Source organism: Arachis hypogaea, chromosome 3 (assembly GCF_003086295.3).
Source record: "Arachis hypogaea cultivar Tifrunner chromosome 3, arahy.Tifrunner.gnm2.J5K5, whole genome shotgun sequence".
In the NCBI taxonomy this organism is placed as follows: Eukaryota; Viridiplantae; Streptophyta; class Magnoliopsida; order Fabales; family Fabaceae; genus Arachis; species Arachis hypogaea.
In genome coordinates this window covers 30,322,282-30,394,370 of record NC_092038.1, presented here as the reverse complement: position 1 = coordinate 30,394,370, position 72,089 = coordinate 30,322,282, and the positions used below count along the sequence as shown (strand labels likewise).

At 35.3% G+C, this 72,089-nt stretch overlaps 1 protein-coding gene and 2 pseudogenes across 1 annotated transcript; 2 read left to right on the top strand and 1 right to left on the bottom strand.

Moving 5' to 3' along the window:
- LOC112775739 (uncharacterized) overlaps nt 1-2,276 on the top strand; it is an 11,665-nt pseudogene extending 9,389 nt beyond the window's left edge.
- Nucleotides 2,277-24,386: 22,110 nt separating this feature from the next.
- LOC112790107 (uncharacterized) lies at nt 24,387-38,821 on the top strand. The gene is made up of 2 exons (XM_025832340.3): nt 24,387-24,888; nt 38,016-38,821. The coding sequence occupies exons 1-2, from the start codon at nt 24,666-24,668 to the stop codon at nt 38,327-38,329; spliced, it is 537 nt and encodes a 178-aa protein (XP_025688125.1). The 5' UTR covers nt 24,387-24,665; the 3' UTR covers nt 38,330-38,821.
- A 32,345-nt stretch (nt 38,822-71,166) lies between these two features.
- LOC112792819 (5S ribosomal RNA) lies at nt 71,167-71,285 on the bottom strand (annotated as a pseudogene).
- Between the last annotated feature and the right edge of the window lie 804 nt (nt 71,286-72,089).

Sequence of the window (72,089 nt, the reverse complement as noted above, 5' to 3'; positions counted from 1 at the left end):
CTCTCAAGGCCTCAACACCTCCAAGAACAGATTTTTCACCACCAAACCTTTTCCAAGCTTTTCAAAATCACCAATCAAGCTCCAATATCCACACACACACAACCTAAGCCACAACCATCATACCCATACACAACATCTCAAAACCCAAACATCATAAAACAACAAAATTACACTAGGGTTAAGAACCTTACCACACCCAAGGTCCAAGGAGACAAGATTAACCTTCTCCTTCAAGAGAGTTGGGTCCTATAACATCAAAGAACCCAAAATCTCAACATTTCACCCATGAAACTCGAAAATAAGGGTTGGAATTTCGAACAGCAACTTGTGGCTTACCTCAAGATTGATTGTATGGGTTTTGTAGAGCTCTTCGCGGTGAACGCGTGGCCACAAACGGAGTGGCAATCGGAGCTCTAGATCAAAAGTTATGGTGGTTTGAAGATCAAGTGAGAGATAGAGGTTTGAGAGAGTATTCTTCCCCCATTTACTCTCTTTTCAGCGTGTTTGGTGTTGTGTGAGGAGAGAGAGTGCTGAAAACTAGGGTTTTGGTTAAGTTATGTTGGGCCAAGGGCCCACTTTAGGTCCAATTGGCCCGGTTTGGCCCGTTCGGTCCAATCTTGGTCCGAATTCTATAAAATTGGTACCGAAATTCTCGTCTCAGTCTCCTCTATCACATTTAGCCATAAAAATCACATTTTAGGCTTTCCAGAAGAAATTCTCATTTATGGGTTAATTAGCCGTTAATTAACCGGGTTTTACATAGCATGTATGAAATTTTGAAGGTACAATTTGTTTATTTTATAAAGGATATTGCTTCGAGACTTAAAGCTACTATCAAGAATGCAAAGACTTTGGTTGACCTGTATTACTCAATAAGAAGTTTGGTCCTTATAAAGGTAACTATCTGGACTCAACCTAACTATGCTTGGTGAGTTATGTTACCTGTGTTTCTATTACATTTCTCTTGGGATAATGGTGTATTGCTGGAAATTTTTTCTTCTCTGTACTTGTGAATTATGGCTTTATTTCTTCTTGACCTTCAAATGTTATCCAAATATGCCAAAGTTTCTTCTGTTATTTCTAAATATTGGATGCATGTCTCATTGGCAATGTGATATTGGTTTCCTTATGTTCTCTCCTGCCTTTAGTCACCCCTTTTGCATACAGGACCAGGCTTCTGATGTTGGTGTGCTTCTTGCCGATGCTGATGGGATCTTTCACTCAATCAAGGTCTGTTTTTAGTAACCATTGGTAGAATATGTTTATAGCAAGATTTTGCATCATTATGGTGGTTGATCTAAGAATTAATATATTTGTTTTACCATGAGTTACATCAATTGTTGTTGCTGCAATGTCACATGTATAGTTCAGTTGAATAAAGTGTTGTGCATGCTCTGTTCTGTTGTAAATTAAATAGGAAGAAGAATAACTTAATATTATTGATATTGTTATGTTTATAATTCTAGAGGTTATATGTCTCTAGGAACAGATGACCTTAAATTTATCAACTGTCAATCATGTGCATTATTATTATGAAAATATTGTGCTGATTTCGATTATCTTTAAATGGGAACAACTACAATTGAGCTAAGCCCAATTCTATCTAATTTGATTTTGAACTTTTCATGAGACATAGTGGACACTATTTTCGAATGCTTATCAATTTATTTTTCCCTTGATGGGTCAATTACCCTCCTCTTCCAAAAATATAGCTTTGCCATTTCTTTTAGATTAGTACATTACCCCCTTTCCTATTTTCAATGGGTCAGAATGATAAACAAATAAATAACAAAATAAAAAGTGTTATATATCTTCCCTCCTTGCTACTTTGCTAGTAATTATACACCAATCAGAATTTTTGTAGTGAACAATAGTCATACTAAAACAATAACTTCCTAAAAGTTTATGGTATGAATGGGTTATGAATTTCATTCCCCAATGCTGTTTTCTTTGATGGTAGTTGTAGTAGTAGTAGTAGCAACTAGCAAGAGTAGGGTTAGCTTAGGTTGGTGTCATTCTGTTTAGGTTCCCATCGTGGCTCAATAATTTAGAGGAGGCGAGTTTCTTGTGCTTGTTTATATAAAATAGAAAGTAGACTACCAAGACAATAATCTCTTATGAACAATTAATTTATATTTTATATTTGAATTTTTGTCTTGTTAAATAATTATTTTGATTTTTTATTTTTATAATTGCGAATATCATTATAAATATTTTTTTAATTATTTTTCTATATAATTATGCAGTATAATATTGAGGATGATAATGAAGATTAAACTATTTATGATTGTGGTTTATTGGCTAAGATGGAGTAGTATTGGGAATGGATACATGTATGGTTGACTAATAAATTTTATTAGAAGATATTTATGTAGGATATAATAATTTAGTTTAGTTTTTCGTAGAGTATTAGTAGTAAATTCTAAGTGGTTTCATGCTTATTTTGATATGGTTATGTTTAATTTAGTGTAAGATGTATGAATATTCAAAATTAACTTCATTCCAGTAATTTTGGATCATTATAAATATATATTGTTTGTAGATAATTTTTGTTATTTAAAAAAATTATTTAGTATAATTATGTATTTTTTTTATTTTATAATATTTAACTCATTTAATTATAAATACAAAATTATTATACATGTAATCATATTATTAACTATTATGTTGTATTAATAATTATTAGAAAATTATATGTATGTATGTGTGTGTGTATATATATATATGTGTGTGTGTGTGTGTGTGTGTATACAAAAAAAATGAGACCTAAGGCTATACTTATATACAGTAGCTATAGTATAAAAAAAACAAGAGATCTAAGGCTACACTTATAAAAAATAGTCATGGTATACAATGTGGCTATGCTTTACAGGTGATGCAGTAGCGTTGAAAAGCGTAGCCTATTCTGGTAAAAATGGAAGTTGAAAAGCGTAGCCTTTGGTCTTGGACTGCATCACTTGAAAAGCGAGCCATATTCCCAAACGCCAAAAGTGTAGCCCTTAGTGCAGAAAAGCGTAGCCTTTGAGAATAGGCAACGGCCGAATAGGAATCACCCAAAAAAGCGTAGCCGTAGCCTAAGGCATCATTTTTTTTTCAATTTTGGCTACACTTTTCAAGTGTACCTGAATGGGTATTTTTCTTGTAGTATAGGATTAATTACGATTTTGGTCCCTAACGTACGGGCTGAAAATTTATTTCGTCCCCAGTCTTTTTTTGCTATAAAATGATCCCAAAGGTTTAACTTAATTTTAAAATTGTCCTTCACACTAAAATACCCTTCTTCTTCCTCTTCCCCTTCCTCTTCTTCCCCAAAATCAACCAGAATTCCCTTCCCCTTCCCATTCTTCCTCAAATTCAACCAGAAACAAAGAGGAAGTAGCAACAACAATGAAGCAACAACAACCAAAAGCAGAAGAACAACAACAACGCCAACAGTAACAATAATAAAATCATAAGCAAAATCAATATAATCAGAAGCGTAAACAGAATCAGAATCAGAGTGAAACAGAAGCATAAACAGAAGTAAAAACACAAAGAAAGGCCCAATGTAAATCAGAAGCAAAATCAATGTAATTAGAAGCATAAACAAAATCAAAATCGGATGACTATCTGGTGGTATATGGCAGCAAGAGCAGCTCTAATGAAAGGCCCAACCCAAAAAATCCATTACAATGAAGAAAAGAAGATATGAAATTCAGAAAGAAATGAGTGAGAAAAAAAAGGCCAAAAATGAAGAAGACATGCTTGATCATTCCATGCATGGTCTCTGTTGAAGATGATGGTAGCACCAAGACTCCTAGCTGGGTTAATCCTAGTTCCAGTGATAGGAATGGTTGCCAAGAGGACCAAGAAGACAGCAAACCCGATCGGAAGCAGCGGCGATCGGCGAGGAGTAGGGACGACCAACGACCGAGCGAGGAGGAAAAGTAGAAACGGCGAGCAGCGAGCAGCGCATGACATCCAACCTCCCGGATCTGCTGGTGTCGACGTTGAGGAGCAGCGGCGAAATCCAGTGACCAAACAATGAAGAGCAGCAGTGGCGGCGAGAAGCAGCTACGGCGGTTCCCTTCTTCTTCCCTTCCCCCTCTTCTTCCATCAAAAACCCACCTCCCCCAGTGTGATTTACCCTTCCCCTGTTCCCAGCATTTAACCCGTTTTTCTTTTTTTATATATTTTTTTAATTAGGAGTAATTTGGTAATAAAAATTAAATTTTTCGTAAAAATGACGATTTTAAAATTAAGTTAAACATTTAGGACCATTTTATAGCAAAAGAAAGGCACAGGATGAAATAAATTTTCAGCTTTTACCTTAGAAACCAAAATCGTACTTATTCCTTACAAATATATACGAGTACACCTAACAATTTCTAAAGGTGAAAAACAAGAGTTTGGTTGTTGAAATAGTCCATGGAAATATTAAGCTCTGTTTGGTAAGTATTTTAAGGGGAAAAAAATTGAAAACTGTTGAAGTTGAAATAAAAAAAAATTGTGAAAGTACAGGAGAATAACATTTTTTTTAACAAAGTAAATAATAGATTAAAAAAATTAATTTTAATTTTTAAAAATTAAATTTTGAATTAATTAGATATAATCTTTGTTTTAAATTTGACTTTTAACAACTACAAATTCTTTTTCCCACACCGGCACCACGCCTCATCCCTGCTCCCCACAATCCCTTGCCGTTTCTTGCAAATCACTGCACGCGTTCTGGTTTTCTTGTGTGTTCGCAACCGCCACACGCATCTGTGCTTCGTGACACCTCCTCAACCGCTGCATGTACCCAGCCTCGTCGCACCTCCATCCGCCATCACGCCTCCATCTTGGTTAATTTTGTGCGTCCTTCCTTACTTATCTCTCTTTAAAAACATAACCCTTATCAGAGATAGTAAAAAGGATAGTGAAAATAATTGTGTTGTTTAAACAAACGACTTTTTCAATTAAACCGTACATCGATCCATTCCATGTATGCAAGTCACAAGAGCCTTTTTTTAGTAAATTACTAATTACATATTTAATAAAGAGTAATGCTAGGTAACTAAAACATTATAGATAATAAATAAAAATATATGATCAATAACATTTGTACTGATCCTAATTTAATTAATCGACATAATTAGTTTTTTTTTACAACTATCTTTTCTCATTTAATTACATCAAAAGTCAATTCCAAATTTAATGTGAACTAAATCTCAACAAATTCTCTTTATTATTATTACATTTATAGTTCTATCATTTTTTTCCAAATAAAAAATTTAAATGGTGATATTTTTAATCCTAAAAAAATCTCAAATTGCCTTAATACATTTTATAAAAAATAAAAACATCTTAAATTTGATTTAGTCTCTATTTATTGAAAATAAAAAACATTCAAAATGATTAGTTTTTTACCTGTAAAATAAAATAATAATTAATAAATTAGCACCAATTCATTGATTATAGATATTATGTGTTTAAAATTATAGATGTTTTATATATAAAATTATGAATGTTAAATTAAAAAATTTTAACAACTTCTATTATACAACTCATATTTTACATATAGACTTTTAAAAAATAAATTTTTAAAAATAATTATTAATTCATCATATTAAAATCAATAAATAAACATACATATGAATATTAAATAAAAATATTAAAATAATTAAAATCATGATCCATTAGTACACATATGAGATAATTTAAAAAATACAATAAAACACATAATTTGAAATTTAGTAATACTAATTATAAAAATTTATTAATTATAGATATCATATGTATGAAATTATGAATAATGTTATGAGTACGAAATTATAGATGTTATTAATATAAACTTATGAATGTTATAAGTAAATTTATCAATTGAATAAATTAATTTAAGTATTTGGTATTTTTTTTCAAATTCAATTATGGTAAAATTTAAAAATATATGTGTTAACTTGATAGTTACTTATGCAATAACTAAAAAATAATATGTATATGAATATAATAACTAATAAATATTAATTTAATTTTTAGACGTTAGTTGCATATAATTATGGATATTATGTGTATGAATCTATGAATATCATAATCACTACGAACTTACAAATGATATCTCATACCTCTAGAATGATTTTTCATATTTTAAAAAATTATTTAATTGTAAACAACCTCATGAAGTGAGTCTATTTGTTATTCTACTTCTTCACCTTTCCATATAAGCACTGTGTTAAAATCAAATTCAAATACCATACTACTAAAAAAGAGAATTATACTTGGTTGTGAATTATTTGGCCTGATCCACCCGAAATAAGGCTAAAAATTTTTTTAAAGAATAGTATGTACATATTGGTTCAATTTATAAAACACCTCAATTGCAAATTCTATTTCTCTGCCGGCTAATTGATGCATCAAGCTTCCAATTGCTTCATCCTTGCCTTGTTATGCCACCGCCCACCAGTGACAAAAACTCAATTATGTTGTAAAATAAATAACTAATGAAGATATAATAAATATAAAGTAAATAAGTATAAATAAAATACTCTAATTTTGATATTTACCAATATAATTATCTTAATATAATAATAGAAGAAACTTATATATATTTACTACTAATTTACTATTATATATTAGTAGTGTATGAAAGAGGAAGGAGAAAAATTTAATATAAAGAGAGAGAATTACTCTTTTATTTTGTATTGTTGTATGTTATACGTAAAGGCTATGAAGCCTTATTTATAGTTGTACAAAATCAACCTTCATTAAAGGTTGGTCTTCAAATTTCTTCCTTGAAAACTTTAGCTGCCATATCATTAATGGGCATCCATCTCACTTATCACAACACTCCTCCTTGGATGACCATTTAGGATTATGCCTCGTTTAAACCTTACTAAGGAAAATTCAATGGGAAAAAAATCTTAGTGAAGGAAAAAGAGTACAAAATCCTTTAGTGATGAGGACTGCCTCATTAAAAACTTTGTCAAGAAATACCAATGAGAAAAAACCTGACCAAGGAAAAAAGAGTACCGTCTCCCCCTCTTGTCGACATCATTTAATATCTCGAAATTGGCGCATCCCAATCTCACGCACCAATCTTTCAAAGGAAGATTTTGGGAGTGACTTTGTGAATAAATCTGCCAGATTGTCACTTGAGCGGATCTGTTGGACATCAATTGTCCCTTGATTTTGAAGAACATGAGTAAAGAAGAATTTGGGAGAAATATACTTTGTTCTATCACCTTTGATGTATCCATCTTTAAGTTGAGCAATGCATGCTGTATTATCTTCAAACAGGACAGTTGGAGCTATCTTATGATCAATCAGTCCACATGATGACAAAATATATTGGATCAAACTCCTCAGCCAAAAACACTCTCTACTAGCTTCATGTATTGCTAGTATTTCGGCATGATTAGAGTATGTTGCAGAAATTGTTTGTTTCGTGGACCTCCATGATATAGCTGTTCCACCATATGTAAACAGATATCCTGTTTGAGATCTCCCTTTATGTGGATCAGACAAGTAGCCAGCATCTGCATAACCAACTAGTTGTCACTTGGATCCATAGGGATAAAACAATCCCATATCAACCGTTCCATGAAGATACCAAAAGATTTGCTTGATTCCGCTCCAATGCCTTCTGGTTGGAGAGGAACTATACCTTGCTAGTAAGTTCACAGCAAATGATATATTGGGTTGTGTATTATTAGCAAGATACATTAGCGCTCCAATGGCACTAAGATATGGTACTTCTAGACCAAGGATATCTTCATTTTCTTCTTTAGGACGGAATTGATCCTTCTCCACATCCAAAGATCTTACGATCATTGGGGTATTCAACGGATGTGACTTATCCATATAAAATCTTTTCAAGATCTTTTCTGTGTATGCTGTTTGATGAATAAAGATCCCATTTTTTGTATGCTCGATCTGCAGGCCGAAACAAAATTTAGTCTTTCCAAGATCTTTCATCTCAAACTCTTCTTTTAGAGTTTTTATAATTGTTGGAATCTCTTCAAGAGTCCCAATGATATTTAAATCATCAACGTACACAGCAATTATAATGAACCCAGATGCAGATTTCTTTATGAAGACACGTAGACAGATATCATCATTCTTGAATCCATTTTTGGCCAAATACTCAGTAAGGTGATTATACCACATTCGTCCAGATTGCTTTAGACCGTATAAAGATCTTTGAAATTTAACTGAGTATAACTCTTGCGAATATTCATTGGATGGTTTAGATATCTTTAGTCCTTCAAAAACTTTTATATAGATATCCCGATCTAATGAGCCGTATAAATAGGCTGTTACCACATCCATTAAATGCATATGCAGTTTATGATATGCAGATAAACTGACCAAATAATGCAATGTTATCGCATCCACTACAGGGGAATACGTTTCTTTATAATCTATACCGGGCCTTTGTGAAAATCCTTGTGCCACAAGTCGGGCTTTGTAGCGCACAACTTCATTTTTCTCATTTCGTTTTCTCATAAATACCCACTTATATCCAACAGGTTTTACATCTTCTGGTGTACGGGCTACAGGTCCAAAGACTTCACATTTTGCAAGTGAGTCTAACTCATCCTTCATGGCTTCTTTCCATTTTGGCCAATCATTCTTTTGTCGACATTCTTCGACTGATCTTGGCTCATGATCCTTACTTTCATGCATGATATTTAATGCCACATTATATGCAAATATTTCATTGACAATTGTCTTATTTCGGTCCCATTTCTATTCTGTAAAGACATAATTATGGAGATCTCATCATTTTCACAATTTTCAGGTACCTGAACGTCTTTTGGCGTTAAAACTATATCAGAATTTTGGACAACTGCAGGTGTCTCTACTTTGTCTTTTTCAACAGGAATCGTATTTACCTCTTTTCTTTTTCGAGATTTTTTGTCTTTGGAACCGACAGGCCTGCCACGCTTCTGGCGTGTATTTGCTTCAGTGGCTAATTGTCATACTGGGACATCAATTCAAATTGGAGTATTTTCCGCTGGTATATAAGACTTGGTTATCCACTTTGTATCGAAAAATGCATCAGGCAATTCATTTGCTATTCTTTGCAAATGTATAATCTTTTGAACTTTTAGTTCACATTGCCCTGATCGAGGATCTAAATCCATTAACGATGATGCATTCCAATTAAGTTCCTTTTCAGGAAGCTTATTCTCTCCCCCTAATGTTGGAAATTTTGATTCATCAAAATGACAATCCGCAAACCGGGCTTTAAATACATCTCCAGTTTGTATTTCAAGATACCTCACTATAGAGGGAGAATCATATCCAACATATATTCCCAATTTTCTTTGGGGTCCCATTTTGGTACGATTAGGTGGTGCAAATGGGAACATATATCGTACACCCAAATATTCTTAAATAGGAAACATTTGACTGCTGGCCAAAAGCTAATTGTATAGGAGAGAACGGATGGTAACTTGTTGGCCTCAAACGAATAAGTGCTGCGGCATGTAAAATAGCATGCCCCCAAACCGAGGTTGGGAGATTTGTTCTCATAAGCAAGGGTCTAGCAATTAATTGGAGGCGTTTAATAAGTGATTTTGCTAACCCATTTTGTTTGTGAACATAAGCTACTGGATGTTCAACACTTATTCCATTAGCCATACAATAAGCGTCAAATGCTTGGGAAGTAAATTCACCAGCATTATCAAGATGAATTGCTTTAATTAGATTTTCTGGAAATTGTGCTTTTAATCGAATAATTTGAGCCAATAATCTCGCAAACGCCAGGTTGCAAGAAGATAATAAGCACACATGTGACCATCTCGAAGATGCGTCTATTAGAACCATAAAATATCTAAATGATCCACATGGTGGATGAATAGATCCACATATATCACCTTGAATTCTTTCTAGAAATTCAGGGGGACTCAAATTCAATCTTTACTGGTGATGGCCTTAAAATTAACTTTCCCTAAGAACATGCAGCACAACAAAATTCACTAGATTTAAGAATCTTCTAGTTCTTTAGTGAATGTCCATGAGAGTTTTCAATAATTCTCCTCATCATGGTTGTTCCCAGATGACCCAATCTGTCGTGCCAAGTTATGAATTCATTTGGGCTAGTAAACTTCTGGTTTACAATAGCATGTGATTCAATTGCACTAATCTTGGTATAATATAACCCAGATGAAAGTGAGGGCAACTTTTCTAATATAACCTTTTTATTTGAATCATGAGTTGTGATACATAAGTACTCATGACTTCCCTCATTCATAGTCTCAATATGATATCTATTTTGGCGAATATCTTTAAAGCTCAACAAGTTTCTTCGAGACTTGGTAGACAACAGTGCATTATTTATTATGAATTTTGTTCCTCTGCGAAACAAAATTACAGCTCTTCCGGAGCCTTCAATCACATTACTTGAGCCAATAATAGTATTAACACATTCTTCTTTTGGCACAAGATGGGTAAAATATATATCACTTTTGAGAATAGTGTGCGAACTTGCACTATCCGCAAGGCATACATCTTCATTACATATCCTTGCCATTTTCTTCAAAGATAAATAATAATAAAATAAGTAGCAATTCATGCACAGTCAAATCAAATTCTTGATTGGAATTATTTTTCTAAGAAATACTGCACATAATGTCATATACTAAAGTTTTATTTTAAAACTTGACACATTTAATAATTTCAAAATTCATAAACATTAATATTTCATTATTTATATACATCACATTTGAAACTTAAATAAAACTTAACAATAAGTTCTTTACATTATTTATTTACATGGATACTTATCAATTCCACATATTAAACTATTCCATCATTGATCAAATGACCAATATTTCCTTCAGGATCCTCAAAGAAATCAGATACATCATAATGAGTGGTGGAATTTTCAGCATCATTTGAAACGAAATTCGACTCTTTTCCCTTGTCGTCCTTTTTCAAAGATACCTGGTAACGATCGACTAGGTGCCTTGGTGTACGACAGGTACGTGACCAATGGCCCTTTCCACCACAACGGAAACACTTATCCTCTGTTGATTTATTCTGCCCGATATTTCTTTCTTTATCCCACTTCTGGTGAGATCCTCTCTTTTGAATATAATTCCTTTTTCTTCCATAATTTTTCTTGTTATTAAAACCTTGTCATTTACCTCTTCTAGGGTAATTTGCCACATTTACTTCAGGAAATGGGGCGACGCCAGCTGGGCGCGCTTCATGATTTTTCAAGAGCAACTCATTGTTGCATTCAGCAACAAGAAGGCAAGAAATTAACTCAGAATATTTTTTTAAACCCTTTTTCTCGATACTGTTACTGCAGGAGCACATTCGAGGAATCGAAGGTTGAGAAAGTTTTCTCCAACATATCATGATCAGTTATCTTTTTCCCACATAATTTCATTCGTATGGTGATTCGAAACATTGCAAAATTATACATTTATAGATTTAAAATCTTGTAGACGCAAGTGCGTCCATTCATATCGAGCTTGAGGAAGTATCATTTTTTTTATGATTGTACCTTTCTTCAAGGTCTTTCCAAAGATCTGCAGGATCTTTTAATGTGAGATATTCATTTTTCAATCCTTCATCAAGATGATGACGAAGAAAAATCACGGCTTTGGCTTTATCCTTCTGCGATGCATTATTTTTAGCCTTAATGGTATCTCCAAGATCCATTGAATCAAGATGGATTTTAGCATCTAATATCCATGATAAATAATTATTTCCAGATATATCAAGAGCATTGAATTCAAGATGAGAGAGTTTCGACATAATAAAAATTTGTTACATGAATCTTCCTAAAAATTTGATCAGAGTCTCGTGCTGATAACGTGTTGTAAAATAAATAACTAATGAAGATATAATAAATATAAAGTAAATAAGTATAAATAGAAGACTCTAATTTTGATATTCACTAATATAATTATCTAATATAATAATAGAAAAAATTTATATATTTACTACTATTATATATTAGTAGTGTATGAAAGAGGAAGGAGAAAAATTTAATATAAAGGGAGAGAGAATTGCTCTTTTATTTTGTATTGTTGTATGTTATACGTAAAGGCTATGAAGCCTTATTTATAGTTGTACAAAATTAACCTTCATTAAAGGTTGGTCTTCAAATTTCTTCCTTGAAAACTTTAGCCATCCATATCATTAATGGGCATCCATCTCACTTATCACAACAAATTAAATTTTTTCCTAGTAAACACAGTGAAGTGAAGATAGAAAACCAGTGAAAAGGTGAGTGGTTACAAAAGAAAATAAATTAAAATTAATATCAATTAAAGAATATTATTATGATTAGTCTCTATTGTAATAATATATACAAAATTAAATTACATTAAGTATCATTAATATTAGATACGTTATCTCTTAATAATTAAAACAGGCCTGCTACACATACAAACATTTTTGGCTTACAAATTATACAAGCTGGCCTAACCCAAAAAAAAATTACGCGCACTACACACTTTAGAATAGAGCATAAACGCAAGCGCCTTACACGACAGTTGTGTTTTTCCAAAACATGCTCATTATGGCAGACTCTTCCTCTTCTTCCTCAATCAAAATATAAACCGTCAAATTTCAAGCCACATTCGAAACAAATTACGATTCTGAAGAAATGTTCCAACTCCTCGCGAAGAGTAGAATAAATCAAGAACAAAAGATACAAATCTCCATAAAAAATCACAAGAAAAACGAAGAAACATTATTCAAGGTAAGGTACTATTTTACTGTTCTTCTAGGTTTTTTCCGCTGTTATATGAAATCGAAGAACTATATCGTCAGTATTTCTCTTTATGTTTCTCTGTTCTTGGTTTAGATCTCATATTACTGTTCTGATGACACTGTTCTTCGTTTATGCTATTTCGCATACTTCTAGTGAATGCTTTAACGTGTGCTTTGATATGTTTTGGTACATGTTTTGTGGATGTTTACATGTTTTTTAAATAGATTTGTGCATGGTTACATGAAAGACTCTTCCTCTTCTAAATGATTTTTTGGGTGTATATGGCCAATTGTCGGGTGTATATCTTGGACTTGGCATGCGACTGTTTCTTCTAGTGGTATTTTGAACTTAAATATATTTCTGAACTCATATAATGTCATATAATCCAAAAAATGTAGAGGTGTATGGGACTGATATATATATTAAGAATTTTGAAGTCTAACTGTTACTATTCTAATTGTGCTTGACCTTGTAGTTATATTTTATGGAATTTTGGGTGAATTGAATATGATTTTGAATTGATTTAATTTTGTTTAATTAAAAAAAAAACAAAATGGTTATGGGACTGGGTTTGGGTGTATGTGGCTGATATTGGGGTGTATCTGACTGATCTATGGGTGTATGTCTCTATTTTTTTGGTGTATTTTTTATCTATTGATAGCACTACAACCTCTGATTCCGGGACATAATTTTTGGAAAAGGATTCCCTTTACATGAACGAACTGGCTCAGTTTTAGAAGACAATTCAAGACTAACATCATACTCCTCCGCGGCATCGGTGGTTACCACTAAAGGGGATGTTGTCGCTTACTAGGATGTTTTCTCCTAATCGTCTATAGAGTTTTGAGCTAGTGATCCAAAATTTATTTGGCAGAAGCTTCGATCTAGAATGCAGTATCTGGGATTAAAAAAGGATACCGCTCTACTCTAGCAGTAATAAAAAGTCCTCCCCTCCATTCTCCATTGCTTACGGAGACGGCAAATCCAGAGAAAGTTCTAGGCCCTATCTTGGGTTGGCATCAATGTTAGCAGCCCTTCCTCCAAGACTTGCTCCAAAGAATGCCGGGGAGTTGGATAAGATTGAGTTCGTGCGATAAGAATCAGAGTAAGGGCGGGGGAGAGCTAAAAAGTAAATGGAGTTAATGGGACGACTCCGCCTTCACTAAAGAGGAAGCAAGTAGGGCACAGGCTTTGAGGTTAGAGCCTTGCCCGTGAAGGTATCCCAATAGTTGTGCTAATCCAGCCCATGTGTGTCTTGCTGTCTTCCAGAAGCAAAAAGGAATCCTATCGCTCTAAGAGGAAATGAGGCTGACACTGAGATTTCCTTCCTTTCTGTAAAAGTGAAGACTTTCCGCCTCCAAGCTGGATTTGATTGAAGGACTACTTCCCCATAACTATCAGAGTTGGAAGCGAATCATTGAAGTAAAAATGGCAAGCAAAAATCAAGGTAGAAAAAAATACAATGTAAGCACAAATATATGTCTTAGAACAACTCAATTTTTCCTAATACAAATATATCCTATTCTAATGACTCTAATTTTGCTTTGTTTACAGCAAACCAAAGACTTGAAGTGTGTAACCCATTTGTTGAGTGAAAAATTTGGAAATATGAGCGAGAAAAAAATCAATTGTTCGGGATTTAGGTTTTGGTAGACTGATGCACATCCTGCCACTAAGGGTGCATCACAAACTATTAAAGGAGTTGGCTAACTCCTTTAAATTGGGGAAAAACATGCTTGAAACCAGCTATGGTTCGTTTAGAGTTAAACCCAGCACAATAGGGGCTGCACTTGGCCTCAACGCATCAGGTAACTCATTACAGAAAACCTCTATACTTCCATTCTTCGTAATATCTTATTCTGCTATCATATAATCAAGAAACAAACATAGGTGTATATGAGTGATATTGGGGTGTATATGAGTGATGTTTGGGTATATTTCAAGTGATTTTCAGTGTAAGTTGTTTTCTTTTTTGTAGGAGATCTATTTCCTCAGAAAGTCAGTTATAAGGAACTTTTTGAAGAGAACAAACAGATTTTTAGAAGATTTCAGGGGAAGACTCTAAAAAATCTGACGGATGAGATGATGAGTATTGGTGTTGAAAATGAACAGGATTGCCTGATGTTCAAGAGGATTTTCATCATCTATATACAGATGGCGTTCCAGTTGCCAACAAGAATAAACAAAATCTCTCCTGTGCACCTAGCTCTAATTTTTAAGATGGATAAAATAAAGGAGGGCAACTGGGGAGCCCATGTGCTGAATTTCATCCTCAAGGGCATAACTAATTACAATCTGAAAAAGAAAAAATCAATCGACGGCTGCTTGTTTGCCTTGATGATAGTCTATTTCCATTTGTCAAAAAACAAAGACAAGAAAGGAGAAGAAAGACCTGCACAACCCTGGATTGCCAACTGGAATAGAGAGCAGTTGGTTGAAAGGATGAGAGCAGTTGGTTGAAAGGATGAGAGCAGAAATGGATGAACATATGGTAAGTGAACAGAATACCTTGGGTGTGTTTTATTTATGTGGATGCTGTTAACTAACATTTCTACTGTTTCAGTGAATCGTAAAGATGGCAGAAACAAGGGAGAAATTGAAACAAATGAAGAAAAAAACAAAAAAAAAACAAAAAAAGAAGGCAAGTTCATCATCATCTAAGAGTGATACATCTGAAACTAAAGTCTATTCTTCCTCTGAGTCTGAGACTGAAGAAGACTCAGAGGAACCAAAAAGGAAACAATCCACCCGAACAGCCAAAAAGTAAGTAACATACTTGGATGTATTTTGTCACTTTTAGTGTGTATTTTGTCACTTTTAGGGTGTTTTTTACTAATGATTGTTTGCCTTCCAGAATGAAATCCAAAAAAGGGAAGAAGATTCAGGAGGATTTCGATTCAGAAACTGAATTGAATGATGAGTAATGTTCTGAAATTATCATCGCTTTCTTTTCCGTTTATTCTCAAAATTTCATGAATTAATAGAACATTTCTTATTCACTTTCAGAAGCAAAGAATCATCACCAGTAAAAAAATAAAAAACAAAGAAAAAATTCAGACTAGAGCCAAAAAATAAGCACTGCTTTGGATAGTATTTTATGATCAATTTTATTTTGTTTTCTGATTCATACTCTTTTTTCCCCAGGATGCAATCCAAAAAGAGAAAGCTCATTGTTGACGATTCATCTCCTGAACAAACTCAATCCTATCATGGGTAGGATACTTTGTAAAGCTATATTACCATTTATCATCAAAATTATATTTGTTAACATATTCTTTTATGCATATACTGTCAGATCTGAAATTGGAGCTGAAGAATTAGAAGAATTCTTAAGTAAATCTAAAAAAAGAAAAACAATGAAAAATCTGCTGCACAGGGGTTTGTTATGTTTGGGGTGTATAGTACCGATTTTAAGGTGTTTTTGTTGCTAATAATTGTTTCTAGTTTTCCAGGAAGAAGGAGGCTGACCTGCGATCGACAGAAGGTCATTATGACTCATCTGAAATGTAAGAACCTTTATTTGATAAAATCTTGTTATCCTGATTTAACCGTATGGTATTTTTATTGAATGATATCTATTCTATATTTAGAATACCAGAGGTAAACTTAGAAAGTGAGAATGATCCTTTGTCTCAAGGACACACAGATCAAAGCAGCATAAACAAACCGGCGGATAGCATGTAATTTCTCTTTCTAATACTGATTGCTTTTATCTTTTGTTACCTTCTGCTTCTAACTTTGTATATATTTTTTTTTAGAAAAAAAAGCCCTTTAATGTTTTATTCAAGAAAACAAAGGCAGGAAAAAAAAGCAAAAACTGCAACTACGTAAGTTCTCAAAAAACAAAGCATGTGTTTCTTTTGAATGCTTCAGGTGTATTTTGAGTTTCTTTGGGTGTATTTCAGGTTGAGTCTGGTAGAAGAATCAACCAATGACTCAGCTGAGAGAACATGATAGTTGTGCGGGTGGAGACACAGTCACAAACTGAAGCGCTTTCAATGTGAGTTTTACAAGTAAATTTCAACCTTATAACCATTTTATTTTCACGGGCTTTCTTAACTTTTTATTTTTGTCTTGTTTAGAGTTTCGATTCAAGTTTATGTACCTCTGTCCCAGATAGCCCCTGTGTCAGAAATTGAACTAACCCCTACAAAGTCTCCAAGTGAAAAAATTAATGAAGAAAGAACAAAAAGGTAAGGAATAATATTGGGGTGTATTTGGTTATTGTTTGGGTGTATATTGTCTTTGTTGGGGGTGTATATCTTCACAATTGATCTGTAACTAGTATTTTTATAACATGATTTGTTTAATCTAACCTTGCAGCACTCTAGAACCACCCCCGAAACCTGAAGAAAGCACACCTACGCTTCTACCATCTCCATCTAAAATGTAAGTTCAGCAAAATAAAATTTGGTTTTTAATATCATTCATCTATTCTTATTCTTATAGTACGTTATATGTCAACACGCAGTAATCCAGCCCCAGACGCTGCTGCACTGATGATAAGGGCCTGGACAGCATCGTACATACATAAAGAAGGTCTGATGCCATCGTTCAGCCTTGGCTTGATTGATTCAAGCCAAGAAGAAGTAGTGACACAAGAGGGAAAGAGGGCAAAAAGTCTTGAACACCAAAACTGATCGAATAATTAAAGGAACTGGTGAAAAAATTATAAACAATGGGGTGAAGACAGAAGGTAAAAGACCACAGATTGAAAAGCAGAGTGGCAAAATTTTTTTTGAAAAGTTTGAAACTTCTGCGAGGACCCATGAGATGTCGGCTGAAATGAAAGAAAAATGGTACGTCTGGACCACACGTGTGAAGACATACGGAGATGGAAGCACTAATGACTAATGAGTATGACGCCGTGTGCACACTCAATGCCCAAGATCGATACATTTTGTCAAAAGTCCACTTTGCATATCTGAAAGCTGATACACATATAGAAGCTGAGGTAACATTAATGATTTTATCATGAAATGTAACTGCAATGTTGGTTGATGTAAATTGATTTGGGCTTTTTTTCTAGATTGTCTCTGCCATGTGCCTCATCTTTAACTAGCAAAACGTTAAAAGATTTCAAGAAGAAATATACCGTCTCCCCCTGATCTTGTGGTAAGGTGTACTTCAACGAATTTTGGGTGTATTTCTTAAATCCTTTGGGTGTATGTCTGTAATCGTTTGGGTGTATTTTCTGTAATTATTTGGGTGTATTTTTTTATTCTTTTGGGTGTATTTTTGTAATTGTTCGGGTGTATTTCTGTAATTGTTTGGGTGTATTAAATATTTCATTTGGTGTTTCACAATTATTGCAGAATATGACCGTTGGAAATCATCCAAATGGGAAATTCTTACAGCCTAAAACCAAAAAGCCATTCAGGGTGGAAGACTACCCAATGGTTATACCCTTCTTGGACCTCAAAAAATTAGCATCACATCCATATGTAAGTTTTCGTTTCTAAAATTTCTTATCACCATTCTTTACTTATGTGCCAAATAAACTAAAATACTGTTCAATGTGGACATACTTCAAATTTTTGCACCTGTTTTCTATTCAAACCATTGGTAGTTATGGGTGGCTGATGCAAGAAAGAGAAAATTTTATATACTCGACCCATATCACAAGACATGTCCCTCCATGCAAGAATGAACCTAAATAAATTCATTGTAAGTTGTTTCTGTGTTTTGTATTTTAATATTTGGGTGTATTTCTGTTCAATATAAGGTATAAGTTTGTGCTCCTTTAGGTGTATTCCTTTATTAAATTTATTCATATATTACTAATTTGTTTTGTGTTTTAAGGGATATGTAATTTCAAGAATGAGAGTATATGCTGCGGGGGCACCTCTGAAGAGAAAGGATCAGGAAATTGAACCACCATACATTAATATCTCAGGCCAAAAGACAAGGTATAAATCTTTCACTCTGAAAATTCATCTTTCCTATATGTAATTTGCTAATTTATTTCTTATTTTTCAGTTATGACTGTGCTATTTATGTAATGAAGCAGCTTGAAATAATTCAGCCCGAAAATGTTAAAAGAGGGAAGTATGAGAGGGACAATTGGACCCAGGTAATTGTGTTTAAAACTATATAACTCTGTATTACTTTACTAAATTAATATGGTTGATTAAAAAGAATATTCTTTTAAACTGTAGGACGAGGTGGACCACTATAGAATAGAATATGCTTCCTGGATTTTATTCCATGAAATGAATCAAGACAAAGTTGAAGCCATTAGGGGAAGTGATGTAATAAGACTGTCCAAGCCATCCTCATTGCTATTGAGTCCATATTGTCAGATAGATTCTAATGATATTGACACTGATTAATTTAACTGTTATGTAGTCTTGTAACAATTTGAACACATGCGGTAAAATTTTGCCAATATAATCCAGTTTTATTATAAAATTTTTTCCATAATTAAACTGTCTTTGCTGTATTCAAAAGGTCTGAATTACAGGTGCTAAAATATGAAGGAAAACATCAAACCAGGAAATATTACACCCAAAACATGAAATTTTACACCCAAGGATAGTTGAATATACACCCAAACTTCTATCCTCTGATGCTTTATCCCTAAAACCCTAAACCCTAAACCCTAAAATCCTAAACCCTATCCCCTAAATCCTAGACCCTAGACTCTAAACCCTAAACCCCTAAACCCTAAACCCTAAACCCTAAAACACTAAACCCTAAAACCCTAAACACTAAACCACCCAACCTACTATACACCCAAAACATGGAATTTTACACCCCAATAATTTCAATATACACCCAAACTTCTATCCCCTGATGCTGGATTCCTAAACCCCTAAACCCCTAAACCCTAAACCCTAAACTCTAAACCCTAAACCCTAAACCCCTAAACCCTTAAACCTTAAATCTCTAAACCCTAAAAACTAAACCCTAAACCCTAAACCCTAAACCATAAAAACTAAACAAAACAATAATTTATAACATAAACAGCAGCATCTGAAAATATATAAATGTAAAATGTCAAACACAAGAAAATTCAGAAATACACCAAAAAAATTGAGCTTTACACCCATATTCTGTAACTATACACCCAAAAAACTATCCCCTGCTGCTAGTTTCCTGAACTGATAATTCATAACATGTCCTTGATATTGGCTGGAATTTGGATACACCACTGATACAGCATCAAAGAGGTTTAACTGGAAATAATAAACTCACATATTAGCAAAACTATTTATAAGAAAATTAAACTCCATCACCACATATTTAAAGAACACCACTTTTACCTCGTTTAAAGCTTTCGTTTTCTTCTTCTTTGAGACATTTTCAATCTGTTTGTCCAACTTTGAACCTAGCCTATTTTTTGGACGTCCTCTTGTTCGAACCCTTGGAGGGCTTTGAAGCTCGTTAATGGATTCCAAGTTGGCATCTTCGTGAGATAACAAACATGTCCCCTTCCTTTTGGCTTTCAGTTCTCCCATCTCAACCATGATGTTACCATATGCACGGTGCAGAATGGCAGTTAACTCCTCCGATTTTGATGTAAATTCACAAATATTTTGCGAACAAAATACCAATTCGTCAAACCTCTTGCTTCTTGGCTCCAACAGTGGCTCGTCATGGCTGCTCTTGATGTGTGTGAGTTGCCTCTTTCCCTTCTTGCTCCATCGTTCCAATATATATCTCGGTGACAGTTGGGTTACTCGTTTAAAGCTTAACACGCTTAGTGCGTGATGGCACAATATGCCTCTTGACTCGAATAATGAGCATTGACATTTCACTTGGGCTGCTACTGAGTTGTAAGTAACCACAAACTTGTTGAATATTGAGCTGGAAACTTGTTCTCCAACTTCGTATACTGAATAGCCTAGAGCGGAGTTCGTTAATCTTGTGATGCAATTCGCCTTTCTTCTTAATTGTGCTTGGACTTCCCTAAACTTTTGGTGAGTGTACACATGTTGAAACTGAGCTTCAATGGAAGATTTTGTTGCACACGGTATGACCGTATGAAAATCTGCAGCATCTGATTCTCTCTCTGCTTGCTCCCTACTTCCAAGGCAATTATCGTATTGTTTGACAAATTGGATAAGCGAGTTGTTCCGTGTAATGAACTTGTTAAAAAATGAATGCATGCTCTCGCTCCTTTGTGTGCTTTTCATCCCTGCCTAGAAATGGTGATCCAGATAAATTGGAACTCATATATGACGGTCGTCATAAAGATCTACAGAATACACCCAAACTAGAATACATTACATCCAAAAACATGCAATTTACACCTCTGCTGCAGATTTTAAACAACATTACCTGAAAGCCACTTGTTGTCCATAAGACCATACTTCAGCAGAAAATCATTCCAATTCCTATCAAATGAGTCTTTGCTATGAGAGTTCCAAACAACCTGGCTCAATTCTTGTTCAATTTATGCATGTCCCTTGTACCCATTTAATTTGCTTGGGATCTTCTTCGTGATGTGCCAAATACACCAACGGTGAATTGTTGTTGGCATATAAGCCCTCTATAGCCCTTTTCATTGACGTGCATTGATCGGTGAGAAATTCTTTAGGAGCATTTCCTCACATGCAACGAAGCCAACATTGAAATAACCATTTGAATGATTCAATTTCTTCATTTTTCATCAAAGCACATCCAAGAAGTGTTGACTGACTGTGGTGATTCACCCTAACAAAAGAACCACAAACCAAATTATACCTGAAATAAATTACGAGATTGCAGAATGAAAATCATTATGTACACCCAACAAATGATTTTATACACCCAAAAACATCCAATATACACCTCTACAGCAGATTCATAAAGCAACATTAATTTACCATCATAAACAAGAACAGCATATTACTTGTTTGTATTGTAGGTGGTGTCAAATGAAATAACATCTCCGAAATACTCAAAGGCAGCTCTGCTCCTTGCATCGGCCCAAAAAGCCAGCTTAATCGACTGATCGTCCTCTAGTTTGAGCTCGAAAAAGAAATTTTGATTCTTCTCTTTCATTCTTAATAAATATTTTCTGAATTCCTTTGCATCTTCTTGTTCCAAAACATTCCGCACTTCTCTCGTGATGTAATTTCTCATGTCTTTTTCGATAAAATTTAACTCGCGGTGACCCCCAGCTGCCGCAATGAATGATTGGTAAGTTTTGCTTGGTCTGATACTAGCTTCCTCGTTTTCTCTATTGTACGACAAATGGACATGTTTAGTTCCATGTGCTGTTTGAGCATCTCTGCCTGAGTTGGACAACAAGGATGTGAATGATACAACACGACCTTCGAAATAATCCAAGCACCAATATCTTTCAATGTGTGTATATAAATTCGTGTAGGACAATTTAAACCAGCTGTGGGATTTGTCTTCTCGGTCGGAGATATTTTAGATTTCCATTTTCCCTCTCTGCTACATGTAATCAATTGATTCTTAATTTTGTTTCCCTTTTTATTTGTGGTCCAAACTCTTGTAGAGAAACCTGCAGCCTTTGCATAATCCTTGTAAAATTTTGCAGCATCTTCAAGGGTGTTAAAAGTCATTCCAACCTTGGGAACAAACTGGTCATCAACAACACAGAGGGACTGCAAAATACACCATGTTAAAAATAAGGATATACTATAGAGTTTTTGCACGTCATAAAAAAATTAACAATTCAACTAAAATACACCCAAGAATTCTTTATCTACACCCAAATGACAACAACTCAACTAAAATAACAAGAAAAGCCATAAACTATAAATACACCCAAACTTTCCTAAAATACACTCAAAAAGTTCTGATCTACACACGAACGTCTGATATAAAATGCAGAAAATTAATCAAAACTAGTACATTAGATTCAATTCACAGATTATGTTCACGCGTTAATTTCACAGTCAATGTTCACAGATTATTCAGCTAGACAATCATAAACGACTAACTACATCAAATTCAGATTCAATAGTTAAAATCACACCTCAAGAACTTCGTTTGATTCAAATTCAAAATCCACTTCTCCCTGGTTTAGCTGACAATCTGAAGTTGAATAATCCATTATCTTCAAAACGAGTTCAAAGCTTGATTTCAGAAACCATGAAAATCGAAAAAAAAAAACGAAACAAGAATACAGACAGAGAAAACTCACGTAAATGATGAAGAAGAAACCAGTGATAAACGCACGTAAAACAACGAATGAAAAGGCAAAGAGAGAACGCACGAAGGAGATCGAACAAATTTGGCAAGAAACTCGAAAAAGGAAACGAAATCTTTCGAAAAATGGAAGTTATGTATTCGCGCGTTAATTGATTTCAATTGATTTAAAAGTCTGTTATAGAGCACGTGAAACGTACGTAACATAAGCAGCGCGTTTAGCGGGTTCGTTCTCTTCAGGACTTGTAAAACTTGTAAGCGCAAAACATAGAGATTAATCCTAATTAAAAATATACTTTGATTAATACGTAGAAAGAATGAAATCTGTGATAAGTTGTTTAATAATATATGTGATAAGAAAGTGTGATAAAAATTTAATATGTATAATAATAATATAAATAAATTTAATTTTAAAAGATGATAGCTGATTATGGTTGAAATATTTTGGTTTGTAAATATTTTTCTTTAATAAAAAAAAGGTTAATGTAAACTTTTTTCTTTTCTGTAAGCCTATTAAAATTAAGAATAGTTAGAACAAAATTAAGAAATTAAGACATATTTGGACAAACCAATTTTGTGATAAAGACATGGTGTGTGTTTGAATTAGAGTTGGTTAAATTAGAGTTTGAATGAAAATGATTTTGTAAAATTGATTTTGGATAGAAGTGTTTGTGTTGACATGATTTATGTTTGGCAATTTTATACTAAAATTGATTTTGATAAAATGAAATTGTTTTGATAATATTAGTTAAAATCACTTTTAGATAGAAAATTAGTTAATTACTAAAAAAATATAATATTAAATTATAATATTATTTTTTAGTATATTTACTCCTTTTTATACTTCTTTTAGTATATTTTTTATATAATATTTTTTGTAAAATTTTATTTTAGTTTGTTATAATTTTTTAATAAAAATTAATATTTATTTATTAAATTAAAAATAACATATAAAATAATATATTTTAGTACTTTTTATGAGTTCTCTCAATAATCTTATTTTGTTTACTGTTTTGGATTCTAATTTTTTACTAATTATGTTTATATTATTATTTATAATTAATTTTTTATTTAATTTATCATTTTCAATAGGAATAATAATATATATTATAACAAATTAGAATAATAAATAATGAATAAGAATTATAATAATAAATTTTACAATGTCAAACAAAAAAATATTCTATAATTTTAATAGTACTCTCAGTATTCTTTTATTTAGTATTATTTTGGACTGTAAAATTTTATTACTTTTGGTTCTATTATTATGTATGATTAAGTTTTTATTTACTTTATCATTTTTAATAAGATCAATAATTCATATTATAATAGAATTAAAATATCAAATTTAATAAAAAACTAAAATATAAAAAATACTAAAAATTGAAAAAAAATAAAATATTTAAAATGACTTGAAACAAATATGAAAATCTTTTTAAAAAAATCAATAATAATCATCAAAAATGAACTTACGTTGAAGTGAACAAAGAAGTAATAATTTTTTACTTCCAATAAATGTGATTTTAAGCTGCGAAATTATTTTTGCATTTAAAAAAAATAGATTGCCAAACATGAAAAAACAGCTTTCAAATGACACTTTTATCCTTTAGAAGGGTTTTGCCAAACACACCCATGGTAACGATCAATCATGGCACGTAACAAAACTGCAAGAAAATGGGTAGAGTAAGGAACATGAAAACAAAATCCCCAACCAACCATAACCTCATCCTTACACTTTTCTCTTCCTTCATTAGCTTCACTTTCAAATAATATTCCCCCAAATACTTTCTCAGTCTTTCACTTCACACTTCACACTCTTCCCACCTTCATTTCAAAACCCTTTTACTTCCTTAAACCTTCAACTATGGCCACAGCGCTCGAATTCCTCGCTGTCCTTCCTCGCCCCTCCTCCTCTGCCACCGCCTTCTCTCCGGCCACCACCCGCCGTGCCTCCGCTATGTTTCCCCACTATTCCGGGATCAAGCCCAGACCCATCGCCGCCGTTCGCTGCGCCGGTCCACTGAACCCCAGAACCCTTACTCGCAGCGGGCGGGTTGTGTGCGAGGCTCAGGATACCGCCGTTGAAGGTCAGATTTCGTCTTTGTTGACAATTTCTTTTACAGAATTGTTCAGTTTTGCTAGATGATAGTTGAATTATTGAAAATAATTTAGAAAGTTATATATCCCTTGTTTAATCCGTGGGATAGTAGAATGAAGTGTTTCATTATTTATTAATCGTCATTCATATTGTGACAATAGTTGGCTTTTTAAGTTCTATGTGATATTTTTTAACGGTGGAAATAAAGTGGATAATCAAGAATTTTATTAGTGAAAACTCAGTTGCAGTCAACTTCACAAGTTGATAGCTAAGAATGGTTAAATGATTTGACTGATTTGACTAAATTTTCATGTAACGATTCTTAATTATCAACTCCACAAGAAGTTGACTACAATTGAGTTTTTACCATTCTTAGATGTTGACATGATTGATTATTTAATAATTTTTACATATTAATTTTATAGGAAGACAATTGTAAGTAAGTTGTTACTTTTTCCTTTAATACTTTGGCTGTGCATGGTGAGCTTGTTTGGAAACCATTTAACATGAGAAAAGAATTCTATTTCCTTTAAGAAAAGAATTCATTTCTATTTGAAACTGAATTCCATGATTTGGAATGACTACAATATATTAATGGAATAGAATTCAAGTTTGAAGAGTGTGAGAGTTGATTTGGAAATCAGACCCCTTTTGGTCTGATTTACAAATGAAGGAAAAATGAGAATTGGAATTCTCAAAGAAATTCAAATCATTCATTTATAATTGTTCCAAAGCAAGAAAAAGAATTCAACTCTTAAGTGAAATCTAATTCCTAACATTCCAAACATATGTTTTTGTTTCTTTTTTATTTATCGGTTTGAATTGACGAGACTTGAACCTATAGCTGTGATAAGATAATGATCAATGCAACGAGTCTCATTTGGTTGGGATACCTTTTCTTCCCAGTTTCCAAAAACATCCCCTTTGTTAGTGCTGGATTGGTTTGGTTGTGCTTCATCTTTCCTGAATATCTGAAATGCTTCCTTTGTTTCTGCTGACATAAAATTAAACAAGGTTGAAAATTTTTTGGGTTTATTATTCTTATGGCTAGCTGTAGACTTAGACAGCATGTAACCTACGTATTAGATAAAGAAATGATTATTATCTGACAAAGGACCAGGGTGCCCAATTGTAAGGACTTTCATCCAAATTTACTTTCTTTTAGGGACCATTGATAATATTTTCAGAGAGTAGCTTTGGACTTGACTTGAGATTTTGATCACCAGAGATTCGGTGTTATGTGCTAAGCTTGACAAATAAAAAATGGAATCAACCTATCTAAATATAGTTTTTAACCACGTATCAATGCACGTTTCTGCCTGGACATTTCATCAGAAAGAGCTTGTTTAGGTGCTCGTTGTTAGAAAAAGATATTTTTTTCAATGATTTTTTTTTTTAAATATGTTTAACAAAATTTTAGTAATAAAAGTAAAAGTATTAGAAAAATAAAATATATTTATTTTAGAAGCTACAATTTACATCTATTTTTTAAAAAGTCTTTTTTACATGTTGCCGTTCAAGTTGACTCTTCAGAGATAAGGTGCATTATCCATGCTCACTTTCACAAAGCTTCCATTCTTTTCACTTTCTTCTGTACTGCTGTTTTGTTGAACTGCCACCATGTTCTTCCGGTATGACTTACTGGTAGCCAACCTACTACTTGTGCTCTATCCATACATACATCATAGATTTCTTAAGTCATGTTTAATGTCTATGGGCTGGGATAACATTTTAGGTTTCATAATTAGACGAATTAATTAATTAATAAGTCATAAACTGAGTGCTATATATTAGCAAATAACTGTTTTGCTTCATTTATTAAATTACTATTGAGTTGAATTTTACCTACTTAAATGCAGAAAAAGATGCTTTGCTATAATTGATTAAGACAAGAAAGAGTGTAATTGAATTTTTTCGCAACACTCAAAAACCTGAACAAACAAATTTTGAGTATTGAATTATTGTTAGTTAGGCATGTAAAATCGTACCTGCTTATTCTACATGCCTAGCTAGCAATAATTCAATACTCAAAATTTGTTTGTTCAGTTTTGACGAGTGTAGCAGAAAAATTCAATTACACTTTTTCCTTGTCCTAATCAATTATAGCAAAGCATCTTCTTCTGCATTTAAGCAGGTAAAATTCTAGCCAATAGTAATTTAATAAATGAAATAACAGTTATTTGCTAATATATGTTTCTCAGTTCTGACCTATTAATAAATTAATTCTTCTAATTAAGAAACCTAAAATATTACTTCGGCCCATAGACATATCAATGATTTAAGAAATGTATGGACAGAGCAAGTGGTAGGTTGGCCACCAGTGAGGTCGTACTGGAAGAACACGGTGGCAGTTCAACAAAAGAGCAGTGATGAAGAAAGTGAAAAGAATGAAAGCTTTGTGAAAGTGAGCATGGATGGAGCACCTTATCTCAGAAAAGTCAACTTGAGCATCTACAACATGTTCAGTTGTTCGCATGTGCTAATTATGACTGTTTTCTTTCATAGTTGCCAGATAAGTTTTTGGAAAGATCTGAAAAGTTTAATACAAGGCATACCATTGGGAGAAAAGGTTTTTTTTCCCCCTTTCGGGAGGAGATTTAAACAAACATGGAAAGTAGAATGGAGACAGATATGAAGGAATCCGTGGGGATCATGAATTTGGAATAGTGAACACAGATGGCAAAATCATCTTGGATTTCTTTTTAAGTTTCTTATTCTAACTCATGCTCTAAAAAGTGAGACGAACATCTCATAACTTATAAGAGTGGATTGACAAGTTCCTAAATTGATTTCTTTTTGCTAGGAAAATCCTATAAAAAATTTTGTACTAACTACAAAATTATTTGGGAGAGAGTTTGACTAAACATAGTGTACTCGTTATGCATTTACGTGTTTAGTAAAAGGTGAGGAGTTGTCAAGAAAGAAACCCGAGGATTAGGTGGTGGGAGATGAAAGGTGACATAAAAAGACTTCCAAAGATGGAAAGAAGAAGCAAGGTTGGATGGACATAGAAGTGTAGATGAGATGTGGTGTTGGATGGCAAAACTAACTAGAAAAGTGGCAAAAGAAAACTTTTGGAGAGATTAGAGATACTGGAGCTAGAGATAAAGAATTGTGGTGGTCGGGCATACTTGCACAATAGAACGTAAAGCTAAAGAGGAAATGCTTTAAAGAATGGTGTTTATGTTGTAATGTGAAAAACTTGGTTAGGTATGAATCGACTTAGAAGGAAACAAAAGTGCTATAACTGGAGCAAGAACGAGATTTATGAGAGTGTTTATCAGTCTTTGGGTATGAAAGAAGTGGAAACATGATCTTTACAAGATAGCAAATGGTCGCAATAGATAGATGAGAGACTTGGATCAAGTTAATTACACTAATAACAAAAATGAAGTTTTGGTCATAGATGAGAATATTGAAAGATGGAAAAGTTATTTTCACAAGTTATTTAATGATGGACATTCTGTTGTGCTAGGGTCGATTACATTTGATGGAGGAGGACCAAAATTTCAATTACTACAAAAAATTCGAGATTTGAAGTTAAGACCCTAAAATAGACGAAGATGGGTAGAGTCATGTCATGGGGGTTTGGCTATATTTTTATGTTGGTTGCCGAAGACCTAACACAATCCTCCTCCTTTATCCGAGTCTGGGACCGGCTATGTACCTTTATCCGAGTCTGGGACCGGCTATGTACCGCAAGTGTAACATAGGCGGAGTTTGAAAAGGTTTAAGAGTAAAAGACATTTGTTGGTTAACTAAATTCTTTAATGTGATTTAAAGATCTAAGATGTTAGATGGATGTCAGAATGTTTTGGTCTCTATCTAAAAGAATTAAGGGATATACAAAGTTGTGCAAAATATAAAGGAATCAAACTCATGACTCATTGTGAAGATATGGAAAATGGTGATGAAACGAAGGTTGAGATAAGAGATTTAGGTTTCGAAGAACCAGTTTGGTTTTTATGCCAAGAAGATCTACCACAGAGGTTATATACTTGTTAAGGAGAATGATGGATAGGTATTAGAGTAACAAAAAGAATTTACTCGTAGTACCTTTTTTATTTGGAAAAGACATGTGGGGTATGGAGGGAAATCCTATGGAAGGTTTGGAGAAGGGGGGCAAGGATTGTATATATTTGTTCACTTAGGTAGCGTTTGGTGGAGAGACAGATACTGAAAGACTGAGACTGAGAGACAGAAACTAAGAGACAGAGACTGAAATAAGTTTTAGTATTCTGTTTGGTGTCAAGTGAGAGACAAAAATTGAAACAAGAATAAAACTCTAATTTAATTTGCACAAAGGATAAAATTGGAATTAATTAATTAAAATGAGAGTATTTTAGGTATAAAATATTATTAAAGTTTCAGTCTCTGTTTCTAAAAATATCAGTCCCTTGTGTCCCTACATTTTAGAGGCACTGAAATACTGAAATTTTGGGGACAAAGACAGAAATTTTAGTATCAGTCTCTGAGCCAACAAACATGATACTGTGTCTCAGTCTCTCAGTCTCTGTCTCAGTACTGCAAAACAAACGCTACCTTAAGGACATGTACAATGAAGTTATAATTAGTGTGAGAACCCAATGTTGATAGAGGAATTTCACACTCTTGTTGGAGGTGCTTACTAAGCATATCAAAAAACCAATGTCATGATGTATGTTTTTGGTTGATGACGTTGTCCCTTAGGGAGAATAGTAAGAAGATTTGAATGAGAAGTCGAATTTGTCTAGGCTAGTGGTGTCAATTGAGTCCAAGGCTTTAGGCCTGATCGTAAGCCCTTCAACATAATTTCAGTCTACAGTCCTAAAAATTACAAAAACACATTTTATAAGGCCTTGACCCTAATTAAGTCCTGAAAAAAATTGAAACACGGTTGGCCCTACAAGTCCTAAAAGCCCTAAAACAAAAGTCATCTTCTTCACTGAGAAGAAAAAATCGTGACTTGCGCATAGCTGTGTCAATATGCTTGGCCCTATGGGGCCTTGGCCCTACTTTATGTGGCCCAAAGAACAAAAGGTCCTATAATCAATAGGACCAAATTTTGAAAAAGCTCACATGGCCAAAAACCCTAGGGTCGGCCCGCAGGTACCCAAATCCTATTTTTTTGTACATTACTCTTTCAACAAACCTTTTAATTCTTCTATTCTTTTATCATTTTTTATATATAGAAAATAACGAAATGGAAAAATAGATATTAAACTATATACAAACTAGAAAATACCTTCCTCACTGTTTTGCTCTTCAATAATGTTTATAGTAGAAAATCAAAACACCAACAGAATTTAAATTATAAACTAAAAGTGTAAATTCATCTCTCAAAATAAAGTTTATACAAAAACAAATCATCTAAAATCATGAGGGTAGAGGGATGCATAGACATTGTTGATACTTCTTCATGAATTTTACCAATGTCATAATCTAAAATCAATCAATTAAAAAATAATTAAAAACTTAATTTAAAACGTTATTTTAAAAAAATAGCACATGCTTCAATTACTCTTTCTCTGTTGAGTAAATCATTTTAAGATTTGATACTAAACTGTTTCTAGAAGGCATCACAATCGGTAGACTAATGTAGATAAATAATCCAATCTCTAATACCCTTGTACTCAACAAAACTAGACGCAAGATCATGTTTTACTATAGCCTGATCGAGTTTTTTCGATGAACATTCTGGTCAATTTTGGTTGGAAGACCCTCTATATCATCATCAAATCTAATACTGAGGGGACTCAAATGAGAAGACCCGTAACTATTCTTCGGATTCTTTTCAATTTTGTATTCATGATTGCAAAAGTTGCATACAAGTCTTTCAACACCATTCATATCTTTTTCAATCTTCTTAAAAAACCTCCAAACATTATATTTTTTGCTAGAATCAACACTACCACTACCACTACCAAAAATTTGAACAGGAAAAATCCCGCATAAAAATGGTATTTCTAAGAATCCTGTTCAAGTTTCTGGTAGGGTTGATTCTGGTAAAAAAAACCTAATGTTTGGAGTTTTTTTAAGGAGATTGGAAAAGATAGAGATGGTGTTGAAGGAGTTGCATGCAATTTTTGTAATCATGAATACAAAATTAGAAAGAATCCGAAAATTAAGAATAGTTATGAAACTTCTCATTTGAGTCTTCATATAGTTTCTTGTAAATCCATGCCCCTCAGTATTAGATTTGATGATGATATAAATGGTCCTCTAACCAAAATTGACTAGAATGTTCATCGGACAAAAACTTGCTCAGGCTATAGTAAAACATGATCTTGCGTTTACTTTTGTTGAGTATGAGGGTATTAGAAACACTTTAGTATCAGATCTTAAAATGATTTACTCAGCCGAGAAATACAAATTGAAGCATAAGATGTGCTATTTTTTTTAAATAACGTTTTAAATTAAGTTTCTAATTGTTTTTTAATTGATTGATTTTAGATGATGACATTGGTGAAATTCATGAACAAAAAAAAAGTGTCAACGGAGCCGATGCATCCCCTCTACATTCATGATTTTAGATGATTTGTTTTTGTGTAAACTTTATTTTGAGGGGTGAATTTGCACTTTTATTCATAATTTAAATTCTGTTAGTGTTTTGAATTTTTACTAGAGACATTATTGAAGAGCAAAATAGTGATGAAGGCATTTTTTAGTTCGTAAATAGTTTGATATCTATTTTTCAATTTCATTATTTTCTATATAAAAAAAAATTATAAAGGGGATAGCAAAAGACAATGACTTTTAATAGGTTTATTAAAAGAGTAAAGTTAAAAAAAGCAGGATTTGATGGCTGTGGACTGGCCCTAGGGCTTTTGACTCTGGGCTTTTTCGAATTTGGCCTTATTGATTATAGGGCCTTTTGTTCTTTTGGCCCTATAAAGGAGGAGGTACATGGTTTGTATATAAATCGTGCTAAGATGAAATATATGGAATGCAAATTTAGCAAGGAAAGGGAAGAGACTATTACAAAAGTGGAAATTGCAAAAGATATTATACAACAAGGTAAAGAGATTTAAGTATCTTGTTTGTATTATTCAGGACAACGGGAAAGTAGAGGACAATGTAAATCATAGGATTTAAGTAAATTGGTCAAAAATGACGAAGCATTCGAATTTTATATACGATAAAAAAAAGTGTACCTTTAAAACTTAAGAATAACTTTTATCTCTGAAAGAGATTTGGAATGAACAAAAGAGTAACAGGGTTGAAAGAAAACTGAGAATGATTATTATCATTGCATGCGTCCACCAAACTAATACATAAGTGATATATATATATATATTCACTCACACACACTCAATGTACACAACACTAAAGAATAAGAGAAATCTTGCTAACTGATTTAACTAATCTTGATTCTTTTCTTGTATATCAACAATTTCTCTAATTGCCTCCCTCAAATTTAAGGTAGCTCTAGGAGCAACCTTAAGTTTGACAGTGAATTTACTAAACTCCACTAATAATAGTTTAATAAGAAGATCTGCAACTTGCTCTGGCGCTCTAATATGAACCACGTGTAGTTGTTGATTAACACGCTCTCTCAAAATGCAAGTCAAGCTCAAAGTGTTTTGTTCTGCTGTGAAGTATGGGGCTGGCTGCAAGCAAGACAACACTCTCATTGTCACAATATAGAGTTGCTGTTATTGTGACTTGAACCTTAAGTTCTTGCAACAAGTTTTGTATCCAGATCAAACTTGCAGCGGCTAGAGCTCGGTGTTCGGCTTCCGTGCTCGAGCTGCTCACGGACGACTGCTTCCTACTTGACCACAATACAAGGTTGGCTCCCATATAGATGCAATAACCAAACAAGGTTGAGCGCCGATCATCTAAGTCGGATCCACAGTTGGAATCTGAAAAACCAAACAGGTGCAAATCATTGCTAGCATGGAAAATAAGACCATTAGTCATTGTGCCAGCTTAGCAATAGTTTAGCACACTTCCAATGGCTAAGCAGGGGTCTCTGCATATATTGAGAAAGTTTGTTAACCGAATAAGCTATATCCGGCCTAGTAAGAGTAGCATATTGGAACGATCCCATTATTGATCTGTATAAGGTAGGATTGTCAAACACATCCTCTCCTACTTTAGACAACTTTGCAGAAGTTATCATAGGCATGGGCACAGCTTTTGATTCTTTCATTCTAACTCTTTGAAGTAAGTCACTAAGATACTTGGTTTGGGACAAATGGACACCCCCTGACTCTTAACTTTTTGCCCCTATTCATAAAAAATAGCTAAACTCTCCTAATTCCTTTAATGAAAACACTTGATTTAATTGATTTATTGTTGATTGAATTGCAATAGCAGTATTACCAGTAATTAAAATATCATCTACATAGATAAGAATGTACAAGATAAGATGACCATCATGCTTAATGAACAAGGAATGATCTGAACTGGTTTTGAGGAATCCAAATTGATAAAGAGTAGAAGAGAGCTTAAGAAACCATGATCTAGGAGCTTGTTTGAGTCCATATAAGGACTTATGCAACTTAAAAAACCTGAGATGAATCTCCATGAATAAAGCCAGGTGGTTGTTTCGTCAAAACAAACTCATTTAAGTCTCCATTCAAGAATGCGTTGTTGAAATCAAATTGTCAAATCTGCCAACTATTTTTCAAAGCAATGGTTAGTATAATTCAAATAGTGGTAGGTTTAATTACCGGGGCAAAGGCCTGATCGTAATCAATACCCTCAATTTGGTGGTTGCCCTTAGCAACCAACCGAGCCTTGTACTTAATTATCTCACCATTAGGATGGCGTTTAATCACAAAAATCCACCTACACCCTATAGCATTATGCCAATGTGTGGCTTGCAAAGCTTGATTAACTGAAGTAGGAATTTATTTATCAAATCAATATTATTGGTAGTCTCACAGCATGATAAATTTTAGGTTTAACTATTCCATACTTGGAACTAGTTTGCATAGGATAAAGGTTAGGATTAATGAGAATTCTTGGAGTACTACCAAATTGGATCTCAATACCATAAGTGGGGATACTATCTTGGTGAATTTTATTAGCAGAGAGTGATGAGGTAAAGTAGATGATGGAGGTGTAGTTGGTTGCGGATCAGTATCACTATTTTGTGAAGAGTCAATAGCTAAATGTGATGACTTATTAGTACTAGGATTTGAAGAGTTGCCCACTAAAAGTGTGCGTGTTCAGATTTTGGAGGGTAGTAATAGGTGGTGTAGGAGTAGAATTAGATGGCAAAGATGATGCAGATGAGCCTACAGGAAAAACTTAAGATGTATGAGGAAATTGGTTTGAAGATTTGGGTGCACTATCAGTAGAAAAAATTTCATGGTATGGGAACCTATGCTCATCAAATATAACGTGTCTGATGATGATAAATTGATAATCTTGCCAGTTTTTCTTAGACACTTAATAGCCCTTGTGGTGTGGGGCATAACCTAAAAAGAGAGCTGAGACTTGTAATCAAGTTTATTTTGAGAATATGGTTTCAAGCCAGGGTAACATGCACAACCAAACACTCTCAAAAAAGAATAATCTGGTTGTCCACCATGCATGAGCTCAAAAGGAGTGGAAGAATGAGTTTTGGGGGAGGGAAGCCGATTAATGATATAAGTGGCTGAGAGAAAGGCATCATCCCAATGTACAAAGGGAAGATGTGCAGTATATATATGAGTCCTCTGTTCACTCACACACACTCAACGTACATAGCACTAAAGAATAAAGAATAGAAATCTTGCTAACTGATTTAACTTCACGGGAACAACAAAAACCACCATCTCGTTTTTTCCTTTCTTCGGTGCTACCTTTTTATTTCCAAGGGATAGAGTTGGGATGTATAATCCCATTATTTTGGAGGATGCCCGGGAAAAACTCCTAGGCAAATTAAGGATCAAATGTTGGAAACTCATGGGCAAGGATAAGGTAATGGAATTGATAGAGAAATTCATAGACGTAAGTAGGATAGGAGAATGGATAAAGGGAATAGAGATGATGATAGAGATCATACCGAGAAACAGAAGAATTCCGTACGGGTACAACTATTATTTGAACGAAGTTATAAAAAAGCGATCTTTGTTGTCTAATAGAACAAACACTAATACCTTAATTGAGTCGGTCAAGATCAAATCTGTTTGTCAAAGTGCTTCTATGATTGCTCAAGACACCTCTTTTCAACTGAGAAAGAAAACAAGATCATTTCGTTCCATTTTTAGTAGAATAGTAAAGGATATTCCATTAGGAATGAAAAAAGGGGTAGAGGGAATAACATCTTGATTCTCTTGTATATCAACGACTTCTTTAACAAACTCATTGTCATTAGACCAAGTATATGTATGAAACAAAATGTTGGCCAACAAGGGGTGAATATGAAATTAAGTTCAGCATGACCAAAATATGGATGATTTGATGAATGAGTGATCATATGCGTGTGGACAAAATAAAAAATGAGGATATGAGAGATGAAATTGGAGTAGGAGTGTAATGCCCATTATTCAAAAATTGATGCAATCTTGTCTTAAGTGGTTTGGTTATACAGGGAGAATGCCAGTAAAGTATCTAGAAGAGTGAATGAAATGGAAGATGGACCAATAGTTGAGGTAGAAAAAGATCTTAAAAGACTTTACATGAAGTGAGCAAACAAGATCTCTTTGTGAACAATAAAATGCAATAATTTTGTTGCTTTTGCTTCTTTCATAGTTGGCAGATATGATTAAATCATCTTAGTAGTTTCCTGATAAAGAAAAAAGAATAAAGGAATAAAAGATATGTTTTCAGAGATTGAGACTAAAACTGAGATTGGGGATCTGTGACTCAATATTGTGTTTGATGGTGAAAGACTAGAACTAAAATTTCAGTCCTGGGACACAAAATTTCACTACGCTACAAGTAACTTGAGGAAAGACATATTCATTGCGCCCTAAGCCAATGCAATTGCGCTTGAGATGAATTCTTGGTCTCCTTGATTTCCAAAGCTGGTATAATGTGATTCTTCTAATAATCAGATTCTTGACCTTTATATAATTACTATTCTGCCCCTTTGTGTTATAACTACGAAAATAGCTTATTGAGCTCATATCATTTTCTCACATTTATTGGCAAGTTATGCTTGTTTTGGGGTGAAAGGAAGGATGCCAAATGTTTGTGGTTGTGTCATATACACCATTGTTTGATATATTTTGTTGAACTATAATTATCGCATTTTCAAACATTGTCTAATGAAACTAGTTTTGTGGGGGATTAGATGCTTAAGTTTCACTTAGTCTTGGAGCAACAATCGAGTTGTCCCCAAGTATCTTTAAGGTCACGTATTGAAGTTGCGGAATCAGCCAGTGATACAATTATTTGGTAAGTATGTCTACATTACTCCTTCTTGTTGGGGCCTTTCTCTAACCTTGTGTTAATGCCAAATGTTTGTGTATTGGGCTGCCTTTTAGGTGCGTAAGCTCCGCTTGATTCAAAACAGTGTATTCTTAAAGGAACTTTGCTCTTACCGTTGTTAAGATGTCGGAAAGCCTTATTACATAGCTAGTCTTTGTGCTGTTTATTACAATACCAAGGTTAACATATAACTGTCCACATTACTATTACACTAACGAATATGAGACAAAAGTTTGGCCAGATACTAACAGAAGTCGCATTTCTAAGGTGAAGGAATTAATTGGTCATTTTAAAAAAAAAATCTCATCCAACCAATTTCAAACAGCAAAATGGCATTATGTCTAAACTATTCTATTAAATATAACGAGATAATCAGACTTCAGATTATAGCCCTACCATTATATACCATTTTTGTATTAAATAATGGATTTATCAACGTTAGCTCTTTACTCTTACTTGTTGTTTACAAGTAATTTAAACGGAAGCAAGCACTTATCAACTCCCATGTCGATCATTGTTTGAATCTTCCATTCTGAACTGGAAATGGGTGCCCTCCTCCCTCGCTCTGCCCCGCCCTGCCCCATGGCGCTTTCAGGGGGTTTCCTTTTTCTCAGATGATCATGTCCCCTTATATATCCAGCGGCTTGTAGAGGTTAATTTTTGAGGAAGTTGGATTTGGTTCCCATTTTTATAAGCAGCAGCCCATAACAATTGACTGTTTAAAGCAATTTCCTATTTCTAGTATATATAGAGGCCGGGTATTGCTACTGCATTCTTGATATCCTTTATGTTTCCTGATGTACCTTCAAAAACTTCTTCATTGCAGAGGATATGTTAATCCTCCAACTTGTGGCACTTCTCTCCTTCATACAATAAAATTAATTTTCTTACCAAAATGGTTCCAATGATACAGTTTTTTTGTGGATCTACTGGTGTATGTTTTGGAGGTGAATGGTTTCAAACTTACATCCGTCTCATGATCTTCCGACAACCTTGTGAATCAACAAAAAGTTTCAACATTTAAGGCTTGAATTTGGCATCCAAAAACTTCTTAATAGCTTCATTTAGAAAATAATTTTGAACTCAATCATGAAATATAACTCTTAGAAAACTGCTTTACTGAAGTGAGTATGGGGAGATTATGCCAATTGATTTATAACTCATTGGCTTTTTATTAAGAGATATTTTGCAGTATAATTAATATATAACACAGTAATTTTTTTTTTTTACCAAAGATAGAGAGATTCGAACCCGCAACCTTGTAAATGAGTATGAGGAGATTATGCTATTTGAGCTATAACTAGGTATAGCAATTAGGTACAGTACAAAGTGATGCATTGTGAACAGTTTTAACCATGATATTGATATGCATGATGCAAATTTCCAATCCTCGGGGTTGATTTTATGAGAAAAAGCATACTCTATGTAAAGTATTCGTTGGTGTAGGATGGATTTTGATCCACCCTAGTCTCAATAAATACCCTCCCATCTCTCTCTCTGCCAAGAAACATCTCTATGTACTGTTGTTGTGTCTATGTGATTAAAGAACGCTATCTTGATGCATAGAAGACACACAGTTTGTGATATTCTTCTCATGAATATGTTTATGGCATGGTTGCTTTTCTCTTAATGTGTTTGTCATTCTGTTAGAATTTTGGGGATCCCAATGTTCTTTCTTTTTTTTTTCAACCGAGACATTTTGCCTATTCGGTAGAAATACAGATTGGAATTAAATAAATCTGTGTTGTTGCTTATTGCATATTACAGTGGCTTCTATTACCGATGCTAATTGGCAATCGCTTGTCCTTGAATCTGAATCTCCTGTGTTGGTTGAATTCTGGGCTCCATGGTGTGGTCCATGCCGAATGATCCACCCTGTAATTGATGAGCTGGCTAAAGAATTCGCTGGGAAGTTAAAGTGCTACAAAGTGAACACTGACGAGAGCCCTTCAACCGCCACTCGGTATGGGATTCGGAGTATCCCCACGGTGATGATCTTCAAGAATGGCGAGAAGAAAGATACAGTTATTGGTGCTGTGCCCAAGTCAACGTTAACCACGAGCATAGAAAAATTCTTATGAGGTGTAAGTAAAACAAGGCCTCTGAAGAATTCCTGCTATGGCCTTCTCTTTGAAATCCATGTCTCAAGTTTCGAAAGTTTGCTTCTTTAAATGCACTCACTTACCCTGCTGTATAGTTATCGGATGCAACTTATTTTCGTTGCCCTTTTATTCTCCTAGTTGTCAATGTGCCTAAAATTTCCCGATAAAACTTTATTTTTTATTTGATAGAACACGAATATCTTTTTAGAAAAAATGCTAGAGCCATTAGAATTTATCATTTCTGGTCATCAGGTAACCATTAATGTTTAAAAATATAGAATAAAATATGTTATTGAATTACTAAACTAAAAGAATTGAATTAATAATTAAGTGATAGTTAAAAATAATAAATTCTAGTAATCTCTTGGCATTTTTGATCTTGTTATTATATTTTTGGGAGAAACAATTGTACACAATCATGAAGGGATATAGATTTAGATATAAAATCACCACATATTCACATTTGTAAAATTTTAAAAATAACAGGACCAAATTTGATTCACTTATAATTAAACTTTACAAATAATATAATCAAATAGATTTATATTTATAATTAAAATATAAATAAAAATATAGAAGTACAATAGTGATTAAATTTTGGTGTTTATTATTATGTTATTATTATAAAATATTTGATTATTCTGTTATAAAAAAATTATTTTATTGTGAAAAATTTGATTATTTTAGTGGTTGATTAGTTTGTTAAAAAAATTTGTAAACAATATATATTATCAATCATATTAGTCATAAACAAAAAATTAATCCCTATTCAATTACTTAAATAAAATATATATTAAAATATAAAATATATATTAAAAATATGACTATATATAAATATACTAGCATTTGACCATTGCAAATGCATGGACTACATTATTTACTTTCACTACAAAAAGTTTTGTTTTTTTATAATATGTTTAACTTTTTGTTATATCAAAATTCCATAAATACATGCGTACAATTTTAAAATCTGAGTTTGTTTCATGTTAAAAATATAGAGAAATGTTAGGGAGTTATTAGAATTTAGAATTTATTATTTTTTTATTATCATTTAGTTATCAATTCAATTTTTTTAGTATAGTTCCTTTAGTCTAGTAATCAAATAATATATTTTATCTTATACTTTTAAACAATGATGGTTAACTGATGACTAAAAATAATAAATTCTGATGGTCCTCTAATAGTCTTCAATAATATATATTCTATTGTGCTAAAGATTCTCAACGTTGGTCTAAATATATATTAAGTACAAAATAAGAAATAGTTAAATGTGTTATAAACTTTTTATTCATAAAAATAGAATTAAATTGCACTTAAAGTTTAAATCACCTTTTTATTCAAGTAAAGTATCAACTGGTTTCTGTCCATTTCCCCAAATGACAACACGACCTTTAACCAAAAACACGATCCATTTTGGTCTCTGACCCTGTGTTCCGTTTGCCAACGCGGTCCTTCTGTCACTTTCACGGCGAAAACTTGACGGAAATTGCTGATGTGTGTAGGCAAGTGGATGAGATGGATAGCTTGCGTGGTTACGTGGAAGATGGAAGGCCACGTGGCTAGGTAAAATGGACAATGGCCTATCTTTCCTCGTCCACAACACACAAACGCCGTCGTTTTTAGGTTTCCAAGCGTCGTTTGGTTTTGCGCCTTTTATGTTCTCCTATAAAGACCCTTGACCCTCTAAAACAATTACCTTCTAAACCCTGGCAGAGAACCTTCTTCTCCATCAAGGTAGTGGTGAGTGGTGACAAGGTTGCTGACAAAGCTTTTGACGGTGATGTAGATGGTGGGTAGATGGCGCTGTTGACGGAACTTAGACAGTTCTATACACAGCACAGATTGCTGAGGTTGGTGTTGCTACTGTCCCTTTCTTTCTTTGTTTTTTTTTTGTGTGTGGTATCCTCATTTAACAGTTGTTGTTTGCATTCAGTCATGGTGGGTATAGAGAGGATAATATATTGTTTCTGTTGCCATATCCTAAGATTTTTATGTATTTAAATAAGATGAAAGTGTAGAGATGTGTTAAAAAATTAATGAAAGTTGGAACCAATTATTAGGATTGGGTGTTTATATTGCTGTAAGATTAAAGAAACTGTGTGATATGTTTAAATTTTTAAATTAGGAGCTAACAAAATTATATTGCACTTTTCCAGATGGCTGAATGTCTGGTTACCCCTGTGTTTTACCATGGGAGGAATTTTAAGAAGGACAGTGAAGGAATTCTTAGCTATTTGCATGGAAAAGTTCATAGGTGGCCACCAATGGATGTTGACTTGATTAATTATTTTGATTTGGTTGCTTTGTTTAAAGAGTTAAGCTACTTGGTGATGGGTTGGAGAGGAAGTTTTGATTTCCAGTGATTGTTCATCCCCTAAGTCATCATCCTCCTCCTTTGATGATGGATATGAAAGCGCTGAGGATGAGGCTTATAAGCCACCTCCTCCTGGTTATGAGTCTGATGACAGTAGCAGTGATGACAGTTTGAAGAAGAAGAAGAACAAGCAGAAGACTCGGCTTAAGAAGAGGATGTCACCTAAAGGAAGCAATAAGACTGGTGTAGCTAAGAAGAAAGGGCTTAAGTCAGCAAAAGATGGGCCAAAGCTATCACAGGTATGGCATCTTTGGGGATCAATTTGTCATATAATCTAAATGGTTAAGGGTTTAAGTGTGACATTATAGGTTGGCCAGGATTTTAATTGTCATTAAAAAAATGATGAAGCATTTAATTATCATCTTGATACGTAAAAATTGAATTTCACGTAATTACCGGCAAGTATACCGGGTCGTATCAAGTAGTAAGACTCACTAAGAGTGAGGTCGATCCCACGAGGATTGGTAGATTAAGCAACTTTAGTTAAATGGTAAGTTTAGTCAAGCTAACATGATTTTTGATTTTATGAGCAATGTGACTTTTGAACATAATGACAGGAATTTAAATGGCAATTAAGAACAAGAATATAGAAATAAAATGGAAGTAAATAACTGAAACTTAAATTGCAAGAAACTTAAATAACATCAAAGATAAATGGCAAGGAATTAAAGGGTGCAGAAATTTAAAGAACATAAGAGTAAATGGCAAGAAGTAGATGAACAGAATGTAAATAACAAGAGTAGTAAATAGACAGAATGTAGAAAGGGATTGGGAAATGGGTAATCAAATAACTAGAGCAAGAGAAATGAGAATTAATGATAGAGAGGATCATTAGGGATTAGAGATGTTAGTTTTCATGAATTGATGTTAGTCAAATCCTTCTCAATCATGGGTATAGATCCATGGCAAATGGGTGATTGAATCCCAATCTCTTGGTGATTCAATCTCTCTCAACATAGCCAATTGCCACTCTCGTGATCTAATTGTTCATGAGAAGAGATGAAGATCAATTTTAATCCAGCCACACAATTTCCAAAATCTCAACCAAGGAGAGTTACATCTCACATACTAACCAAGGTATGTTGATTGAGGAAATCATGAGAGGATGAACTCTAAACTGAATTATGTGGCTCATTCATCAAATTCACCACATAATTCATATAGATTAACCCCTCTCTCGATGGTGGTTGAATCTTTGAAGAACAAGAGTTCCCTCTTTAGATCAACCACTAAAATTGAGAAAGAGAAGATGGGTTCACCAATTCATTCCAACCAACAGAGCTCCTCCCCTAATGAAAGGGGTTTAGTGAATCATAGCTCCAATTTCAACAACAATTGCCATCAATCAAAGTTAAACTCAATTGCAAAGAAAGATGAAGAAGAAGAGGTAAATGCTTGAAGATTAAGAAAATGAAGAAGAGAAGTTCCAAGATGAACCAAGAGTAGCTCTCTGGGTCTCCTCTCGGAAGTACCAAAAAAGTTTTCAAATACAAGTGCTAAAAAGTGTAAAAATGACTAAGTGTAAAAAGTAGAGTAAAAGTGTAAAAGTCCAAAAGTCCTCAAAAAAGTACAAACTCAATCTCTATTTATACTAGTCCTAAAGATCCTCAAGTGGGTTAGCAAGATGGGCTTCCTCTTTGTTGAATTCTTGGCTCAATTGATGAAGTTTCTTGCCTTTGTGAGGAATAGGGGAAGTGGAGCAAGTTGGCACCAATTCTGGCCCATTGAGGGCGTTATTGGCACTAACTCCAGGCCAAATGCACGTTGGCAACGTGCAGGACAATTTCCTGGGCATGAAGTATGAGACTTGGGCGTTGCTAGCCCAAGTTGTTGCCAACAACTTGCTTTTCCTCTTCTTGGCCTTACTTTCATGCTAAATGTAGCCCAGAATCTGAGTGTCAACCTTCAGCTTCAATATGGACTATCATACATCATTGGAAAGCTCTTGATGTCTATTTTCTAATGCCACTGGAATCACCTCAATTGGACTTTCCTAGCTCAAGTTATGGTTCCTCAAAGAAGGTAAGGTCAAGCTGCCAAGTTGTTGCCAAGTTGTTGTGAATAACGCACCCTCAACCCCAAGTTGGCAACGTGCTCGAGCATCACTCTCCCAAGGCAAGGACTTGGGGCTGGCGTTGTTGCAAAACACGCCCCCCTTGTGGCACGTTGGCAACGTGCTCGACCCACACCCCTAGGCCAATCTCTAGCTTTCTTGAATTTCACTTCATGTTCTTGTTTTTAGGGCCTAAAGATGACTCTGGTTTGGCTCCAATCTTGTGCTCCACCATGGACTATTATATATGGTTGGAAAGCTCTGAATGTTAGCTTTCCAACGCAACTGGAAGTACTCAATTTGGATCTCTGTAGCTCAAGATATCTTCCATTGAAGTGGACATGTTCAGGCTGCCTTGCTTTGGCGTTGGCAACGCCCATCCAGCGTTGGCAACGTGAGTGGTGCGCCAATGGGCGTTTAGAACGCTGGTTGGTGCGCCATTGGGCGTTTGGCAGCCTGGTTGGTGCGCCAATGGGCGTTTGGCAGCCTGGTTGGCACCAAAATTTGGTGCCTGGCCAAACTTTCTTGTGTGGCGTTGGCAACGCCATTTTTGAGTTGGCAACGCCAGCTCCTTTTCTTCCATGGCTTCATTTGTTGCTTGGTTGTGTGGCGTTGGCAACGCCCATCTTGAGTTGGCAACGCCAGCTCCTTTTCTTCCAGGGCCAAGCTTGATTGTTTGGCGTTGTTAGCCTGCGTTGTCCTCAAAAACGCCCCTCATCTCTAGGCTGGCAACGTGCTCGAGGCTCCAAATCCAGGGCCAAGTTCCTTGTGTGGGCGTTGGCAACGCCAGCTTCAAGTTGGCAACGCCAACTTTGCTTCTTCCAGGGCCAAGTTTGCTTGCTTGTGGCTTGTGTGTGGCGTTGGCAACGCCGATCCCAAGTTGGCAACGCCAACTTCTTGCCTTGGTTGCCTCCAGGGTTGCCAAGCTTGCTTGGTGTGAGTGTGTGTGGCGTTGGCAACGCCAATCCCAAGTTGGCAACGCCAACTTCTTGCCTTGGTTGCCTCCAGGGCCAAGCTTGCCTTGTGTTGTGGAGTTGGCAACGCCAATCCTAAGTTGGCAACGCCAACTTCTTGCCTTGGTTGCCTCCAGGGCCAAGCTTGCCTTGTGTTGTGGAGTTGGCAACTCCAATCCCAAGTTGGCAACGTGGATTCCAAGTTGGCAACGCCAACTTCTTGCCCAGCTTGCATCCTTCTTGCTTCCATGCTTCCTTGTTTCATCACCTATCATCAACAAAGGAAATAGCTTCAAAGTCTTACCAATTCATGCACCAATTCCATGAGATTCATTCATACTCATTCATATATGCATTCCTTAAAACATTTGCATGAATTTGGCTAGAATTAACATGTTCCTTGATATCATCATGCATGGAAACAAAACTCATAAAAGGACTTGTTTATTTAGAGAAAATGAGTGAAATTAAGCTAAAACTAACTAAACTAACTAACTAATAATGCAAATATGCATTTGCATCACAACACCAAACTTAAAGTATTGCTTGTCCTCAAGCAAAATATAAAGGACTTTGTCACAAGAATTTAAGATGTAAGGCTTGAATGTTCTTCCAGAGAGTAATTTCTCATTGAGCATGTCATCTCCACTTGTGTGGTCATTAATTTATTGTAATTGAACACAATTATTCAACTTTTTCAATTAAAATGCTTGCTTCACTACTAAATTGGTTAACTTCACTAGACTTCTTTCATACCTTAGCACATGATCCTTGAACCAATTTTTTTTTGCTTATTTCTTTTTTCTTCTTTTTTTTTCTTTTTTTTTTTTCAATTAAGCTCGAAATCTTGTCTTAAGGCGGCTCTTTAGCATAAGCTTTCAATCAACAATCCCAAACCAGTTGGTTCAAGTTGTTAAGTGTTGAGACACTCTTAAAGATTTACTCACTCAAGCCTCTTTCCTTAACACATTCAGTCACAGGCATATAACATTGAAATTTTTGTTTGGATAGTGGTGTCCAGCACCTCTTTGGGTTGCTAAATGTTCTGTTATAGAGCTACTCTTGATTGTGGGTTTTCAATCGATAATCCCGAGTTAGTTAACTCAAGTTACCGGGTGATGAAGCACCCCTCGGATTTACTAGCCCAAGTATATCTCTTAACATCAATCACCACAGACACATATCCAAATTTTGTCATTGATGCCTAGCCTTTCATTCTTTGTACTCTATTTTCTTTATTGTCAAGGTTATTTGTGCTTTTACTGTTAAAGTCTTTGTGATCCTTAACCAAACTAGTCTTGTATAGCAAGCATTCTTTTGAGTTCATTGAACCTTGATTCTTTCACAATAAATATACTAGCACTTTTCCTATGGGACAACATGATCCTTTTTAAACTAGATTTCTCTCTGTTCTTGCTCAAACTACATCTTTTATTCCAATGACAAGTAAAAGTATTAAAGACAAGCAACCATTCCAAATCTGTGAGTGGTGATGCATGGAATGGGCAACATAAAAGACAATGCTTCAAAAAGAAAATGCATCCTAGAAGGTATACCATATTTCAGACATACATCTTCTTTATTTAATGAAACATAAAGAAAACATAGGAACTTCACCACCTTTAGTCTTCATGTCCCTTTTCCTTTGCTTGATTCTCCTTGTTTTCCTTTGCCTTTTGGATCTTCTTTCTTTTTGCTTCTCCTTTCTCCTTGTTGTTGTGTTGCTGCATCTCCTTTTGGATCTTCTTTCTTTTTGCTCCTCCTTTCTCCTTGTTGTTGTGTCGTTGCATTCCCCTTTGGATCTTCTTTTTGCCAAATTCCTGAGCTTATCATTGTCTCCTGTAGCCTCTGTTGATTGAATCTCACCCTTGCTAGTTCTTGCTGTTCAAATATCTTCCGAGCCTCATTAAAACATTTGATTTGTGGGTTGATCAATGGGGGTGTGGAGCAGAGGTAACTAAGCTTTTCTTGGGTGCATATGTCATAGTCAAGTCTGTCCTTGTGCCTGGCTTCCTTGAACATTCTGTTTTCATTGAAATCTCTGTAGAGTGTTTCATGTCTAGCATCCAACCTATGGAGAAGTTCTCTTTGCTGAGCTTGCTCTATCCTTAGTTGAGCTTGTTCTTGTATCACTTTCTCCATGGCTTTTTCATGTTCCATAGCTGAATTGTTGATGGCTTCTTGCATCTTGGCATATTGTTCTTGTTGCAACTCCATCATGTGTTTTTGGTACTCATTTTGTTGGTTCATCCATTGAACTTGAACCCCTCTTTGTTGATCCATCAATTGCCAAAGGTCCCTTTGTTGTTGTGCTTGTTCCTCTTGGCTTCTTTGAATTTGTGAATATTGCCCAGAAATCCCTTCCAAGGCGGCTTGGAGTTGGTTCATGTTCAAGGTGTGGGATTCATCCATTTCTTGAGGCTCCTCCTCTTGTCTTACTTCTTTCCTTTTCTTCCTTCTTGCTAAAGGTTGCCTTTCCAATTGGGTTGTGGTGATGAACTCCAACCTTTCTTTGGTAAGAGGTTTTCCAATAGAGACCAAATCAGTTTCTTCAAATTCTCCCAGAGGCACTCCAGCTTCTTCACATAGGCGCAGAATAGTACTAGGATATCCTAGCCAGCTGTCCTGTTTGACCTTTTGAGCTATTTCAATGATGTTCTTGGCTATAATGTCTCCAACATTGATTTCCCCTCCTTTCATTATGCAATGGATCATTATAGCTCTATTCACCGTTACCTCAGAGTTATTTGAAGTAGAGATCAATGACCTCCTCACTATGTCATGCCATCCTTTTGCTTGAGGTATGAGATCACCTCTCCGAAGTTTGAGTGGTCGGCCATGTGAATCCAATACCCAATCCGTGCCTACTCTGCATAAGTCACTCACCACATCCACATATCTTGGGTCATTTTCAACCCTTTCTTCATAGCTAGGTCGTTTGAACTGTTTGTGCTTGACCCTTAGCACCCTATTGATGGTGTCCGGGCTAAAATCAACATCCACACCCCTTACATAGCTCATGTATGGTTCTTCATCATCATATTCTCTTATCACATTAGTGAAGAACTCATGGATGAGAAGCATGCTTATTTCTTGAGGTTGGTCACAGAGAAGCTCCCATCCCCTTTTTCTGATTATTTTTTGTATCTCAGGGTATTCATCTTTTTTAAGCTTGAATGGTAGCTCTGGAACAACATCTTTGCTTGACATCCAACTAAAGATCCGCTCATTGTGTTTGGATTTGAATCTTCTTTCATCAAATTCATCTTCTCTCCTCTCTCTTGATGATGAGGCCATTGAGATTCACTTGCAAGGTTGAATCTCCCCAACACCAAACTTAGTTGAATGCTTGTCCTCAAGCACAAGGAAAATGATTGTGAATGAGAGATATGAGGTAAGCATGGTGACTTAGAAAATGATGGTGAAGGAGATTGAGTGTTTCGGTTATGTGAGAAATGTGATGCTTCAAGAGGAGTTTTGTTGGGTACAGATGAGGTTCAAGGTTAGAATTTGTGAAACATGGATAGGTTGGAGGTTGAGTATGAGTTCGGTTAGTGAAGTGAAAGTTGGTGGGTAGAAGAATGAATGATGAATGAATATGGTTGAAGTATTTAAAGTGAAAGTTGGTGGGAAGGTATTTAAGGCTCGGTCATGGCATGCTTCCTTATCTATCCGTGATCTTTCTTCAAGATTCCCCATCATTTCTTTCCTTCTTTCATTATATGCTTCCAAGATTCCCCATCACTTCTTTCTTTCTTTCCTGCAACAAAATGCCAAAGGCTTGAGATTCTTAAAGTGATATTAATAGCTAAAAGCTTATGATGATATTCCTATGCAAAATTAACTAAGCTAAAATAAAAAAATTATGAATTGATTCCCTAATCTAATTTTTCTAGCATTAATAATGTAAGTAAAGACACCAAACTTAGTTTGTGACTAAGTGTTCTATGGAATTAATTTCAAAGGTAGCCACATCAAACTTAGTATTTTACCTACATTATATGCTTTTTTCACGTTTTTTTTTATTTTATTTTATAACTAAAGTAGATGACAAAACTTTCATAGCTTAGCATTTTCGTGTATGTATGGACACCAAACTTAGTTTGTGGCTAAGTGTTATAGAACACACATTTGCCATTACTTCAAGATTGGCCACACCAAACTTAGTGCCTTGCATACACCATGTACTAATCTACTTGATCATTATTGGTTACTAAAACATGAAAATAAAAGACTCCCTGTGCATGGGTTGCCTCCCATGAAGCGCTTTGTTTATTGTCCTTAGCTTGACATTGCAACTTCTTTGCTCATGTTAGGAGTTGCACACTCTCTTCCTTGCTCCAAGGGTCACCAAAGTAATGCTTCACCCTATGTCCATTGACTGTGAATGTTTGTTTTGAGGCTTCATCAAGCAATTCAACATAGCCATGAGGTGATACTTTGGTGATGGTGTATGGACCAGTCCATCTAGACCTCAGCTTCCCAGGGAAGATCTTCAATCTTGAATTGAATAATAACACCTTTTGGCCTGGTTCAAATGTTCTTTGAGAGATCCTCTTATCATGCCATCTCTTTGCTCTCTCCTTGTATATTTTGGCATTGTCATATGCTTCCAATCTGAACTCCTCAAGCTCATTGAGTTGTAGCAACCTCTTCTCTCCTGCTGCTTGAGCATCTAGATTTAGAAGTTTGGTGGCCCAGAAAGCCTTATGTTCAAGCTCTACAGGGAGGTGGCATGCCTTTCCATACACCAATTGAAATGGAGATTTTCCTATGGGTGTCTTGAAGGCTGTCCTATATGCCCAAAGTGCATCATCCAGCTTCCTAACCCAATCCTTTCTTGTTGTTCCCACAGTTTTCTCCAAGATCCTTTTTAGCTCTCTGTTGGCAAGTTCAGCTTGTCCATTGGTTTGTGGGTGATATGGGGTAGCTACTTTGTGTGTAACACCATACTTGTGGAGTAAGGAATTGAGTTGCTTGTTGCAAAAGTGGCTTCCCCCATCACTTATAAGCCCTTTGGGTACTCCAAATCTTGTGAAGATGTTCTTCTTGAGGAATTGCAAGACCACGTTGGTATCACATGTGGTGGTGGCTATTGCTTCTACCCATTTGGAGACATACTCTACTGCTACCAGGATGTATTTGAACGTGTAGGATGGAGGAAAAGGTCCCATGAAATCTATTCCCCACAAATCAAAGAGTTCCACTTCCAAAATGAACTTTTGGGGCATCTCATTTTTCTTTGACAAACCCCCTGTTCTTTGGCATTCATTGCATTGGCTCACAAACTCCCTAGCATCCTTGAAGATTGAAGGCCAATAGAAACCACTTTGAAGGACCTTTGCAGCAGTTCTTTCAGCCCCAAAATGACCACCATAGCTAGAGTTGTGACAATGCCATAGTATATCCTTCATCTCACCTTCTGGCACACATCTTCTTATCATTCCATCTGGGCATCTTTTGAACAAGAATGGTTCGTCCCAAAAGAAGAACCTAGCCTCATGCAACAGCTTCTTAACTTGTTGTCTTGTGTACTCTTGTGGAATGATTCTTCCTGCCTTGTAGTTGGCCATGTCTGCAAACCAAGGGACATGTTGAATCTGCAAGAGATGTTCATCTGGAAACTCTTCATTTATTGATGGAAAGTTGTCTTGGCATTCATCTTGTGGTACCCTTGATAAGTGATCAGCAACTTGATTTTCACTGCCCTTTCTATCTTTGATCTCAATGTCAAACTCTTGTAGGAGTAGCACCCATCTAATTAGCCTTGGTTTGGCATCCTGTTTTGACATAAGATACTTAATGGCAGCATGGTCAGTATACACTAAGACTTTAGATCCAATCAAATATTGTCTAAACTTATCAAAGGCATACACCACGGCTAGTAACTCTTTCTCTGTTGTGGTGTAGTTTCTTTGAGTTTCATTCAATACCTTACTTGCATAGTAGATAACATGAAGCCTCTTTTCCTTCCTCTGCCCCAACACAACACCAATTGCAAGGTTGCTTGCATCACACATGAGTTCAAAGGGTAGTCCCCAAGTTGGGGGTGTGATGATTGGTGCTGTGGTGAGCTTAGCCTTTAGAGTTTCAAAAGCATGTTTACATTCATCATCAAAGATAAAAGGATTGTCTACCACCAGCAAATTGCTTAGTGGCTTTGCTATTTTTGAAAAATCTTTGATGAATCTCCTATAAAATCCAGCATGCCCCAAGAAACTCCTAACAGCTTTCACACTAGTTGGCAAAGGAAGTTTTTCTATAATTTCTACTTTTGCCTTGTCAACCTCTATACCTTTTCTTGAAATTTTATGACCAAGAACAATGCCTTCGGGTACCATGAAATGGCATTTCTCCCAATTCAAGACTAAGTTTGTTTCTTGGCATCTTTTCAAGACTAAGGTAAGATGGTGCAAGCAAGTATTGAAGGAATCACCAAAAACAGAGAAATCATCCATAAAGACCTCAATGAATTTTTCTACCATGTCTGAGAAGATTGATAGCATGCATCTTTGAAAGGTAGCTGGGGCATTGCAAAGTCCAAATGGCATTCTCCTATATGCAAAAACTCCAAAGGGACAAGTGAAGGATGTCTTCTCTTGATCCATGGGGTCAACCACAATCTGGTTATACCCAGAATATCCATCAAGAAAACAATAATAAGCATGGCCAGCCAACCTTTCAAGCATCTGATCAATGAAAGGTAGAGGGAAGTGATCCTTCCGTGTGGCATCATTCAGCCTCCTATAGTCGATGCACATCCTCCATCCTGTCACTGTTCGTGTTGGAATAAGCTCATTCTTCTCATTAACAATGACAGTCATGCCTCCTTTCTTAGGTACTACTTGCACTGGACTAACCCATGGGCTGTCAGATATAGGGTAAATGATCCCAGCCTTGCACAACTTCAGAACTTCCTTTTGAACAACCTCCTTCATTGTGGGATTCAATCTTCTTTGAGGTTGTACCACCGGTTTGGAACCCTCCTCTAAGAGTATCTTGTGCATACATACAGCAGGGCTTATGCCTTTCAAGTCATCAATGGTCCACCCCAACGCCTCTTTGTGAGCTCTCAAAACCACAAGGAGTTTCTCTTCTTCCTCTTCATTCAATGTGGAGTTGATGATCACTGGGAAGCTATCTTTCTCACCAAGAAATGCATATTTAAGATGAGGGGGTAGTGGTTTCAACTCTTGTTGTGGTGCCTCTTCTTTGGTGGCTTCACTTGGTTCCTTTGATGCTTCCAACGTGTTTTCTTCTTGTCCCTTGATGTTATAGACTTCCTCTTGTTTCATTTGATGGTTTGTGTCAAGCACTTCTTCAACCAAAGAATCTACTACATCAACCCTCATGCAACTTTCTTTCTCAACAGGGTGTTGCATTGCTTTGAAGACATTTATGGTCATTTGCTCATCATGCACCCTGAAAATCATCTCTCCCTTTTTCACATCTATGATTGTTCTAGCTGTAGCCAAAAAGGGTCTACCAAGAATGACTGAATTATTTCCCTCTTCATCCATGTCTAGGACCACAAAATCAGCTGGGAATATGAAGTTTCCCACCTTCACCAAGAGGTTCTCAACTACTCCATTTGGTACTTTGATGGATCTGTCAGCAAGTTGAAGTGACATCCTTGTGGGTTTGAGCTCTTCAATCATCATTTTCTTCATCATGGTAAGTGGCATTAAGTTAATGCTTGCTCCCAGGTCACAAAGTGATTTGTCAACAGCCATGCTCCCAATCGTGCAAGGTATGAGAAAGCTGCCAGGGTCTTTGAGTTTTGGAGGTAACCCTTGTTGAATGATGGCACTACACTCTTGATTGAGAATCACGGTTTCTTTTTCTTGCCAACTTCTCTTCTTGGTGATCAATTCCTTAAGAAACTTTGCATATAATGGCATTTGTTCTAGAGCCTCTGCCAATGGGATGTTGATTTCAAGTCTCTTGAAGATCTCTAAGAACCTTGGGAATTGTTGGTCTTTTGCTCCTTTGTGTATCCTAGTTGGGTATGGAAGCTTGGGTACATAAGCTTTCACTCCTTCATTTTTGTTTTCTTTTTGTGAATTCATACCCTCCTTGCCATCACGGTTGCCTCCTTGACTTGGTGGATTGCCTTGTGGCTTGACAACCTCCTTGCTTTTGTTAGATGTTGAAGCCTTCTCTTCATCTTGCCTCTCCACTGTGTCTTGCTCTTTGGGTTTTGTTGCTTCTTTATTTGAACTTTCACCAACTACCTTGCCACTCCTTAACTGCAGAGCCTTACATTCTTCTCTTGGGTTGGGTATTGTGTCACTTGGAAGAACATTGGTTGGTCTCTCGGCTTGTTTGGCTAGCTGTCCCACTTGTCTCTCAATGTTCTTCATGATGACCTCATGTTCCTTGTGTCCCTTAGCTAAGGCTTGAGTGGTTTGAGCAAGTGCTTGCAAGGTAGCTTCAAGACTTGCAATTCTAGTCTCATGATGGTCAATTGGGGGTATGATGGGGGGTGATTGTTGTTGGAAATTGTTGGGTGGATTAGTGTGGTAATTCTGTGTGTTGGATGTTGGTGCAGAGAAGTTATTTTGGTGGGTTTGTGAGTTATGATGGGGTGGTTGATATGTGTTTTGTGGTTTTCTATATTGGTTAGTGTTGTTGGCATGGTGATTTTGGTTGCTTATGTGACGGTCTTGGTTGTGGTTGCTATTCTTTTGCCAATGATTTTCACCCCACTTAAGATTGGGATGATTTTTCCAAGATGGGTTGTATGTATCTCCATGAAACTCATCATGAGAATTTGAAGTATTCTGCATGTATTGAACTTGTTCTTGTGGTTGTTCAACATTGGTCCCTTCACCTTGGTTCCATTCAAGCAATGGTTGATTTGTTGTGTTCACTGCCGCAAGTTGCAAACCATCCATTCTCTTTGTTATCATCTCCATTTGTTGTTGGATTTGTTGGTGCATTAACTTGTTTTGTGCCAAGATAGCATCAACACCTTCAAGCTCCATTACACCTTTCTTTGGGGGCGGATTGTGTTGCCTCTCTGATGAGTAATAGTATTGGTTATTTGCCACAATCTCAATGAGGTCTTGGGCCTCCTCGGCAGTTTTCATCATGTTGAGTGATCCTCCTGATGAGTAATCTAGTCCCTTCCTTGCTTCAAAGCTTAAGCCTTCATAGAAGTTTTGGAGCTTAACCCAATCACTAAACATGTCAGGGGGGCATCTTCTCATTAGTGCTTTATACCTTTCCCAGGCTTCATACAATGACTCCCCTTCCATTTGCCTAAAAGTCTGGACCTCTGTCTTCAACTTGATAATCTTTTGAGGTGGGTAGAACTTTGCTAGAAACTTGCCCATCACTTCATTCCAATCATTGAGGCTTTCCTTGGGGAATGATTCTAGCCATTGAGTAGCTTTATCCCTCAAAGAGAACGGAAATAGCAACAACTTGTAGACATCTGGATGCACTCCATTTGTCTTCACTGTGTTGCATATTCTCAGAAAAACAGAGAGATGTTGATTTGGGTCTTCAAGAGGTCCCCCTCCATAAGAGCAATTGTTCTGTACCAAAGTGATGAGCTGAGGTTTTAGCTCAAAGTTATTGGCCTGAACATTTGGTGTAGCAATACTACTCCCACAATGTCTTGGATCAGGGATAGTAAATGATGATAACACCCTTCTAGCTTGTCCACCATTATTGTTGACCCCTCCAGGAGGGTTTTGCATCTCATCATCCATGACTTGATCTTCTCCCTCTGATTCCTCTGACCCTTCTTCACCAACTATGAACTTTCCTCTTTCTGCTCTCCTTAACCTTCGGCGGGTTCTCTCGTCCTCAATATCACGTCTACTTGTTCCTGACATACACAAACAGAACCAAAATCACAAATGCAACACGCTAAAATTAGAATGAAATTGGAGTTAGTGAAACAAAGTATCAAACAGTTAGTGGGCTTAATGAAAACACAAAAGAAAATGCTTAATCTAAACCACCTTTCACTTAATCATTGTCAATCTTTCCAATCCCCGGCAACGGCGCCAAAAACTTGATACGTAAAAATTGAATTTCACGTAATTACCGGCAAGTATACCGGGTCGTATCAAGTAGTAAGACTCACTAAGAGTGAGGTCGATCCCACGAGGATTGGTAGATTAAGCAACTTTAGTTAAATGGTAAGTTTAGTCAAGCTAACATGATTTTTGATTTTATGAGCAATGTGACTTTTGAACATAATGACAGGAATTTAAATGGCAATTAAGAACAAGAATATAGAAATAAAATGGAAGTAAATAACTGAAACTTAAATTGCAAGAAACTTAAATAACATCAAAGATAAATGGCAAGGAATTAAAGGGTGCAGAAATTTAAAGAACATAAGAGTAAATGGCAAGAAGTAGATGAACAGAATGTAAATAACAAGAGTAGTAAATAGACAGAATGTAGAAAGGGATTGGGAAATGGGTAATCAAATAACTAGAGCAAGAGAAATGAGAATTAATGATAGAGAGGATCATTAGGGATTAGAGATGTTAGTTTTCATGAATTGATGTTAGTCAAATCCTTCTCAATCATGGGTATAGATCCATGGCAAATGGGTGATTGAATCCCAATCTCTTGGTGATTCAATCTCTCTCAACATAGCCAATTGCCACTCTCGTGATCTAATTGTTCATGAGAAGAGATGAAGATCAATTTTAATCCAGCCACACAATTTCCAAAATCTCAACCAAGGAGAGTTACATCTCACATACTAACCAAGGTATGTTGATTGAGGAAATCATGAGAGGATGAACTCTAAACTGAATTATGTGGCTCATTCATCAAATTCACCACATAATTCATATAGATTAACCCCTCTCTCGATGGTGGTTGAATCTTTGAAGAACAAGAGTTCCCTCTTTAGATCAACCACTAAAATTGAGAAAGAGAAGATGGGTTCACCAATTCATTCCAACCAACAGAGCTCCTCCCCCTAATGAAAGGGGTTTAGTGAATCATAGCTCCAATTTCAACAACAATTGCCATCAATCAAAGTTAAACTCAATTGCAAAGAAAGATGAAGAAGAAGAGGTAAATGCTTGAAGATTAAGAAAATGAAGAAGAGAAGTTCCAAGATGAACCAAGAGTAGCTCTCTGGGTCTCCTCTCGGAAGTACCAAAAAAGTTTTCAAATACAAGTGCTAAAAAGTGTAAAAATGACTAAGTGTAAAAAGTAGAGTAAAAGTGTAAAAGTCCAAAAGTCCTCAAAAAAGTACAAACTCAATCTCTATTTATACTAGTCCTAAAGATCCTCAAGTGGGTTAGCAAGATGGGCTTCCTCTTTGTTGAATTCTTGGCTCAATTGATGAAGTTTCTTGCCTTTGTGAGGAATAGGGGAAGTGGAGCAAGTTGGCACCAATTCTGGCCCATTGAGGGCGTTATTGGCACTAACTCCAGGCCAAATGCACGTTGGCAACGTGCAGGACAATTTCCTGGGCATGAAGTATGAGACTTGGGCGTTGCTAGCCCAAGTTGTTGCCAACAACTTGCTTTTCCTCTTCTTGGCCTTACTTTCATGCTAAATGTAGCCCAGAATCTGAGTGTCAACCTTCAGCTTCAATATGGACTATCATACATCATTGGAAAGCTCTTGATGTCTATTTTCTAATGCCACTGGAATCACCTCAATTGGACTTTCCTAGCTCAAGTTATGGTTCCTCAAAGAAGGTAAGGTCAAGCTGCCAAGTTGTTGCCAAGTTGTTGTGAATAACGCACCCTCAACCCCAAGTTGGCAACGTGCTCGAGCATCACTCTCCCAAGGCAAGGACTTGGGGCTGGCGTTGTTGCAAAACACGCCCCCCTTGTGGCACGTTGGCAACGTGCTCGACCCACACCCCTAGGCCAATCTCTAGCTTTCTTGAATTTCACTTCATGTTCTTGTTTTTAGGGCCTAAAGATGACTCTGGTTTGGCTCCAATCTTGTGCTCCACCATGGACTATTATATATGGTTGGAAAGCTCTGAATGTTAGCTTTCCAACGCAACTGGAAGTACTCAATTTGGATCTCTGTAGCTCAAGATATCTTCCATTGAAGTGGACATGTTCAGGCTGCCTTGCTTTGGCGTTGGCAACGCCCATCCAGCGTTGGCAACGTGAGTGGTGCGCCAATGGGCGTTTAGAACGCTGGTTGGTGCGCCATTGGGCGTTTGGCAGCCTGGTTGGTGCGCCAATGGGCGTTTGGCAGCCTGGTTGGCACCAAAATTTGGTGCCTGGCCAAACTTTCTTGTGTGGCGTTGGCAACGCCATTTTTGAGTTGGCAACGCCAGCTCCTTTTCTTCCATGGCTTCATTTGTTGCTTGGTTGTGTGGCGTTGGCAACGCCCATCTTGAGTTGGCAACGCCAGCTCCTTTTCTTCCAGGGCCAAGCTTGATTGTTTGGCGTTGTTAGCCTGCGTTGTCCTCAAAAACGCCCCTCATCTCTAGGCTGGCAACGTGCTCGAGGCTCCAAATCCAGGGCCAAGTTCCTTGTGTGGGCGTTGGCAACGCCAGCTTCAAGTTGGCAACGCCAACTTTGCTTCTTCCAGGGCCAAGTTTGCTTGCTTGTGGCTTGTGTGTGGCGTTGGCAACGCCGATCCCAAGTTGGCAACGCCAACTTCTTGCCTTGGTTGCCTCCAGGGTTGCCAAGCTTGCTTGGTGTGAGTGTGTGTGGCGTTGGCAACGCCAATCCCAAGTTGGCAACGCCAACTTCTTGCCTTGGTTGCCTCCAGGGCCAAGCTTGCCTTGTGTTGTGGAGTTGGCAACGCCAATCCTAAGTTGGCAACGCCAACTTCTTGCCTTGGTTGCCTCCAGGGCCAAGCTTGCCTTGTGTTGTGGAGTTGGCAACTCCAATCCCAAGTTGGCAACGTGGATTCCAAGTTGGCAACGCCAACTTCTTGCCCAGCTTGCATCCTTCTTGCTTCCATGCTTCCTTGTTTCATCACCTATCATCAACAAAGGAAATAGCTTCAAAGTCTTACCAATTCATGCACCAATTCCATGAGATTCATTCATACTCATTCATATATGCATTCCTTAAAACATTTGCATGAATTTGGCTAGAATTAACATGTTCCTTGATATCATCATGCATGGAAACAAAACTCATAAAAGGACTTGTTTATTTAGAGAAAATGAGTGAAATTAAGCTAAAACTAACTAAACTAACTAACTAATAATGCAAATATGCATTTGCATCACATCTCTGTGTAATGATCCACACAGAATCAAGTTGGTGAGGATCCAATCTGAATGCCAGTGTTGCAGGAACTCCTCTGAATCCTGTGGTAAGTAGTTTGTAGGGCTACTTAGTTGAAATGTGTTCATGAAATTGTTGTTGACTAGCCATAAGTTATATACTATTTATAATTGTAGATAAAGGTAAAAAAAAACAAAAAAAGAAGATACCTAAATCAACACCAAAAGGAGATATAGCAGTGGGACAAGAAGATGAAATTCTTCTTTCACAATCTGCTCCCCAACCAGAGGTTGTAATCTAAATCACAATTGTATTATAAATAGCAATGTCTTAATTTTATTTTTTGTTTTACATAATAAATTACTGTTTGTTTACAGGGAGCATCTGAGACCCCCCCCCAACTTGAATAACCTACCTACACCTCTACGAAGGATGAAGCAACCAATTGTTAGACCACCAATCACCTCCACTTTTGTTCCAGCTTCTATGGTAAATCAGAGTCCTCCAATCATTGGACCTTACTTCAGACCTCCCACTCCAATCAACACACAGCTTCCATCCAACAATGAGATTAATGCTCCTACTAGATCAAAGGTGCTTAAACCAAGTCAACAAGATGGACTTAGTGCCGAGACAATGGCCGCAGCAACTTCCGGGGCTGCATTAAAACTCTTCAAGTTCATTCCCACTCCTGGATTTAGGCCTCCTAGGAAGAACTAGAAGTGCAGTCCTAGATTTATATGATAACAAGTAGATGCTGTCTTTTTGATAAACTAGTTTACATACAGCCACAATAAACAGTCTTTTGGTTACTGTTTTGATAGCCTGTGTAAATTAAGGACCTATAATACTCTATTTATTTTTGAGTTTCTAATATTGGTCTAGGGCTATATGTTGCCCACTTTTGGAGTTACCTTGTGCACAAGCTGTTGACAATTTGGTAACTATATGAAGTTGTTAATGTTACATATTATTGTTAGTTATTACTGGATTGGTTTTCATGGATTGCAAGAATTATAGTTTAACACATTCTATTGTTTGACACAGTCAATCTTTTCCAAACAACTAACACAACTATTCCATTTAATAAAATCAGATTTACACTGTTAGATAATAGAAATTTCAGCAACATGCACTTCCAAAACAAAAACAACATCATAGATTTATTATCTGCTATCCAATTTATCGGAGATAACTTGCAAATACAATTCCAAAGACAAACATAAGAGCCATCAATGGATAACTAAAATCCCTAATACACTTAACGTGCTTGAAATTTTTTATCTGCAACTCTAAGCCAGAAACTCTGTCCTCTAGCTTAGTCACTTTCTCCTCCATGAAAACAGCTGCCACCAACAAATGATTTTGTTTTGGATTCCGACCATGAAGACTGCAATTATTTATTTGCTCCTCTTCAAATAGTAAAACATATTCATCCAGCCATAGAAAATATTTGCAATGAGATTCTGCAGTCTGCACAGTAAAAAATGGAAAAATTAGAATTGCAATGAAGAGATGCTTGCTACAAATCTAAACAGGAATAAGAACATAACTAATTATTTCATACCTTAAAATATGGGCATCCAAAAGATAGTCTATTAGGGTTCAACTGTGTTGACGACATGCATAGAATTACATGAATCCCACAATTGCATTTTGGGGCAACAAATCTTTTCTTCTTCCTCACTCCAGCACTGCCAACGGAGTTCACAGAAATACTCCTACCCTGATCGATCGACACATCTCTTTCACTCCCACGCTCTTTACTATTACTCATGGTGGTATGGGTTCCATACACGAAACAAAGAAGAGAGACAACCAAACTCGTCTAATAAAGACGCCTGAAAACCTAAAAACGACGGCATTTGTGTGTTGTGGACGAGGACAGATAGACCCCTGTCCGTTTCACCTAGCCACGTGGCCTTCCATCTTTCACGTAACCACCCAAGTCATTAGTCATCCATGTCATCCACTTGTCTACACACGTCAGCAATTTTTGTCAAGTTTTCATCGTAAAAGTGACAGACAAAAAAACCGCATAGGCAGACGGAACACAGATCAGGAACCGAAATGGATCGTGTTTTTAGTTAAGGATTGTGTTATTTGAGACAATGAACAGGGACTGGATTGATACTTTACTCTTTTTATTCCTAGTTAAAACCATTTTAATAAATTTTTCTTCCATGAAAAAGATTTTTAAATTCAAATCTCCTTTCTTTATCCTACCCATTTTGTAAATTTTTTTTCCATCAGAACCAAATTTATATTCATTTCTATTTATGCTTTTCAAAACAATGAAATTAAATTCATTCCCGTTATTTGATAATGGTATCACGATATTTTAATTAGAACTGCTAAAATAGGTTGCATTAGATGGCCTGACTCGTTTAACAACCTTAAATGAACCAACTTTTGATTTTTAAAAAAAAATATCTTGAAAATGAGTTGTATGTTTTACATGTTTGACTCAATTATTGGTTCGTGAAATAAATAGGCTGACCTATATATCTCATTAAAATTTTTTCTTATTCTTGTTTCTTATTTTTATGAATAAAGTAGTTTTTGTTTTTAATATTTAGGGTTAAGTTTTAAAGTTGTCTCTAACATTTAACTCATTTTATTTAAATTCTTAACGTTTTAAAATAGTCTCAATATTGTCCTGCTATTAGTGATCTGTTAATAGAATCGACGGTAGGATAAAATTGAAATATTTTTAAAACGTTAGGGAATTAAATAAAACAAAAATGTTAGGAATAAAAATGATACATTACTCTTAGAAAAATTACCAAATCAAGTAAAATGATAGTGAATATTAACGGAATGAATTGCATTACGAATCCAAAATTTTTACTCGTATATACAATAAATTATTCAAGATTTTTATTCGTATATAAAATAAAGAGCATGTACATATATAATAAAGTATAAATTTTATCTCTAATATACCAAATTTATTTAATGTTTAATTTAATTAAATTTTATTTTTAATTTTAAAATAAATTTTAATTTTTTTCTTCAATAATTTCAATTTTTTTATGACAGATAATTGTTTAATTTATTTTTTAATTTTTCTCTTATAAATTTACTTAGAATAAAAATAATGTGATTAAGAGTAATTTATTTAGATGCAATTAAAAAATAATTGAATAATTATCTACCATAAAAAATTGATATTATTGAAGGATAAATTTACATTTATTTTAAAATTAAAAATAAAGTTTAACTACATTAAACATTAAATGATTAAAGAATTTCAGTACATTAGAGAAAAAAGATATAATTTATACCTTATTATATATGTACCATGCATTTTTTTCTTTTTCGCAAATTTATGTACTAGTCATTCTACAAATATTTTATGACAAGTAAAACTAAAAAAAAAACAATTTACTTAGAATAGAAGTAATGTGATTAAGAGTAATTTACTTAGATGTGAGTAAAAAATAAAAGAAAGAAAGAAAGAAATAAAGAAAAAAGAAAAGGAAAAAATGCAGCATTAGAGGACATATTTTTCTGTATTTGCAGTAAATTTGAGTGTAATACAAAGATATTTGAGTGTATTTTTATTCTGATAAGTTCTGCATAATTTAAAATTCTTTATCTTCCTCCTCCTCACTTTCTGCTACTTCTTCTTTTTTTTTTATCATCATCACAATCTTCTTCTTTTTTTCTTATTCATCTTTTCCTTTTTGTTTTACATTCCCAAATTTTTTCTTGTTTTACTCTCTTAATAGGAATAAAAACAAAAAAATCAAATAAAGAAGAAGAAATACATAATATTGCAAAATTACTTGGAAGAGAATAAACTTACATTCATTTAACTAAAAGAAAGAAATAAAGAAAAAAAGAAAAAAAAAATGCAGCATCAGAGGAAATATTTTTCTATATTTGCAGCAAATTCGAGTGTAACACGAAGATATTTGGGTATATTTTTATTCTGATAAGTTCTGCATAATTCAAAACTCTTCCTCTTCCTCTTTCTCATCTTTTGCTGCTTCTTCTTCTTCATCTTCTTATTTCATATTCTCATAATTCTTCTTAGGAGGAAAAAATCAAACAAAAAAGAAAAAAATACATAATATTGCAAAATCAATAGAAAGAGAAGGAGGGGAAAAAATGCAGCAACAACAACAATAGTAAAAAAACGGCAATGAATATGAAACACGTGAAGAAAAAGGAGGAGAAACGCAAAGAAGAAGGAGAAGAAGAAGAAGGAAGAGGAGGAGGAGGAGTAACGCGAAGCGCGCTATGGAAACCATTGAGTAGGCGCGTGTTGACACTCGTATGGGCGAGCGTCCTTTTTGTTGGGTTTGGCCCAACTTGTATGACTTGTAAACCAAAATGACTTGTATGTATAGCACTTATATATATATATATATATATATATATATATATATATATATATATATATATATATATATATATATATCTTACTCATTTTTTTCTTTTTTCAAAAGTTTATCTACTTGTCATTCTAGAAGTGTTCTATGATGAATAAAAATATTGAATTTGTAATACAATTCATTCCATTAAAATTTATTTTTATTTTGCTTGATTTGGTAATTTTTCTAAGAGTAATGCATCGCTTTTGTATCTAACGTTTTCGTTTTATTTAAGTCCCTAATGTTTTAAAATTGTTTCAATTTTGTCCCGCCGTCAATTTTATTAATAGATCACTAATAGCATGACAACATTAAAATAATTTTAAAATGTTATGAATTTAAATAGAACGATTTAAATATTAGAAACAACTTTAAAACTTACCCAAAACATTGGAGACAAAATAATACTTTACTCTATTCTTATTAACGTGTTTTTAACAATCCAATCCAAATATTTTGAGTTCTAATAAAAATATCTCAAATTCCAACCTACTTGTTAAAAGGCAAAAAATTTCACTAAAAGTTGATATTTTAGTCCAAAACATGATTTTTCAATAAAAAATTAATTTAGAAAAAAAATAAAAAACTAAACACGTTGGCTAGTTTTGTTGGTTGGCTTTTTCTTAAATGACCCAAGCTCCCATGCTGGGGCGCATGTATATTTGATACATAATTGTTCTATCTATGATCCTAAATCTGCAGGCCTAAATTACTAAGTCAACCCAAAAGACACTCTGCTTCAAAATATATTGTGCTGGAAGTGAAGGAAGTTATAACAAAATTCCAAAACTAACTCTGCACACACACTAACAAACTATATATTTCAAAATTAAGCTATAACAGACTAATTATAATAGGCTTTCAAAATTAAGCCAGGACTCAGACTTCTCCTCAATTTTAGCTCTATTATCAATATCCATCCTTAAACTGAGATTTGGTTTGTGAACAACTCTCAGTTTGCACCTCAACCTTTCGAAAGCCACAGCTGACAATGGCTTAGTCAAAACATTAGCAATTTACTCATTCTCAGAGATATGCACCACTTGAAGTGCTTGCTACCTGACTTTGTCCCTGATTAATTGAATATAAATTTGACAATGCTTGGTTTTAGCATGCAAGACTGGATTTGCTATCAGTAGAACGGTTCTAAGATTGTCACAAAATATTGTAGGAGAAGTTGCCAAAGCCACTTTCAATAATTCTGCCAGCATGTTGTTAAACCAAACAATTTCACTTTCACAATCTGCTAAGCTCATGAATTCAGCTTCCGTTGAGGATCTGCTAATGGTGGTTTGCTTCCTACAAGACCAAGAAAGAATATTTGTTCCAAGAAAAATGCAAAACCAAGACACAGACCTTCGATCCTCAAGATCCGAAGCCTAGTCTGAGTCTGAGAATCTGTATACCCGAAATTCTTGACACTTGTGAAAGACTAATCCATATTCTTTTGTCCCTTGAAGATATCTCAAAAATGCGTTTCACTGTCTTCTAATGAGACAGCCTGGGATCATGCATATATTGGCTCACTTGACACACTGCAAAAGCTAAATCAAGGCGGTTATTGTTGCACAATGAAGAGAGCGGACAACAGATGTATATAACTTGGAATCTTCGAAAGATTCTGAGCCACTATCAGTTAGTTAAAGTGATAAGAGCATAGGAGTTGGCATTGGTGCAGCATCATGCATGCCTATTTCTGAGAGAAGATCATTAATGTATTTAGTTTGTGTTAAATATAGCTTACCACTACTTGTTCTCAACACTTCAATAGCAAGAAAATATCTCAATTCACCTAAGTCTTTTAATGAAATTTTTTTATCAAGATTCTTTATCATCGTATCAATCTCAATTGAATCATTTCCTATAATTATTATGTCATCAACATAGCATAAGATAAAAATAACAGAATTAACACCACACTTAATAAAGAGAGACATGTCATATTTGGAACTTTGAAATCTAAAAGATTGAAGAGTGATGCTCAGTTTGAGAAACTACTCTCTTGGTGCTTGTTTAAGTCCATAAAGAGACTTGTTCAACCTACAAACTTGAGTATCTGAGTTAGTTTCAAATCCAATAGGCTGTATCATAAAGATAGTCTTATGCAAGTCTCCATTAAGAAAAGCATTGTTAAAGTCGAATTGTCTTACCACCCAATCTCTAGAAAGAGAAATGCTAAGTATTAATCTCAGAGTAGCTGGGCTAATCACAGGACTAAATACCTGATCAAAATCAGAACCTGCACTTTGATAAAAGCCTTGTACCACCAATCTTGCTTTGAATTTCTGAATCTCACCATTTGGCAATTTCTTGACATCAAACACCCACTTGCAACTTATGATTTTAAAATTTTTTGGTGGTTGCACCAATGTCCAAGTCTGATTCTTCATCAAAGCCCTATTTCCAATTAGGGATAGTGAGAGCTATAACTGTTGTTTTAGGCAATTTTGGCTCAATTTTGTTGTCCGGCTTAATTGTAACTAGAGCTTTTGGCTTAATTATGCCATCCTTTGCTCTACTAACCATAGGATGCTGATTTCTTGGTAAAGGATTAGTAAAAGTAGGGGGAGGGGGAGTTGTGTTTCAGTTCCAGAAATTGGATAAGATTTGGAGAGACTGAGTTGGATATGACCTCAGAAGATATGTTATTATTGTTAGTATTGGAATGAAGGTCTGATGCGTGTGTGAGGCTTTGTTAGAATTAATGGTAGGGTGAGGGCCATTTGAAACTGAATCTCTATTAACAGAAGACATAGAGTTAGTAAAAGAGGGGTAAGTGACATATTCATGAACATTTTGTTAAGATATTTGAGAGTTAGCAATAGTGCAAAGTTTAGGAACGTAACAGCCTAGTTTTCGGTTAAATAAATTTTTTTAGAGATCTTGCAAAGTGGGAACCTCTACGGAATAGGTATTTTGCCATCAAGCACCTTGCTAAGTTACTATCAGTTATTAAACTAGTGGAAAACTGCATTTTCGAGTCATTACGGCTAAAAATTTTAAAAATTCAAGTGACACGGTTAGATTTCGTTTAATGAACTAATTTTAAATAGGTTTAATTATTGTATTGGTCTTCATAGTTTTGCAAAATTTTCAATTAGGTCCTTATACTTTTTTTCCTTTTAATTAATCCCTATATTTTTATTTTTTTTAATTTAGTCCTTATTGTCATAAAACCGTTTGAAATAACAGCATATTCCGTTAAACAAACGAATATTCTCATAATTTATTCAAAAAATTTAATTAAAAACATCTCTATTTTTATAAAATACCAAAAATACTCTTTATATTTTTGTCTCCCAAAATCAGAGAACTCTAACAATCCCTAGGTTATTCTCCTAAGTTTCCAATTGGATTTCTCCTCCGTTGCACTCTGCTACCGTCTTTCATGACGTCGTTGTCGTCCGTCGCTGGGTGGTCGTCGTCCCTCTGCGTCGCCCACATGTGCTCTATTCTGCTCCACTCGTCCGCCTTGCCTATTGCATCCCCTCGTCCCGCCTTGCCTCAGCGCGCCTCGCGGTGCCTTGCCTCAAATCGCCGCTCCTCGACTCCGCATTTTGCTGTCTGGACTGGTTCTGCAACAACAGGTGATGATTGAATTTTGTTTTAGTTTTGGATAATAATTCTTCTCAATAATGTCTTCCTCTCACTACACTAAGAACGGGAGAAATGCTATGCTTAAAATAACTAGTAGTCAAATGGCATCCTCTTCCAATTCTAAATGACAAAGAGAACCAATTGATCTAATTATGAAGCTTAGTTTGCTAAAATTAGTTTTGATTGTGCTAAAAAATTTTGATTATGAGTTCTGATTATGTATTTTATCTGTAATCTATTGATTATGTTAGAAATAAGGAAAGAGGTGAGATTGGAGATAAGGTGTTTGATTAAATGCCTTTGAAAGAGTTGAATTGATTATGAGTTTTGATTATGTATGTTATCTATAATTAATTGATTATGAGTTTAATTGATCATTGTCATAAAAGCATACAGGTTCTACTTGTAAAAGTTTGGGCTGCAATCCTCAAAGCATTGCTGCTGATAGGCTTCGATGCTTGGTTCCGGAATACCGAAGATCGGTGGTAAAAGCAAAGGCCTCAAATACAACTGAATGTGCTGCTATGGTTAATACCAATTCTCGCAGAGACTCTCTTGGATTGGCTTTGGGAATCTCAAGCCTCTTTGTTGGTTCATTGGAAGCCAAAGGAGCTGGTTTGTTGTAAATTGCTAATAATGGTTGTTGTAAATTGTTAATAATGTTTTGATATTTGATGTAATTGCATTGCATCTCCTGTTTCTACTAATGTTAGTCAGCATCTTTTTCAAATGTCAGTTATTTTTTAAGAGAAATTCTTCAAATAAATCTTGGGAATTCAAAGCATTATTAGTATCTAAGCTATTCTTTGCTGATAATAGAATCTATCATTCTTAAAGGAATAGCAGACATTCTTATATTTTCAAAGAATTTGTGCACCATACAAAGAATTTATTAATAACCAATCTATGTGATTGCACTTAAGTTTTAATATTCACATTTTTAAGACCCTTGATCAATGACCACCATGGTAACAATGGATTTTACTTGGAATACCCATAGCTAAATGACTAATGTTGACTTTGAACATTTTATGCAATGAAGGTGCCTAAGGTAACTACTGAATCAGGTTTGCAATACAAGGATATTAAAGTTGGACAAGGTCCTAGTCCCCCAGTTGGATTTCAGGTGTAAAATTTCTTTTAATTTGTTCAGTTCTTTTTTATATGCAATACAAGATAGATAATATCTATTCTGCTCGAAGTTAATTGTTGAAAAAGAAAATATAGAACTAGAACACTTTCGCATTTTAAGCAACATGTAAGACACGGGAACAATGATTTTGTTATGCTATGTCTCTCTGTATCTCTGTCTCAGTGTAATCAAACATATTTGTATCTAACCAAATGCAACTTCATTTCTATACGCACTCCTTTGGTAATATACCTTATGTAATGTAACTGAGGTAGCAGCTAATTATGTAGTAATGGTTCCTTCCGGACAAGTATTTGATAGGTGGTCCAAAAGCAACATGTGCTGGTTGTGCTGGCTTTGCGGCATTCTCAGTCGTTATAGTGAAGTTCTTAGACAGGCATGAGTAGTTACCTATTGAATTGAAGTCACCCAATTTTGCATTCATTAGGCATAGCATGGATTTTCATAGTGATAATCTTTTGCCCATTTGCTAAAGGGCGCATATAAAATTGTAGTATTTTATTTTACATCGATTATTGTTTATTTGTATACAATATCAATTAGTGGATGCATTCTTTCAATTCCAAACTAGATGTAAGTATGTTTTTAAGTATTAATGTAAAGTTTATTATGTAAACTGGATGCATTACCATAATCGATACTTGAAGGATGAAAACTGAATTTTATATATGTTTATTACTATTATTTCTATTTCATTTTATCCTTTTTTTTTTTAGGTTCTTGAGATAAGGTATTTTGAAAGTCGAAAAAAAAAAGAAAAAGTATTTTTGGTACAATTTGTATATACATAAGCAAAAGAATGATAGTGACAAAATAAAAGGGATTATAGAAATATTTTTCATGTCTTAGAATCATTGAATAGGGATTATAGGAATATCTTTCATTGAATATTTATAGTTTCACCGAATTTTCAATTAAGTCCTTATATTTTTTTTCTTTTTAATTAGGTCCCTAAGGGTATAAAAATAATTTCACAATTCACTAACATTTTTTTGACGTTTAACGTTAATAGGGAATAAATTGAAAAAAAATTTAACGTATAGAAACCCAATTAAAAGAAAAAAAAGTATAAGGATCTAATTGAAAATTTTGCAAAACTATAAGAACCAACAAAATAATTAAACCTTTTAAATATAAAAAAAAATAAATAATAATATTTTAATTATAATAATATTTCTAAATAATATTTTATTATATTAATATTATATTATATTGATATTTTATTAATTAATTTTGATTAATCACACCTTATAACTTTCACGATCTTTTCTTGAAAGCTACCTTCTACTTGCTTTCTTTTCTTCGTACGAGATCTTAAAGCCACCTCCTACTTCCTTTTTTCTCTTCATATGTGACTTCGAGAGAGGAGAATAAGAGAGAAAAAGTTGAAAACGCCATAACCTTTAAGTTTTAAAAGTTCGGTCTCTTAATTCTAAAACTCCAATGAAAATTCTAAACCAATTAAATTGTTCATCTATTCTTTCTTTTCATAACCGTATTAAATTTGTCAAGGTGAGAAATTCCTTCCTGAATTTGCGATGAGAATTTGGTTATCATGTATATCATAGTTCATAAGTTGGTTTTAATTGGAAATTAGGAAAGAAGATAGTCAAACATCACCGAAAAAAAAAACCGGTTTTTGTAAGCAAAAACAAAGAGCTAAGATTCAGTAAATTAATTATGAATTAATTGTATTTTTATGCTTGGTGGATTGTTGATTATTGAACGCTTGAAACTAGGTGTTTATGTGATGTTTTGATGGATACTGGATGGTTAAAACCTTTGGGTGCTGGGCACCCTTACCCTGAGATATCATGGGAGCTGGGCACCTAATTATGTGAATACGTGGGTGATGGATGCCTTCTTCTAGGACATTATGGGTGTTGGGTGCCCAACTATATAAACTCCCAGGGTGCTGGGTGCCCAACCATGCAAATTTCATGGGCGCTAGGCGCCCTGTTATTTAAAACTCTGGGCGATGGGTGCTCAGTGTTGGGCACTAGGCGCCTATGTTTTACAACAATTTTCACGCTTCAAAGGTGCTAAGCGCTGGTTTGAGTACTAGGCGCCAAGGTACAATACAACGAGGTTTCGTAAATAATTAAAGAAAAATGTAACTTGGTGAAATTCAATGTTGAAAGTGTAATTAGCATGCTTTTGAAAATCGGACCGGATCAGTCGGTTCAACCGGAAAAATCGGGAACCGGTTACCTAACCGGTCCGGATAACATGAAAAACCGCCTGGCAAAAAACTGGTCGAACCAGCGATTTACCGGCGAATCAGAAGAACCGTTCGATTTTTTGGCAGTTTAGTGGTTTGCAACTTCACTAGCCAAACGACGTCGTTTTGGCTTTTTTTTTTTTAAAAAGAAAGGCATACGCGAAAGTCCCAAAGCACTAACCCTAATCTGAGTAACCCCCCATTCTCCCCTTTCTTCCCCTCCCCAAGTGCATTCGGCGCCAGCCTCCATTCACCCACAAAGGCCACGAGTGCCACCCACAGCCACTCACAGTAGCCGCGACCACCACTGGCCGAGCCCGCCTCCTCGTCGCCGAAAGTCACCTAGCCCGCCTCCTCATTCGCCACCCACAACCATCCACAACAGCCGCGACCACCACCGGCCGAGCCCCCCTCCTCATCGCCGAACGTCACCTAGCCCGCCTCCTCATTCGCCACCCACAACCATCCATAGCAGCCGCGAGCACCACCGGCCGAGCCCGCCTCCTCATTCGCCGGTAAGACTCTGTTCCTGTCTCCTCTATGCTGCCTTCTTGATTTTGGATTTTGATTTTTTGAGGTTCTATGAACTCGCCTGTTCTATGTTGCCTTCTTGATTTTGGATTCTGATTTTCTGATGTTTTTTTATTTTGAGTATGTTTTGCTGCTTCTGTTTTGCTGCTTCTATTAGCTGTTTGCTGCTTCTAAATATGTTCTGATCTTGATTTATGAGCCTCAACCCTTTTAGGACTTGAATGAGTTCACTGAAAAGTTCTGGTCTATCATCACAGCAAACTGAAATTACAATGTTGTGCTTTAGTATCTTCACTTTAGCATAGCTTTCATCTTGATCAGGGTCACACTCTATTATTGTTACTTCATCAGTTTCACTTGGAACTGTGATGCTTTTGCTCACATCCATCGCTTTTCGCTTTAGATCCTTCACATGATCTACTACACTCCCTAGTAATGCAGCCTTGTCCATCTGCATCCGCAACAAAACTTAATTAATTTGATTCTGCTTTTGTAGTATTCATTCCGGCATAATTCAAAGTTGAACTTATATTACTCTTACACTTCTAGTTGAATTGATTTTGAAAGCATAATCAATTATGGAATTTATGCAGTCTAGAAAACAAAAACATGTATAGCTTCTCTAGTTCTCTATCTATCAAAGTTGATGAAGTAGAATTCAAATGCTTTAAGTTCTATCATGGAACCTATTAAAGCTATTAATAGCATAAACTAATGATACCTTGCATATCATGTCATTTTCCTAAGGTAGGTAATTTCTATTTTCTTGCTAGAATTCAAGGGATGAAAAAGAAAATCTAAACTCTGAATAGCATAACTGATAGAAGTAAAAGTAAACAATATGCTTTGCCAAAAAGGAGAGAAGTAACTAACTATGACAATATTGGAATATGAATTTTGAAAAACAATATTATCTTATCAGACTTAGGAATCAGTTTTCTAAGAGTTGCAAACTGTGCATTGATCCTGTCCCTTCTTCTTTTCTCTGCTTGGCTATGGCTCTTAGAAGCACTTGCAGCTCTATCTTCTGGAAACCCTTCAAAGGCTAAAGGCCATGGATATTGGAATTGAAAAGAGGCAAAAGCTGAGTCATAGGCATGAGACACTATCTGTGTTGGTACTGAAAAGGAAGAATTATTGTTACTGTTTGGTGCAGAGTAATGGATAATTTATTATGTGAAATATTAAATTTTATTAAGTTAGAAATTATTGAATTTATATACTTAAGATTATTTTAAGTTTTTTAATAATTTTATTTAATATTTAATTAAACCAGTTGAACTCTGGTTGAACTCCGGTCGAACTAGTGAACCATTGAACCAGTGACCTCACCGGTTTATTGACCGGTCCGGTTCTCGCAACCTTGGTAATTAGTTCAATAGCTGAAAAGTTAAAATATAATTAACTAAAACTTAGGGACTAGCATATAAATAACTAAAGTATTATGATCAAAGATTAATATTCAAAAGTTAAAGGAGGTAACAAAATTAAAATAAGAGATGAAAACATGAAAGGTAAGTAATGTAAAAGTTAAGAAATATAACAGTAATTGTAGTAAAAGATGTAAAAAACAATTTTAAAGCCAAAGACTTAGAGGTTCTCTTCATAAAAGATCTAGGGCATTGTAAGAGAAAATGACAAAGATTAATTAAGATATAAAGAGTAAGCAGAGAAAGAGTAAAGGCATATGAAAAGCAGAGAATAGAAAATGAATACAGAAGGAATTGTTTTAGAAAAAGGGACAAGAAAGTGAATTAAGAGAAGTTACAGAGAAAAGACATAAGGTTTAAGGACTGAAGTATCAAAATAAAAGAGATGAATGAAGGACTGAAGTATCAAAATAAAAGAGATGAATGAAAGACTGAATAATGAAAAGAATGACTGAGAATGTTAGACGAGTTACAGATTGCCTGGCAAGGTCGAGAGGCTTTCGTCCCGCTTGCTCAGTGCTTGAATGTATTGATACCATCTTGCAAGGCTTGCGGGTCCCATGAGGGCTGGCAAGGATCTGCCTTTATAGCCTTGCTTTTGGGTACCATCTTTGCGAGAGTGGTGTTTAAAGATTGGAAATGCACATGAACAAAAAAACAAAGCAGTGCAACACGAGGTTTTCCTAAAAGGTCACCCATCCAAGTACTATGTCTCCTAAGTACGCTTAACTGTGGTGTCTAATGGAATTCGGTGCATTACGGTTGGCATTATCGAACCTGCCAATCTATGTGCACACAACTGTCATAAGCATGTTGTCCGACATTGAGTAATTTGGCGAAGATTTGATCACATAGCCCCGCTTTTTGGTATCCTTTTCTGCAGGAGGTGTTTAAAGATTAAGAGTGTACATGACCAAAAAAAGGAAAAAGAAGTGCAACACAAGGAATTCGCAGGAGGTCACTCATCCTAGTACTACTCTCGCCCAAGCATGCTTAACGATTGAGTTCTTATGGGATATGATGCGTTAGTACAAGTATGGTCGCACCTGCCATTGAACATACACACAATTGTCATAAGAATGTGGTCCGGCATCAAAATATTCAATTTGTGAGGACTTGCAAGCCCACGAAGACATCATAAGAGGTCACTCATCCTTAGTACTACTCTTTTTCAAGTAAGCATAACTAAAGAGTTCTAATGGTATCCAGTCATTACTGCCAATATTATCGTACCTATCAATGTACGCGCATATGATTGTCATAAGGATGAGGCCCAACATCTTAGTAATTCAATTTGTGAGGCCTTGCGAGGCATATGGAGGCCTGTGGATGATCTGGCTATGGAACACCGCTTTGGGGTATCCTCCTTGCATAGAATGGTATTTAAAGACCAAGAGTGCACATGACAAAACAAAAAAAAAAGTGGTACAACAAAATTTCATAAGAGGTCATCCATCCTAGTATTACACTCACCCAAGCACGCTTAATTATAGAGTTCTAATGGGATCTGGAATATTACTGCTGGAATTATCACACCTGCCAATGTACGCATACAAAATTGCCATAAGCATGTGGCCCGTCATCGAATAATTCAATCTTCGAGGTCTTGCGAGGCCCATGGAAGCTTGGCAAGGATCTGGCTATGAAGTTATGCTTTTGGGAATCCTCCTCACGAGAGTGGTGTCTAAAGATTGAGAGTATGCATCACCAAAAAAATGGTGCAACATGAGGACTTCCAAAAAGATCACCCATCCAACTAATACTCTAGACCAAGCCTGCTTAACTGCGGAGTTCTGATATGATCTGGTCCATTACCCATTACTGCTAGTATTATCAAACTTTCCAATCCATG

Coding starts and splice junctions, on each gene's coding strand:
- LOC112790107 (XM_025832340.3), top strand. CDS start 24,666: ATGGCCACAGCGCTCGAATTCCTCGCTGTCCTTCCTCGCCCCTCCTCC. Junction 24,889..38,015: donor TCAGGATACCGCCGTTGAAG/GTCAGATTTCGT, acceptor TGCATATTACAG/TGGCTTCTATTACCGATGCT.